Source organism: Homalodisca vitripennis, chromosome 7 (assembly GCF_021130785.1).
Source record: "Homalodisca vitripennis isolate AUS2020 chromosome 7, UT_GWSS_2.1, whole genome shotgun sequence".
NCBI classification, from domain to species: Eukaryota; Metazoa; Arthropoda; class Insecta; order Hemiptera; family Cicadellidae; genus Homalodisca; species Homalodisca vitripennis.
In genome coordinates this window covers 60,965,367-61,030,271 of record NC_060213.1, presented here as the reverse complement: position 1 = coordinate 61,030,271, position 64,905 = coordinate 60,965,367, and the positions used below count along the sequence as shown (strand labels likewise).

Below are 64,905 nucleotides of genomic sequence, written 5' to 3'. Positions count from 1 at the left end.
TTAAAAGGAAAATATGTCTTATATGAGTTCAAAATTGCTAGTTCTGCTAGTTATAATCAATCATTAGCAAAATTGATATGTAGTTAACACTAAGTAATAGTTGGATTGTTATAAATAGATTATTGATTTAATTTTCATTCTTGATTTGTATTTTCTCCCCTTATTTAGATCAGCGTTATAACTAAAGCGTAAACTAATAAACTAAGCGACATCTGTTACGCCAGTGGTCTTTTCAACAGTGACTGTCGAGGGGGATAGCCACGTTCGCTCTTTGGCTGGACTTGTCCAGTCCCTCGTCACCGCGAAGACGAGTGTGTTCGGGGTGTGCAAGCCTGGGGCCGGCCTGTTAGGTGTGGTTGAGGGCGGTTAGTCCCCTCTTCCGGGAAGCTGCTGTGTCCTCATTGCCGGAGCGAATGACGTCGGAGCCGGCGAATCATCTCCAATCTTTCAGCACCTGGAGCAGCAGATCATCGTGCGCACCTCCACAACGAAGGTCGTGGTGTCGACGGTGCCATATCGCCACGACCTCTCCACCGACCACCCCGTGAACAAGAAGACTACCCTGGTCAACCACTACATCAGAGAGTTGTGTGCCAGATGTGAAGGATCCGTACTACTGGACTTCAACACCATTGGGAGGCGGCACTTCACTCGCCATGGCCAGCATCTGACAATGGGAGGGAAGCGGCTACTGGCTCGACTTGTGGTGGATGGGTTGAAGAGGGCGAGCTTGGTCTCTGTAGGCCGGACACAGCCGCCACCGTCTCTGCCTCTGCCGTCACTTGCTGCCCCGGCTGGGTCTCCGAGCATCGCCACCACGGAGCCGCAGTTTCCGCCGACGCTGTCGCCGGGGTCGACTACTGACACTGAGGTTCCCTGTGTGCTACCCAGTCCGACTACACCTTGGACACTACCCCACGACAGCTACGCAGATGCAGTAAGATCTTCACCTCCAAATGTACGTCATACATCTTATGAAAGGATTCAATCAAAAGCTGTTTTTTTAGGAACCCCATTTGGAAACAGCGGACATAATTTACTAAAACAACTCAACTAAAACAAACAAACACTCAAAAACAAACTGAATTCAGACTGCTTCATCAAAATTCTCAATTTGCAACCAACAAACTGGACCAAATTCAACTTATGTGCGAGGATCTGAAAACTGATCTGCTTGCAGTAACCAAAAGTGGTTTCAACATGGAGAACATCGCACTGAGCAAAATCCCAAATTACAAATTGGCTTCCGCGTTTTGTCGAAACCACTTCAAAGGAGGAGGAGTTGCTATTTTTCTTAAACAAAATTTGTTATCTACACCTTTTCCGATCCAACAATCAACCGAAAAAGATTTTGAAGCAATCGGGATCAAACTTCAAACGACACAATCAAAATTACTCGTGATCGGAATTTACAGATCTCCTAGTGGTAATGAAGACATCTTTTTTCAAAATTCGAAAAATTATTGACATGCCTGACTAACCAACGTCAAGAATTTGTCGTGATGGGGGATCTCAACATTGACGCCTTGGACAACATTCACCATTCCACAATTCGATTAGTCGATTTACTTAGGTCATTTGACATGGAGTTGCTAGTCAAAACTCCGACGAGAGTGACAGCTACAACACAATCGGCTCCGGCTCTAGAGAGAAACTAAAATTCTTCTCCGAATTTTATAAAAATACTTCAAGCGAACAATTCAAAATTTTTTTCAAAAATTATAAAAAATATACAGGAAAGTGATCCAAGCCGCAAAAGCATATGATGTCTCAAAATCCATCCTCTCTTCCAAAAACGTTTCAAAAACAATTTGGGGCATCATTAACAATAAAACAAAAGGTCGCAAAGAAATTAAAATTAAAATTGGGGATAGGCTTGTGGAGGATGAAACAGAGTTTTCCAATCAGTTCAATGGATTTTCGCATCCGTTGCTGGTGGGCAGGGTCCTCGGCCGTCTGAACCACAAGTACGCCCCTCGCGAAGACAGAGCCCCACATCGTCAATGGCGTTGGCTCTTGTCGTTGAGAATGAGCTTCACCGAATTATTCAGCAGCTTCCAGCCAAAAAAATCATATGACCTCAATCTAATGTCCCCGTGGCTCATAAAAAAATGCTGCAAACATTTAGTGAGACTTTTAACTTTTAGTGTAAGAATTGGGGAGAAGTCAAAACTAAGACATTACGTGGCTTATCCATAGTAAAAAAATGGTTTGATCAAAACTTATTATCTTTAAATGTTTCCAAAACGAAATTCTTGCCAATTTCATTACGAACTAATAATGATTTTAATGAAAATAGTCTAAAACTTCATTCCTGTGGCAATTTCACGAGTAAAACATGCGGTTGTGACACTATAAGCAGTGTCGATTCATATAAATATCTAGGAATTATGTTTGACAAAACGGATGCGTTGGGCAGAGCACATAGATTACATGAAAAACAAATAAGAAAATTTATTTTTGTATTTAGGCAGCTACGTGAAATTTTAAATTTTAATGAATTGAAACTTGCTTATTTTGCTTATTGTCAATCAATGTTATTGGTTGGTATTATAGCTTGGGGTGGTTCCTATAAATCAGTATTAGAACCTGTATGTTGTCCAAAGAGCCATTCTTAAGACTGCCCTGTGTAAAGGTAACCGTTATGCATCATCTGCACTTTTTAATGATATGGGAGTTTTGGGGGTCAGACAGCTATATGTAAAAACATTGGTTTTGTATATGTATAAAAACAATAACACAATTTTTAGACGAACTAACCATAGGTACGGAACTAGGATTTCGGTTTCAGTAAATATTTTAACAGATAGATTAACTAAAAGCTTTACATTAACTAATTCTCATTATATAATGCAAATTTTGATTAGAAATTTACCGAGAACATTAACTGATTTTTATAATATAAAAATTGGAATATTTAAGAAGCTACTGGTTAATTGGCTCACGGATTTGGGAGTGGAGGCAACGGAGAACGTTATTGCATCCAATTACAGATAGGATTTTCTTTTTCTTTTACTTCAAGCTCATGTCTGTTACTAGCCTATGCCCCGTTACCTTACTTACTTTTTTTAGCTCTATTGTAATGGGAGCTAGGTTTATGTATTTATGTATGTACGTGAGTGTGTTAAGTGTGCTACATATCTGAGTTATATATATGATTAAAACTTATCGGCAATGTGGGTCGACCTATCTTTTCAACGACTCGTGCCCACGCACAGGCTTGCCTATGTGGGTACTTTTTTCCCATATTTTAAGTAATATTAATGTTTTTATCATACTTGAAAATTACTATAGTATATATTACTCTATTATGGAACTGTAATTTCTTTATTTGGAAATAAATAAGGTTTTGAATTGAATTGAATTTTAACTCAATTGGTAAACTATTCATTCCAAACAGGAGTGTTCCCCTCTCTCCTGAAAATTCCTAAAGGTGTTCCAATTTTCAAGAAGGACGACTCAACTTCAATCACTAACTACCGGCCTGTCTCAATTTTGCCAGTGCGGAGCAAAATTTTTGAAAAGCTTTTTCTCATAAGAATGCTTCAGTTTTTGGACGAATGCAATCAGCTCTCAAGTGAACAATTTGGATTCAGGAAGGGCAAATCTACAACAGACGCAGTCGTGAGTCTTGTCGATATGATTGTAGAGGGGATTGAATGACGTAACCACTCAATGAGTGTGTTCTTAGACCTGTCCAAAGCATTCGACTGCGTTGACCACGGTACACTGCTTGACAAACTTGAGTCTCACGGTATCCGAGGCGTGTCTCTTAAATGGCTTAGCTCGTTTTTAACTCACAGATCCCAAGTTGTTCAGAAATCTAGCAAGTCGTCCAAACAAATAGAACTGAGTTACGGAGTCCCTCAGGGATCCATCCTCAGTCCTGTGCCTTTCCTGCTTTACGTCAATGATCTAAAAATCATCGCTTCTGCATGGAAAATTAGTGCAGTTTGCCGATGATACGACTTTCTTTTTCAATGCAACATCAAGTGAAGTGTTGGAACAACAGGCTTTTATTGACATCAACAACTGTGTCCAATACTTTCACAGCCTCAAACTTACAACAAACTCTTCAAAAACCAACGTTTTGAATTTTGCCTTGCGCACCGCAGGCAACCAGTGTGGGCCTGCCATTTTGTTAGATGACTCCACACTGGAAGAAGTCAGCTCTTCAAAATTCCTAGGAATGCACCTTGATCGAGGGCTGACTTGGAATGAGCATATTGACTATGTTTGCGCTAAAGACTACGCTACGTTTGCGCTAATTTTTGTTCTGAGATCTTTAGCCAAATACTGCCCGATTCAGGTACTGATTACGGCGTATTATGGACTGATTTACCCCCATCTGACTTACGGTGTGGTCCTTTGGGGAGCTTGCGCAAACACACAGTTTAAAAGAGCATTCAGACTTCAAAAAAAAGCAATTTGAATAATCGCCAAAATCAAATTTAGAGAGTCATGCAGGGAAGCTTTCAAGAAATTGCAGCTGTTGACTCTGCCGTGCCTCTACATTTTGGAAACAACTTTGTTTTGTATGAGTAAATGTGCCTTAACCAGAGGCCGAGACATACACATGTATGAGACACGTGGGAGAGCTAACTACCGAATTGGGAGACACAGAACGGTGGTTTATGAACGCCTGCCCTCGCAGGCGGGTGTTCATTTCCTCAACAGACTGCCCAATTCAATTAAAGATGCCCCAACGCCTAAGGCGTTCAAGACTCGCCTTAAAAGCCTCTTGGTGTCACAAGCATTCTATAATGCAGGTGAGTTTTTGGCATTCGACTGGGAGACCGCCCAATTAGAAGACTGACTCCGCTGTACTAAGTGGGTAGCATTGGCGATGGATGAAAGAGGCGTAACTGTAAAATTGTATGTGTGTGTGTGTGTGTGTATTGTTGTATGAATGTTAGAAATTAAAAAAAACCCCTGACGTTTGCCATATAATGTAAATATTGTCGTCGCAATAAAAAAGATTTGATTTGATTTAATACACTGACCGCGTCGCGGACTACACCCCCCCCCCGCTCATTACGCGCGCTTATTGCTTCTCCTTTGGGATCCGAAAGTTCGACATTTTTGTATTTGAACAGTTTTATTTTCTTAAATACGTTTATGAGATATAGAGATATTAGTACAAAGTAATGAATACATTTATAGATTTGCGACGAAACCGATTATTAATAAACAAGATCCCTATACCTGTACCGTCGTCAATAAATTGTTTTAATAACTAGTGATGACCAATTTTGGGGTTGTTGGCCCATTGTTATATCGAGGTGGGCAATTTGTTAAAACTGAACATATAGTCCAAGTTAAATAACGAATTTGTTGTTCTGTACGACTCCGCGCGCGCGCGCGCGTGTGTGTGTTGATGTAGTGAAGTGATTTTGACTTTCACGTTGAGTTAAGTTTTGAACTGATTTGACAGTTTGGGATAACAATTCCGAAAGTATCCCACAAATCATCACTATTTACAAAATATTGTATTGACAACGGTAAAGGTATATAAATCTTGTTTATTGCCCTGACAGGTTCTTTGTTATTAGAATCGTGACTCTTCGTTAGGTTCTTGCCTGTCTGTCCGTACGTCCGTCTGTGCAATAATTCTTGATAGAAAGATCCTACAGACTTGAAACTTGTTTAGGTTCCTGTTGGTCCAAGAAAGATTTCTATTTATTTTGGGGTAAAATGGTAGCAAATCTATAGTCCGGGAAAGATACTAATCTGGGGAAACAAATCAAGTTGAGTTACTTTTTGTTGTATATACCTATCGTTACTCCGTCGTATCCGTTTATTTCCAGTTAATAAATCCAGGACTCTTTACAGTAGCGTAGCCAGAAATTTCGTTCGGGGGGGGGTCCGAAACCGGGGATCCGGGGGACGTTTTGTGTGTTATTTGCCAATGAGTTCACTAAAAGGTAAATACCAAAAATATGGAGCTTTAGTAAACTACGCCTTATAGAAAGTGGAAAGATGTAATAGGCAAATTCAACCCTCACAGCAACTCTAGTACGGTGCCACAAATTTCTTGTATAGCTACAGAAACTTTACGAAGTTCGATTCTGGCCGAGTAGAAAGGCACCAATGTGATGTTGCGTTCACTGGATAAGAAAGAAGAACAAATAGAGCTTCACTCAATCGTGTAATTGACAAAACTATATTCTGTGGAGAAAATGAAATACCCCTTCGAGGACATTGGGCCACTGACGGCCGAAAACCCTTTAGAAAAGGAGGGCAATTTTCTAACGTTGCTCGGCGCAGGTCAAACTAACGGTCGGAAAATGCAACGGAAAAACTCTGCTGATGTAGAAGTTCGGCTGCTTTGGATTTCACTGATTGAGTTATTTATGAATGAGTTGCAATGACGATTTTTTTGTATCAGTACACTGTAGACGACTACATAATTATCGGAAAAAATAAAAAAAAATCACTTTCGGTCAGAAATAAAATACACATGAAAAACTCTAATGATTAGAACTTCAACTACTTCGGAAATCAGTTATTGAGGTAAACGGTGGTATTTTTGATTGACTTAGGGCGACGATGTTTTGTTATCATTAAACTGTACTCGACTAACTATATAATTATCGAGAAAAAAAATCACTTCCGTTCGGTAAATACCGAAGAAAGATTGTAGGACTGTAGGTCCACGCCTAGTTTGACGAGGGTGGCTGACGTCACTTTTCTGCAGGGTAGGACAGTTAGTCCACGCCGACATCTGTGACTAACTGTCCTACTTTTCAAAACTGACCTGGCCGTGCAATTAGTTTTTTTCTACCTGCACTTATTGTTTATTCTGGTTAGTGATGCTTCCACTACATTCGCACAGCGTACTGCTAAAGCAGCAATTATTAACAACAGTTTACTCAAGCTATCACATATAAAGTGGATTACTAATAGGGATTATATCTTAACGAATTCCATATAGCATTATATTACTATCTGATTAATTTGGCATTGTCCTAATGAATCATAAACATCTACAGTAAGTTTGTATTAGTTATTCCTTATATTGGACCATCGTTTGTATAATACTGTATATACCAGTAGACACTATAAATCGTTAGACATTCTTAAGTTAGAAATGGCGTAACTAACCTGTCTTTATTTTATGTATATCATTTCGTTTCATTCTTTTTGCAGCTGTCTTATGTAGTGCACTGAAAATTATTTAGCAGATATAGAGTTTAGATCTCGAAACATCCATTCAAGTGCTGCAGTGTGAGTACGACGATCCCTTTATCAACCCCTCGTCAAAAGAAACCGTGAGTCGGACAGAGGGTCCCAGGCCGGGACCGTGGACCTACTGTCCACCCCTTAAGAAGTAGGTAAGAAATGCTTCCGGCAGTTTTATGACGTGGACCTAAGTCCGTTTACCCGAAGAAAAGCTCTCTACAGATTCAAGATTTGACGATTTAGGATTTCACTGGTTGAGGTAAAAGTAGTACTTATAATTATGTTACGACATTGATTTTAGGTATTAATTCAAACGCCGACTAATAAATATATAATTATCGAGAAAAATAAACAAAAAATAATCACTTCCGATCGGATATACCTACTAAGGAAAATGAAATAATACCTCCGTCAGTGAAATCCAAAGTAGTCGGTACTACTTATCAGTAGAGTTTTTCCTGTGTATTATCCGACCGGAAGTGATTTTTCAATTTTTCTTCGATAATTATATAGTTTTATTAGTCGGCGTTCTATTGATACCTAAAATCAATGTTCTAACATAATTTTAAGTACCAATTTTTATCTCAACGACTCAACTAGTGAAATTCCAAAATCGTCAAAAACTTGAATCTCTAGAGAGCTTTTCCTCGGTATTTTCCGTCCGGAAGTGATTTTATTGTTTTGTTTCTCGATAATTATATAAGTATTAGTCGGCGTTGAATTAATACCTAAAATCAACGTCCCCAACATAATTCTAAGTACCACTTTTACCTCAACCACTCAACCAGTGAAATCCAAAATCGTCAAAACTTGAATCTGTAGAGAGCTTTTCTTCGGTATTTTCCGTCCGGAATTGATTTTATTGTTTTGTTTCTCGATAATTATATATGTATTAGTCGGCGTTGAATTAATACCTAAAATCAACTTCCTAAGATAATTCTAAGTACCCACTTTTACCTCACCACTCAACCAGTGAAATCCAAAATCGTGAAAACTTGAATCTGTAGAGAGCTTTTCTTCGGTATTTATCGACCGGAAGCGATTTTATTGTTTTGTTTCTCGATAATTATATAAGTATTAGTCGGCGTTGAATTAATACCTAAAATCAACGTCCTAACATAATTCTAAGTAACCACTTTTATCTTAATCACTCAAACCAGTGAAATCCAAAATCGTCAAAACTTGAATCTGTAGAGAGCTTTTCTTCGGTATTTATCGACCGGAAGCGATTTTATTGTTTTGTTTCTCGATAATTATATAAGTATTAGTCGGCGTTGAATTAATACCTAAAATCAACGTCCTAACATAATTCTAAGTACCACTTTTACCTCAACCACTCAACCAGTGAAATCCAAAATTGTCAAAACTTGAATCTGTAGAGAGCTTTTCTTCGGTATATACCGACCGGAAGTGTTTTTTTCTTGATAATTATATAGGTACAGTGTACAGTTTAATTATAACAAAAATCGTCGTCCTAACTCAACCGAAAACACCATGTTACCTCAATCACTGAAGTTCAAATTAGTTGAAGTTTTAATTAGTAGAATTTTAAGTGTATTTTCCGAAAAAAATTGATTTTTAAAATTTTTTTCGATAATTATATACACGTCTACAGTTTAATAACACCTAAAATCAACGTCGTAACTTAATTCTAAGCGGTCATTTTACGTCCCCAAGACGAATTTGAACGAAGTGGTCGCTAATTTAAAACTATTCGCCGTGTTACGGTTCAGGTTACTTTGCGACGTCATGTGACCGCGCCCTATAAATACGTGATTACACTACACTATCCGAAAGGCCGAGCCCAAAAGTATCGTTTGATTACTTTATGATTTAAAGGAAAGGACAATTATATTTATAACAACGGTCACTTTAATCAATTAAATCAATCAATTTAATGTGTGTAGACAAGAGTAATGATAACTCTCCTTTTTTTTCTCCTGCTCCATGATTCATTTTTTAATTTCTTAAAACTTCGGGGGGGGGTCCGGACCCCCTGGACCCCCCCTTTGCTACGCCACTGACTCTTTATATTCATACTCAGTTTATATAGGTATATAGTTTGTAGACCTAATACATAGAGTTGAACAAGCACAGATATGATACGTAGCGCAGTATATGACGTCGAACTCGCCAAAGTCCAGAAAATTTGTGACTATCTTCCTGTACCTGAAGAAGAAAAGAAGATAAATTCCAGTCCTCGAAGTTTAGTGTTCTATCATTTTAATACATGACGATGGTAAAGCTTCGAAATCCTGTTCGTCTTTAAATCAATCATCAACAATTTTTAATTTTAAACAAAGAAGTAAGAGCAAGGAGAGCAGATTTCTGATGAAGCTGGTTGTATTGTACTTCAAGCGGAACATGATGCTGACAGTTAAGATCATATTACTTTCTATTGATGAGTCATAGAAATAAAATGGGCTTCTGTAATTGAAGATGACAAGGATTGTTGGATTCACGCTGCAACAAACACCAACTGAGGATTGTTACACCTAAGATAGATAATCAACAAAATTTCTGAAGGAATAATAATCAAAAATCTATTGAATTTTTCTTTGTTGATTTAATTACATTATGAGTTGTATATATATATATAATTTTTAGCTAAATAATTATAAATAAATGCTCCGTGATCATTTAACGACATTTTAATTATTTTGTTAACTTTACTAATGTTTACCATACGTGCTAACCTTTACATATTCAAGTACAAAGACAAAGTATTAACCCTTATACCGCTAACATACGGTCAATTGGAAGTCTAGCTACAACTTTCACTGTCTATCATATTCTTTTCAGCTTTCAACAAACAGAATTTTTATTTGCCGTAAATAACTTGACGATAGTCGAGGAATTTTTACATATATAAAGTGCAACCTTTATAGTAGGATCTCATAATCACCAACCGCAAAGACAAGACTGATGATGACGGACACGCTGGAATCACCAGAGTCCATACCAACGAATGTTTGCTTGTAAAAAGAATGGATAGAGCTGATATCGAACCCCATTTTCAAATTATATACAAACAACTTAATTTATAAGAACCAAACGAAGTAGTCACATATTTTTGATCACTGAATATGTTCATGTTGTCGCTGAGGTATACACAATTAAAAAAAACCATTACTCATTAGATAACCTATTAAAGCCTTAAGTAGCGCTGAATTATTCAAAATAAGTTTCTGATACTATCCAAATTTTAAACAAGCCTGTGAAATGTTATCTTTATAAAATAATTCTTATACGATATTTCGTAGTACTATGTATTTTGTCATTACAATACCAAGCAGGAGCTTCTTTGTTTTTTTATATAACTAAGTACAACTGACGTACCGGTGAGTAACCTTATAGAATAAGTCTCCAACAGTCCTAGGAGAGTTCGAGAAGAAGCCGAAATATAATAGCGAGCAAAACTTACTTATACTCGCTAAGGTGTTTAAAATATGTGATCTTTATCCACTAATCTCTTTTTAAAGTATTTATTTAATTCAATATCAGTTTGTCTGCATTCAAGCTATAACTGTTGGCGTTATCGATGCGATTAGAAAGGCAAACGCTAAGTTGAAACAGGGAGGATGCATTGCTAATTAAAATTATCTTGTTTTACTCATGCAATACAATTAATTGGCTGAGCGTTAGCGAAGCCTATTATTCGAAGTGTTGAGAAATCTATGAAAACTGATTCTGTCCGTCTGTCAGCACGATTTCTTGAGAACAAATCTGACATCTAGTTTCCAAATTTGCATGAAGCTTAATTTATATATAGATAACATCGAATTCAATTGCGTGCATATTACTTCATGGGATTTGGCTGAGCGTTAGCGAACATTTTTACATTGGTGTTATGGGTAACCATGTTGGCATATTTCGTTGGGAAAAATAACTGAGTTAACAAACTCCGTGCAATCAATCATAATATGGCGATTTAACATGTGAAATAGTAACACACGTAACATGCAATGTAACTGTACAAGTTTGCATGCAACCTCATCATGAAAGACTGTTACGGGACACGTGGTGTGGTCTACTCCTGCATTGTAGTAGGCTACACAGTACTACAACAAATGGCTCAATTATTCCAGGATGGATTAAATTGGCTCGATAGTTGAGCTAAGCAATTTAAATGTAAAGGGTTAATTGTCAATATAAAGGTTTGAAATAATAAGTTGTAATATCTCATAAAACATGTAAAATATGCTTAAGACACAGTTGGCTGTTTCAATATACCTACTATTCATTCTACAATTTTACAAGAAATAATGGGTATTATTATTGTGCTAATCCTATAATACATACCAAAAACCCTGTTTTAATGTGTAAAGCTTTACGACATTCAAGAGTAATAAATACTTTTTATAATAAAATTGCTTATAGTTTGTTTTATTTTAAAGAGTTACAATCAACAGTTTAAATGTGAAAAAGAAACATTGCTTCCTTGCTTCAGTGTTAGATTCACACATCATGTTTTATTAAAAAGTAGCCGTTACCAGATAGTTTTACTTCCACCACCACAGTTTTTTTAAGAACCGCAATGTGGCCTCATTGACTAGAATAATCATTTAATGCGATTTACAACTTTTGTTAAAGATTGGATTTCACTTATTAGTTGTAAGGACAGTCACAAATCTAATGACACCAAAATTATTTAAATTGGATAGTAAATAATTGATTTAGAGCAGATTTACTGTGACAAGGCCCACATTGAGGTGTTTATTCAGTTTTTTATTTGTTTGCTATTCTCTGAGAACCTCAAAGTGGGCCATGTCTTGTCACTGTAAATTTGCTCTAAATCAGTTATTTATTATTCGATTTAAATAATGTTGGTGACATTAGATGTGGATAATGTCCTCTAAAACTGTTGTTCATGATTCTTTAAAAAACTGCTGATTTTTAAGATATTGAAAGTTTAATAGTTTTAATGGCCGCCATTTTGAACATACCAAAAATAATTTCATGATGATTTTTCGGTAATTGGCCTTGTTATCATAAACATGTGAACTAAATTTTGTATAATTAAACTTATTAGGTTTTAAGATATTTTTTTTTTTCTAAAAAAACACGTACATACAGACAGATTGGGAAACTAAGCATCGGAGACCCATGTTCATATGGTGTAATATGTTTGTCTTGACCTGAGCAATAACGTGGTATACCATTGTGCAGAGGGTTACGGGACACCCTGTATATTGGACTGTTATAGGGCTTTACTCAGATAAAGGTATTTTGGCTTAGTAGCAGTTATAGTAGTAGAAATGGCCATGCAGACGTTTCAAGGCCATAATTTCCGCTGACAAAGGGTCAGACTATCGCTCAAAATAACCCATCAGCCAGTCTAGTTACACAGTGTCATCAGAATGAGTTACATCTTTGTTATCAGATTCGTTTTCACTGTCCTCTGTTACCGCACAAAAACAAACTGCTGATACAGTTTCTAGTCGGTCATCGTAATGTTGTTGTCGTTGCAAAGCCAATCGTTTACATCTTCTAAATTTAAAATTGTCAACCTCTGGTAAGCCTACTCACCATTGTTAATTGTAAATATATTGTATGAATTATCCTGAACGACGAATATGCGTTAAAAAAAATCCTGGAAATTTAACAAAAATCATGATAAAAATTTTCATTTAATAAAAATTGAATCTCTCCATTCTGTAAAATCAAACCGGATAAATTAGTTCTGGATAAACGAGATTGTACTGTACAACAACCGGAGTACAATGTAGACCGTATGAGCCAGGCGTGCAGCTACAAATACCACGTATAAGAATCATATCAGAGTGATGGACAAATCTGGATTAAAATCGTATAAAGAAGTGTGTCTTATTTCACAAAAGCACTCACTACGTCATATAGTTCGGAATTCAAGAGCTGATTTGTAGTGTATAAATACACGACCTAGTTAGTGAAAATGGTAGAGAAATCTTCCCTGGGAAAGAACTTTATTGCTAACTGAGCTTGTTTTAATGGAGGATATGAAAGTATTAAAAATACATGATAAATGTTTGTTATATACCATATATCTTTAGCTCTTATAACCAACCGTTACATACAGCAATAATAAATGATAAAACTAAAAATTGATGATCTGCAAAAAATATAATTTTTATGTTCGTAACTTTTAATAACCCTCCATTTCGACTTCCAATAACAGTAGCATGGATGACAATTGATTTCATTATTGATTCTTGAAAGACATTAATCTACTGATTTCACGAAAAAACATATTGAAGGCTTATAATTTTTAGTGAAATCAATAATCGGATACACTAGTTTGGGTATTTTCAAAAATGATAGTATCACATATCAAACATTTTTTCATATCATATTTTTATTAGCTTGGCAAACTTAAAACCAACAGTCAAACACATAAATAAAAGTTAAATTAGTGTTTGCCAACTTTATAAAAGACTGACTACATAACGACTTTCAATCTGTTTCTCGTTGGCTGATTGTCATATTATACAGTGTGTTCCAAATTTTATGCACACTGAAGGAAAACCACATGGAAAGTATAACACGTATAGTATTTTTGAAATCAGTAAAAAGTCTACTTTTTTATTAAGAAAAAAATAAGTTATTGCATTAAACAAACCATCTCAAACTCTACACCTTCTGCTTGGTGGTCTTACAAATTTAAAAATTATATTATTTAAAAACTAGAAGGAATTTCATGCAAAAAAATGTTTTAATATAGGTACTAATAAGAGAGCTGTGACAGTTTGAACTGTTTTGACCAAAATCAGGTTATTGAGCACAACAAGTGAATAACGTAACCAATAATCAACTTAACCACATTAATTTGTTGGTCTTGATATAACTCTGTCCATTTAATCTATGCTTTATCTCTTATAGTTTCCAAAATCCCTTCAGTGCAGATAAAATTTGGCACACACTGTATAAAATGTTTTCAAGTGTGCCACCATTTGGATCTTGTAAACAATAGATCTGCCTATAAACTTTAACTTAAATCTGCCTGAGATTAATACGACCATAATTAATTGACTTTAAGGGTTAATACGTGATACCAGAGTTTAACCCATCTGGTACCAGGGGAGTCTATGACCCATCTGGTACCAGGAGTGTCTATGTAGGTACCAGTAGAACAATGTGGGTTTAACTGTTGTTATCTATATAAATAAAAATGAATTTCCGTTCGTTAGTCTCGCTAAAACTAGAGAACGGCTGAACCGATTTGGCTAATTTTGGTCTTGAAATGTTCGTGGAAGTCCAGGGAAGGTTTAAACGATGAGAAAATATAACAAAATTGCAAGGAAAATACTAAAAAACGACAATTTGATTTTCCTATACAAACTGGTTCTTACCTGTCAAAAGTTTGATTGATGTTTATGTATCGATAATTAGTTTAACAGCTGTAACAAATACAAATGACGAAGTGTCTCAGTATCATATGTTTACTTACTACTGCATGCAATTTTGGGTAAAACAGCTGTCGCCATTATAGGTTAACATTATTAGTGCAAGAAAACATTAATATCAGATTACTGCTTTACAATGCCGAGAAGAAAAACGACCTAAAGGTCGTCGAAGTAGATCGAATGTGCAGCGAGCTACCTCACGCGCTAATCGCACTGAGGACCAGCATGAGACTGATAATGATAACAGTCGTATTGGTATGGCACACATTTGCGTTCTACAGTAAATCAGAATGAAGTGGATAGACAAAGAATGCAACGAGTTCGGGCACATCGATCACAACAGCAGCGAGCCCGGGAAAAAGGAAATTGACCGATTCCGCAAACGCAATGCTCCTGTGAACCTGGAACGAGCAGCATTCTCCTACGATCCAGAAATCGATTATAGTGCCGACAAATACAGTACATCCAAATAACGCTGAATTTTATTATCTTAGATTGTTATTGGTGAAGGTTCGTGGTCCGACATCGTTTCAACAATTGAGAACAGTTGATGGACATCTGTGTGCTACTTACCGTGAGGCGTGTCAACTATTACAGTTACTCGAGGATGATTTACATTGGGATAATACGCTCAAGGATTCCAATCTTATCTTCACCACATCAAATTCGAACATTGTTTGCGATTATAATATCCATATGTTTCCCCTTCGAATCCGGAAGATTTGTGGATGAAATACAGGGCTGACATGTCTGAGGATGTGCTACACCGTGTGCGGTGTCAAACTTCGAAACCTACACTAATAATTAATGCGGAAATTTACAATTAGACATTGATCATGATATAATATATGTGTTTATTGATGGCAAATAAGTACTGTCGTGTTTGGGCCTGACAGCACCCAATATTTTATGTCGAAGACTTTGTTACACCTGGTAAAGTATATCTTTATATGTTTACGCACCGCAAAAAAAAGACAAAAAAATATAGTTTTACCAGAAAGCTTTAAATTGATTACATGTATTGATTGCCTTTTGTCTGATATGATAATGATGATAATTTGAACAATAAATGTGTTATATTTAATGTATGCAAAAATGTCATTGTTTATCATTTCTGATTCCAGGTGCTGAAACCAACAAAAAAGTCAGCTCTATGAATTTTTATTCATACAGATTCGTGATGCTATTAATGCCGTTGCAAATGCAGAAAATGTGGAAAAAAATTACAATTTTGACGGCCACTTACATTGAAAGCCCGCGCCACATGCACGAATACGCGCAAGATGCGATGTCTTAATGTTAGAAAATTATGGCCGTCCAGACCTATTTATTGTATTTCCACATTCACCTGTAACCCACAATGGATGGAAATTAAGAAAGAATTGCTACACGGCAAAACACCAATTGATAGGGCATGACATCACTGCCAGAGTGTTTAAGCAAAAATTAAAATCTTTAATGAATTTCATTATAAAGCATCGTGTGTACGGCCAAGTACGTTGTTGGATGTACTCTGTTGAGTGGCAAAAGCGTGGTCTGCCACATGCGCACATATTAGTTTGGTTAGTTGATAAATTAAGGCCAGAAGACATTGATTCCATAATTTCAGCCGAGATTCCGATGAAACACTTGACCCAAAATTGCATGCAGTAGTAAGTAAACATATGATACATGGACCTTGCGGAGTTTTCAACAACAACTACCCCTGTATGGTCGACGGCAAGTGTTCTAAGCGATACCCTAGAGCACTGATTGCTGAAACCACCTCGGAAATGATGGTTTACCCGTTGTATCGTTGGCAATCAGTTGAGGACGGTGGGGCGATCTGTAATTGTGAAGATAAAAGGACACAATGTTGATGTAGACAATCGTTGGATTGTGCCGTAACTCGCCAATATTGTCCAAAACTTTTGAAACTCACATCAATGTGGAATTTTGTAACTCTGTCAAATTGATAAAATACATATGTAAATATGTTAACAAAGGTGGCGACATGGCCAAGAGGTAAGTGAAACGAAGTTCACCGGGTCAGCTAGTACGTTATAAAAACTCACATCTGCCTGAGATTAATACGACCATGATTAATAAAGACAGTTAATATAATACATGATACCAGGGTGTAACCCATCTGGTACCAGAGGAATCTATGACCCATCTGGTAACAGGGGTATCTATGTAGGTACCAGTAGGACAATGTGGGTTAAACTGTTATTATACACTATTATATCTTACATATGCCTGAGATTAATATGACCATGATGAATAGAGAAGTTAATACACCATACTTTTACCATAGGTTCTGAAACCTTTCCATATTTTAGAAAAGATTTAACAATCTTGGTTATGGTCGCCATTTTCCAAAAGCGGTTAACTTTGCTTTTCTTGTGAGATTTATTGAATGAAAGCATAATTCTAATAAGACATTTATATTTGTAAATAATCTATTTATAATCTCAATGCATACAAGATATAAGGGTCCAAATTAGGGTTTATTAACTGTGCCTTTATTGAAATCTTATGAATCATATATCTAACAAAAACTCTTATAATGGGAAAGCCTTTCATTGTTTTTTCAGAGGTTCAAAAATATGTTGTCAAAGTTTTTGTAAATGGTCATGGCCACAATTTTTTGATATGTTGGACAGTTTAATAATTTTTATTTTAGAACACCCTATATTGTATAATGATTTTAGATAGATAGTGCCATGTTAAAACATTTTTATTCCTGAATAATTTTTTATAATCCTAACTGTATATTATGCTGAGATACAGAGAGCTAATGTTTTGTTAAATAAGGGTACCTGTTAAAAATTAGTCTGTAGATAAAATTAGGCTCTCAGCTATCCAACCAATGATAATTAATTTTCCTTTGGCATAAATTACTCTATTAATTCCACAAAAAAACCAAATTATGTTTTTAAACAATAGAAATTGGCTCTTAGCTCCTGGACTACTATTTTAATATAAGGAACTCACCGCTTGAGTTCAACAATATATTCCGTCTACATCTTTCATCAATATTTCCCTAAAGTGTATTCTATAATCATTATTTTATTTTTGACTAATGAATCTGCGTAGATTATTACGAGTAATGTACCATAAATTATAACAAACAGTATATATATATATATATATATATATATATATATATACACTTAGATTTACCTTTATTTAATAACTGGAAATCAATTCTTACCTTTAAATGGTTATTTAAAACAGAACACACACCATCACGGTTATCACAAAATTTATTAGCGATCTTGAGAAGAATATTTTAGCTATATACCAAAATGTTAACAAAAACAAAACAAAATAAACAATGTTTTTCACCAATTAAATTTGCATTAAGAAAATTTCTAAAACAATAAAAACAAAATTATTACTAGTGTCTACAATATCTATATTTATATAGACCATATCCAAATATAGGTACTTTAGACTAAAATATTCTCTGTAGAACCTGATTGAGCACAGATTAGATAAAACACAGAACTCAAAACTTACCAAACAGAACTACACATCCACGGTTTCTGACGGGGTAATGAAGGAAGACAGATGATTAGTGTGGGCCTAATGTATACTCCCACGATCCTGTAGCTCCACTGCAATTCGCTCTTTACATTTACTGTTGTACCACACTTACCACTTGTTCTGTCACACTAAAGTTGCTGATGCAACACATTTGTTCTATTTCTAAATCACTCTTCGCTGAGTATAAGGATTTGGAGAATTTGTAGTGATTTAATTAATTTGTTCTCAAGTGAAACAACCTTAATATACTCAAACAGCCAGTCTGAAAGTTCTGGTGTATGAGTAATTCGACAGATCATGGTTAAAATAATTACTAAATTCAGCTTTGGCTAGATGCTAACTACTCAGTGTATGGACTTCAATATTATCAATTACTCACTTGGGCTTGAATACACACTACTGTAACTACTACAAAACATTTGGGTATACGAGGTATGTTAAAAAAGTAACAGAAATTTTCATTTTTTGAAAAAAATATTTATTTGTCTACATTAATGTTGTCACCTTAAAAACAATCCCCATTAGATATGCACTTAAGCCAGTGCTTCTTACAATCCTTGAAACACTTCTCAAACTCGATCTTAGGGATAGCCTTTAGCACTTTCAACAATGCACTATTAATGGCAATCCACAATGCCTCAAAACGATTGAGCCTTAGCTTCATATTCGTAACCTGTTATAACACGTTTCAGTATTTCTGCATCGTCATTAATTTCATTTTGTGATTTCTGAGCAACTTCCATTCGCCATTGTTTTTGTTAAAAATCCTCGAAACACTTTTCAAACTCGATCTTAGGGATAGCCTTTAGCACTTTCAACAATGCACTATTAATGGCGATCCACAATGCCTCAAAACGATTGAGCCTTAGCTTCATATTCGTAACCTGTTATAACACGTTTCAGTATTTCTGCATCGTCATTAATTTCATTTTGTGATTTCTGAGCAACTTCCATTCGCCATTGTTTTTGTTAAAAATTCAAGAATTTTGAAACAAATTTTGCTGCCGTGCCTTTCATACCCAAAACATTTGAAAGAACTTCATGCATGAGCCAATTGATATGCGACTATCATCAGCGACTTCTCTGATCGTAATACAGCAAATTGTTCATAACATTTTTCCACGTTTTCATCAGTTGTTGATGTGCTGGGGCATCTGGAGCTTTCATCATCTTCAATGTATCCATGGCAATATTTGAAATAGTTTATACCACTTTTGTAAACCCTTGTTTTACAAATAGCAGACTTACCATATGTATTTGTTGACATTTCCTACACTTTAGTACTAAAATAATAAAAATCATATTGACAATAATTATACTCTCCAAATCCAAAAAACTTAAAAATTTTTTGGTATGACACTAACATTTTAATCATAGAAAGAAAAGTTTGTATAATGTGAAAATTGATATTTTTGAGTGCTTTCATTGTTAATACTGACTGAATGGCTGGACCGATTTGGCTAATTTTGGTTTTGAAATACTTTCAGTAGTCCAAGGAAGATTTACATATCAGAAAAATTGGAATAATTTCTTCGAATATTTAATAATTCTGGAAAATAATTATAATATTTACGGCACATAATCCAATGTTAACTGGGCCTAAACATCTGTTGACAATTTCAACTGAAAGCCACCAAAGGGCAAAAACATTTATTTACATTAAAATTTTTAAATATTGAATAATTATTATCAGTAGGCTGTTATGCAGATTTGCAAATTACTATCTAATTTTATTTTAGATTGCACCACTGATGAATAAACCATATAATTCATTAAAAATAATATTTAAACAGTTAAAAAAAAAAACCCACTTCAATGAATAAAGCTGTGAATGTTTTGCACATAAGGTTATCAAAACTGATTGTCTGGGTAATTGATATGGGTCACAGCTACGTTATGTGAACCAGAGAAACGTACAGAAACTAGGAACACATTCTTATTAATAGATCAAATAGTAAAGAGATTTTGAAACATGGTACTAGTATAAGCAGACATCATTGATAAAGTACTTGGAGACGCTTTGTGACAGAACTTTTCAGATAATTCATTGAAGCGCAATGAAGGGCATGACCAGGTAAGTTTTGCAAAACCACATAAATACTAAATGTTCTGTACACCAGACCTACAGCAGAAATCCACATTTACAAATCGAACCAATCAGAGGTGTCCTGACAGGTTTTGATCTGTGTTTAGTTTTAAAATACCTTTCTCTTTCGATGAATGGGCTAATGAATAAAACCATTGTAGTTGTAATCACTTTATTGATATTATCACTGATATAAAGATTGCACAAGAGGTGAAGTAAACTAAGTTTGTATACAAACAAATATATAGGAAAAACAAACAATCAAACAATGACATAAAGAAAACAACAAACATTGAGATAACTGTGACATACTCTTATTGTAAAGAACTTGATGAGAAATCTTTTTTTTATTATAATTTTTGCACCACAGCTAAAACTATGCTCTTTCAATGTAAAATAATATGGAATAATATAATGTTATGAGGTATTGAAAGGAGTACAATAACACATGAACCAAACTGTCAAAAGTGAAAAAATTAATTAATAAGTAGGAAGCTAATTTATAATTAAATAACAAAAATATTTAATTCTAAACTTGTTTAGATACATTTATAAAGTGCTTACTGTTTGAAAAATTGCAAGTGTAACTTTTTTTAAAGAAATTTTAATATAAGAAAAACAAACAAACAAACCAAAACATCAACAGTATAAACATTTTAAAATAAAAACAATCATTTATGGCTAACATTAATATCGGTATTAATTTTAAACTCAAATTTAATTCATTTTTAATGATTTTTCTTTTTTCTTGAAAAATAATGTATTTAAAATTAGATACAATGAATAGTTAAATGATTTTTTTTTAACCGGAACTTACGATGAACCAGATGATTTAGGAACAGTAATGGTTACTTGAAATAAATAATAAAAATTAAAATTATAATTTATATTTGAAAAACAACCAGATGTTGCTGAGAAAACTTGACAAGCCTATAGTTTCCAAACTGGAAAATATAACATTAAATTAAATGGGTTGTCTGGAATTGTAAACTGGCACTGAAAGTGTACGGGTCAACCAAAATATCTACAATAAAATCAATATTATTTCATGAGAATGCACAAAATGAATAAACTAATGTTATAATGCTTACAAAAAAATATGAAACAAAACCAATATACACTGTAGAGTAAAAAAGTGTTAAAAGTTTTTGTATAACTAACAACATTTTACCTTATCAAAGGTGTTTGATTTACTCACTTATTATTAAAAACATTACGTATGGTTTCAACATTCTGCCTTATTTAGATAAATAGAATAGGTGTTGTTGTTTGCATAGTTTTCAAACGTTCTTATTAATTCTAGTGAAATGTCCATTAAATTGACAACAGGTTGAAATATTGCACGCACTAGTAACAAATTAAAAAGTATAATGAATAGTCCGTCATTAAAAGCTACAAAATTAATAAACAAAATTCAAAGACAATATCTCTTCTACACTGAATACAAAACAATAAAAAAAATTCAAACAAAGCGTAACTGTATACCTTGACCAAAATTGTAACGCATCAGTAGTTACAATAACAAAATTAACTCTCAAGCTTTACACATAAATGAGTGGGGGGGGGTGAGGGTTTTATACATTGTCTTAAGAAGTAAAAACATAAGGAATGTGTTTCTCACAGTAAATTTACTACAACTTAGAATAAGATATAAGTTTGGGTAAGTAAAATAAAATTTGTTCAGAAATACAATGTAAAATTACACACAACACATAAATTTAATCTAATAAAACAGACAATAAAAATCCTGTATTTCTGTTTTTATTTTATAACCTCAACATATTACAATCGCTTATGAAACAAGACCACTTTTGTAACATTTGGCTAATTTCACTGATTACATCTGAACCACAAAACTGTTGTGCCAGAATACCACCTAAGTGCTTAGAGCACTGTAACAGTCTTGGAGTGAAGGTGTCATGTACCATAGATTCCACCAACACACAGATTACGATCATAGTATGGCCAATCAGACACGGCTTAAGTCAACATGCACTTAACAATACGGAAAAATACTCTGGAAAAAGATGATCCGTTAGGAACCAACTTTTGTCTTTGTCTCAATATTGCTAATTATCTCTTAAAATTAAACTAATCCGTGTTTTTAAACAAATTGAGCAGGTTCAGAACAAATGCTTTAACTCTGACTTCTAATTTATCTCTTTCTTTGCATGGCCACCCTAAGTACATGATAGAAATTATCAAGCATAACAATATACGATTTTTAACTATCCATTTGAAGTCTGCATCTGAAAAAAATCCCACAATGCAAATGGTAAATTAATAGAATGAACTAGCAAGACAGTGAAAAATTGTGAAGAACAAGGCGTGTCACTGGAATTTACCACCTCTCAGGTATACTTTATACCAACATTGCAGGAGACAATGGGACAGATAAAAAGGAACAGCGGTGAGATAGTAGAAGAGACAGAATAACGAACGACAGATAGAATCGAAAAGGGAGCTACTGACGTGATTTGAGATTAGTACTGCTAGCAGAGTATTATCTGATAAAAAACTTGATAGATTCCTGCAGTAATCCCAAAGGACATGGCAACTAAATTTTTTTGATACCAATTCACTAAGAAGATATCGTAATTTGTTACATATTTTAATCCCCATGCCTAGTGAAGACAGTTATTGGATGCTGAATTTCATCAGTTTCAAACTGAATGTTCACTCTTGATACCAACAAGAGTAAATAGGGGCTGTAAAATTCATTTCTGTCTGTCTGTCTGTCAGCAAGTAATCTCAAGAATGAACTGACCTACAAACTTAAAAGATTCGATGAACACTAATTTCTATATAAACAGTATTGAGCTTGATGATGGTGCATGTCACTCCATGGTACATAGCTCAGGGTTTAATGAACATTTAAAAATTGTTCTTATGAGTAACAATGATGGCAACAACAAAAATCGCAGAATAAATATACTTATAAACAAACTGAGTACAATAATATAGCATCTAGACATAGTAGCACATGATGCATAATGAAATGAGCTATAGACTTGAAATTTTGCATGCAACCTTATGGAAGCATGTTACACGATACATGGAGTGACACACTCCTACATTGTAGTACAGTTACTTTGGCGTTAACTTTTTGTATTAATACTCATTACAGTTGTAACGTACAAAAATTAAAGAGAAGCCAGTTCATACATGACTGTTCAACGCAAATTGTACGTATAAGCAATGTTTAGGGACTGAAATGGTAGAGGGAAGAATGGCCTGCAATGGACAGAGGTATATAAGAGGGACATTAGCTGTAAATGCCGGGGAACTTTTTCTTTATTGCTGCATGGCTTTGAAACATTCTATTCAATTGCAACGACAATATTCCACTGAAAGAGAAAAGGCAGCACTCCCTGGTGCTGTCAGTAGTGAGGAAATAACAGCTGTGTAAAAGTAAGTGATGATGGGTGCGTAAGAGAAACAAAAGTTGGCATATGGAAGTAGACTGTTGTCTCAAAAGAAAATAGAGAACTAGTGAAAGTAAAATGGGCAGACACTTTTTTTCTTAATTCTCCTGTTTGTTAGGTTACAGAACAGAAATGATTATTGCTAACTAGAACCAAGACACTGGATAAAATATAAAATACTAATTTAATAATTTACAAAAATAAGTAGAGTAAAGTAGTGTAAAAGAAAAAAGATACATAAAACCTTTCTGTTGTTTTGTAAAACAATTCTGCAAATGAGAACAATTTTCATTTTGATAAAATCCATTAAAAATAAAGTCAACAAAGAAATCTGAAAATAATGTTTTTAAACAAGAAATAGCATTACCATATCTGTTTAAAAATGAAAATTACAACACAAGCAAATCCATAAACCAAAAACAAAATGTAAGCTTGAAGAATCAACTTATATACAATTCCTTTAATGCAGTACTGTGACAGTTTTGTTTTAAAAATATGAAACAATCTGTATAAGTAATATTTCTGTGTAATTACACTTCTGATTCGTTGACAGTCCAACATGATCGGAACATATCTACATCTACATATATTTTATAACAAATTCAATATTAATCAGGCTGGTCCAGAAGAGCATGTTAAATCCGATCAACAGATTTTTCTAACAGGCAGATCCTTGAACTTCGGTCCAGTTCATACAAGAAGAGATACGCCATGATAATTTCCATTTATTTTTCATAGTCCATCACTGATGATGAAAGATTTGTAAGAGAAATAGAATTATTGTCCTGTATCTCCTCCATTATTCATACAAAAAAATACATAATTATTGACCGTTTACTTTGTAATATCAGTCAACTGAGTACATCAATACTGTTATTGTAGTTCTCAGAGTAACGGATCTCACACTACAGTCTCTGAGATTAGATAGATTTTGGATTTGTTTAAAATTGTTCCTTTGGTACTCAATAACTCATTAAAAACAATTTATACTATTTCATGTGTTCTAAAAGTAATGAAAGTGTAACGTTGTCCAGAGAAAATAATTAACTTAAACTAATTAAAAATAATTTTTAAATAAAAACTTTCATTAGCTTCTAGGTAATTTTTATACACATTGTAGATAGTGGCTGGAGGGCAATGGGGGTTAATCGAATAAATTAAGCAGTTTTTTTCAGAATTTTCAGATCACATTTTCCAAACACCTTGCATCTTTCATACATAACATTTAAAAGAAGTTTTGAAGTTGTTTCTCTTTCAAAATATAACAGAGAACTCCAAATGCAACTCCTGACTACACTACCATTGTTTAAGGATGGATTACTATTACCTATTTATAGACACTAATAATTATAATTAGATAAAATAAGATTTCATCAACTTATAGATCCTGAATTTTTCATTGAAATTTATTTAAATAACTTGAGTTAGATACTTAAGTGTACACAAGGTCAACACTTTCAATATGTCTATAACCATACAATTTATATTATTTAGTATTTATATTAATAAATGAATTTATGGTCTTTGGTAAAACCTACTATTTTATGTACATTTGGTATCAATCGACAGCTCTAACAATCTAGATGGGGTTTTAGCATTTGAAATATGTTATAACCCCACAGCCGTACAAAATGCCAATGTTATTCTTATAAGCGTACTTTTGTTTCATTTAAAACATCTGATTACTGTTTTACAATTATTAACAACTTCAAATTATTATCTGTTTAATTTGTTGTTCTTGAATCAAGTGAATTACTTTGAGTAATACGTATTTTAAAAAATACCGAAATTGATATGAGTAAAGAAATTAACTAGGAAAGACAACAATACCACCCATTAAACACAATCTCTTGAATTTACAACTCCTTGAAGCAACAAATTGAAGAATTATTTAATATTAAATTCAACTCAGGAATGTTTCTGAGTGTAACTTTTTTGTAGACACTAACTAGTTACCGAACAACAACTATGGCACAATCTGGTACACAATGCTCTTCTGGACCGGCTCTGTAACGGTTAGAGAAACACTGGACTGGGTGCAGATACTACCGAAATAGTGAGACCACAACACATTTAACATCACAATAACGAAACATAGTCGGTACGATAATGATATTTACAAACAATGGCGATTGCATAACGTCTCTTCCTTACATTAAAAATAATATATATGTATATATTACAAACAATAAAATATATATTACAAAAATAACATGATTAACACTAATAAGTATTATAAAATTCGTAAAGTAAAACAAGATCATACTTCCCATCGGGTTGAGAGCATTTTGGCTAGTTTAGGAACCAAACGTGAGAGGAAGAGTTTTGAGTATTCAATACAAAATTCGATTCATTTAGGAATGATGCCTAAGGTACATTATAACAATGTATTTATATATAAATAAAGTACAACAGGTTGTTGAGTCCTACTGTTATATTCACTATTACTGTAAATAGTAACAAGGAAAGTCATTTGAAAAGATACATTTTTAGATGCTGCTACAATAACAATTAAATCCCTTTATAAGCTTGGTTACAGGATTTTACAATATTGATGAATCAATGAAAATGCTGAAAGATCATTTTTAGGAAAGATAAAAAGAACAGGTGCCTGTTCATGCAAAACATGACTTCTTTTGTGCAACTAAGTGGTTAAACAATGTAATAAGACTGAAACCCAATTTTTAATTTTATTTTCAGACATAAACTATTAACACTAACAGGCTGAATATTAAAATATGTCATTCTTTTTCTAACTGTGGAGTCTGTAGGCACTTTTTGGGAACTCTCATTTACATTGTTTTTGTTCACTTCAGTAGACAGTCAAACAAAAACGTTTAAATAACACTCTTTTAACATAAATAAATGTAATTGCATTTCCACAAATTAAGACACATTGGCTTTTAGCAAAGGATCACACTTAAAATTTGTTTAATTTATTTGAAATATAAGTTTAGTTCATGATTATGTATGCAAGAATGTTGAAAAATAATGTAGAGTACAATATTGATTGCGATCAAAACAAAAAATAAATTTTAAAATCTTTTATCCCTTTTACTTATTTGTCTACACACACACATGTATTATTCACAAAGTAATATAAGCACTTGATTTTCTATTACTTGCCAATTCCTTTAACTATCATTCTCAAACCCAACACACAGAAAAAAGAATAAATACATAAAAATGCTCTTTGAAAACAAATAACAGCCAAAAGAAAATTAGTCAGAAAAAGTACAGTACTGCTTTTATTAGGTTTTGAAAAATCTATTTGAAATAGTGTTAAGAAAACATTTTAAACCTGTTTGTATAACAGTACATTATAATACTGTGAGCTAGTTATTTATTCAATACACAGTGTTCCCATGAAATTGCACCAAACTTCAGGCCATGGTTACTATAATAAATAAAAATTTTCCTGTAAAAGTGTGTCCTAAAGTCCTACAGATAGAAAACAAGCAATTTAGGACACATTTTTAAAGGAATTGTTCTACTTATTTTAGTGCAATCTCATGAAAATTAGTGCAATGTCATGAAAACAGCCTGTAGATCCATGAATATTCTTTGTTTAAAGTTTACTATTGACGATGAATGTTTTGAAAGGATAACAGGTTTAAAGACATTTGCCATCGGTATATGTTAAAATTGGAACAGTACACTTTGAGGATTAGAATCTTGTCCTCTTATTCAGATGTCAAAAATATATACATATTAACTTAAGTTGTATAATTCCATAAATGCTTACATAGAAATAAAGTAGACTTCTTTGTACAATATTTTTGTGCAAATGCCGAAATAATAAAATAAATCGTACAAAGGGCTACTTTATATTTCTATGTATATTTTGTGATGAATGAAACTGAATAAAACACATTTATATTGTAGCAATATTACTATTCCATACCAATATTACTTTAAACCCAAACATGTTTTAATGTTTATTTCTGTATGATTTATTGAATTTGGAAAACAATTTAGCATACATTTATTATTACTTGGTTATATATAACCAAAACTAAAAGAACCCTAACCATAAATACAAATACTTATGATTGCAAAATTTTAATTTATGCTCCATATGTTATGCACTTATACTTAACATAAGATTGGAAATTAAAATTTATTATTCATTTAGTTATGATCATGAATCAAGTATTGTTAAAGGTATAAGGAACTGGAGAGTAAGCAGCATCTTAAAATACAATTAATCTTGTCAAATTATAGAATAAAAGTTGAGGGCATAATAACAAAGCACCTTGATTTTTATGTAAACTTACACAGTTAAATAATTAAAACTGATCATACAGTATGTATAAAAGTAAATTTTGGTAGAATATTCTGTTATAAAGGATTAATTTTTCCAATACTGATTATCAGAATATGCTTTTATATTTTCTAGGATACTGGTTATAAAGTGATTCTTTTAATTTAAGTTTAAAATTGGTTCACTCATTTCTCAGTTACTGTAACAGTGGTCCTGACGACATCTGAATCGTTTACTGGAATGTTACATGAAAAGCTAACCCGCAATGTACATAGCGTTCGCCAAGCCACTCTCAACCACGAACAATATCACATAACGTAGTCTAATAATAGAAAGAAATTCGATACGGTACGGAGGGAGGACCGGGTGATTAATGAGTGGGACCTAGATGGCGTGAGTGTCACTCTCCGGTGTCTGACCACTTGCGTTCCTCTTGTATCCGGTCGAAACAGTCGCCCATGTACGTGAACTGCAACAGTTACAAGAACCAAAAGGTAGGAATTGGTTCATATTCACATCCTGCACTCTTGCATGTCAGCAAGACATTAAAACAGAGTGCCTACTGGCGGAACATGGCAGAAATTCGTGACCTTCAGTTTCTAATAAAGTTTAACACAAATTTGTAACCATTAAACTGTCATTATAAAATCAAAGATATCTACATTTTTACCCGAAAATACTTTAAAACTGTAATTGTGTATAATCTTTAATAAGAATTTTAAATACAATTTCTTCCCTCTCTTTGAAAAATTAACAAGCAATTTTAGTTCTTAGGCTTACACGGTCAGTGTCATAACTAACAAAGCAAAGTTTTCTGGTTTACACTGTGCCAATTCGGTTTATCATCTGGTCCTCCTCAATATTTAATTATATTATATTATTTGAAAAGATTTCAATCGGGTAAATGATTTTTTGACTAAGTGTGAACCAAAAGCTCTGATATTAACTATCAAATAGCTCTCCTCTGTAGACTAATGGTTATAGTCTCGGCTCTCTAACCAAAAGATCACGGGTTCAAATCCCGGGGAAGTCCAATCATGTACTTTGTACTTTAATAAAAAACCAGTGCACTTCGAAGCCGACCCAGCTGGCGCTGAGGCTTAAATGAAAAAAAAAAAACATAATTTCTTATAGACAACTCATTTCAAAATATTGACTTTGGTTCAGTTAAAATTTCAAATTGCATACAATTTACTACTTTTTTATATTTAAAAATTAGTGTTGAAATATTTCTGTTGATGGTGAATAACAGGATAAAGATCCTTTGAATATTGTCTTGAGATGTAGAGCCATACAAACACAGATAAAAAATAGTATACATGAGCCTCTGTGATATCAAAATACATCTATTAAGTATCCCCAAATTGCAAATCTTTGTCCGTTCTTTTTAGAGAATAAATACCTCATGGTAGTTTTTAAATTTTTTTTGTCCTGAGGGAAAAGGACGGTTTGTCCCCGCTCTTAGACCTAAAAGGACCTTTGCGCCTCCCTTACTTAAATTTGTGTCCTCAAAGTCCAAGTCTGTTACAGATGCCTATCAGATTTGAGGGCTCGTGTTCTCTGATATTCTTGGGGCTAAGGAGATATGCTCCCAGGAATCTTTTCCGAATTTTCGAGATGGCAGGGCAATCTAATTAAATATGCTCTGCTGATTCCTCCTCTTCTCCAGTTTTTTAATTTACAAAGACTACAAATAGTTAAGGTACATAAGTACCTTTCCCACGTTTTACTACATAATTATCCAAAAATATTTGCATAATTTCTTTTTGAAAGCGATCATTGGTATTAAAATATACAGATTATGTTATTAACTCCACTTATAGGGTTATCTATATTTATATTAATGTAATGAAAGTAAAGTATTTAAAGGGTTTTAGTTACTTTCATTACATTAATAAAATATAAAGAATATTTTGTTTTTTTAATATAGAGAATATTTTGTTTTGTTTGGTATAAAATGTTTACAGTTAAGATAACCTACATTGTTTGTGGAAATGTACTTAAAAAGTATCAGGATTGTTTATATGCTTACCAAGTATTTTTATATTGATATACTCAGAAAAAGAACATTATTGCAGAGTTCTCTTTTGTTGACAAGGGACCAAGTAATAAACTTCAATTTAAATTATTGATTTTACTCCTAAAATTAAATAACTCTGCCAATAAAATTTATAAGGGACACTATTGAAAGCCTTAGCTAATTATATCTACATATTATATACACATATCAAAATTTTGTTCCTCATCAATATAAGTATATTGTTTATTCCACAAATGTAACACTAGTATCCAACACTAACTTGCCCTTCCCTTAAGCCAATAAAATGAAATTGTTAATTACCATTGCTTTCCTCAAGCAAGTTGGCAAATGGAGTTGCACTATCTCCTCAAATGCTTTATAAGACAATAAAGTAAAGTCATGTGTCAATAACTAGGCAATGTTCAATCAGAATTATATAAGGTAGGTGATCATTTTGAGATGTTTCGCTTTTCAGGAAAAAATTCCTGTAATCAGAGATTAGTTCAGAATTGACTTGTAAAGGAAAATACCACACTGACTCAAACTGGGCTACTGTGTGTGCCAGTTTCTGTTTTTTAATTTTCTTGCTGTTCTCTCACATCGGCAATGTGGAAAACAATTACATGTACTTTGCACACCAAAGAAACAAGCAGGCAGCTTGGGTTGGGAAGCTTCTCGGTTATTATAATACAAAATAAGTTAAGTTACTCACGTAGGGCGTGAAAATCTTAACCCATCGAGGGTTGGTGTTGCTGCTTTTCTGGTACTGGAAACAGAACAGCATCCCCTCCTTATCCAGCTGCCACTGCTTGATATGCGACCAGGAGAACTCCACCACCTGGCTCTGACAAGACAATATGTGTGAAACGATTATATAAAATAATTACAAGGCCATTCAAAAATTGTCTGAACTGGAATGGGATTAGATGCAAGATTGCATGGTTTTACTTATAGCTCAACTTATAATCCTTCATCATACAATTCACCCATTTTTGTGTTTCAACTGATAAAAGCATTCTTTTCACTCAATTATTGCAATTGGAAAAGGTTTATGAACCACTTTTAATAGATATACATATTTTGTAATTAGTGTGCTTTCAGTTGAGGTATAAAACAGGAACAAAAAAGTTAAAAGAAAAAAATGCAAATTTGTTGAATCAGCCACAACATTCAGTTCAAGTTTGAGTGAAAAATTTATAAACATCAAGTGATTAAAAGGAAAAGTCTTGACAATCTCTGTTTGATGGAATGTTGTAATATGGTGTTGCCAATTTCCTCTAAGATTCATCATAGTTCTTTGTGACAAGCATGACATAACTAATGTAAAAATTAACAAAAATATTTTTTGGTGTTTGACCCATACAGGTGAATTCATGATAAACATAATAATGAACCTCTTGACTAAAGATATGAACCAAAAATATTCCAAGTAGGAAGGAATTTAAAAAAAAAAAATATGAACATTACAGGGAATAGTTCTTGGCCATCCATCATAACTTCCCAAAAAGTGGGAAGGTATGGAAATTTAAGAAAATCCTCAGATTTTTATTTTTAAATGCTTGTTAAATTTACAGGTGCCTTAAATTTGATCTATTTAAGGTAAATTTAACGTGTTTATATGGAAATTATTACATATGGAGGTACTAAAGTCTTTTCTATCTTATAACATTTATTTTCAATTTATGTAGAAATAAAAAAAATCAATACTCTAGTAAGTACTTATGTTTACTATTTTAAATTTTTCTCTAGTTCTAACAAAAGAATTGATATATAACACACATTACTTAACATTTAGCACATATTTTTAAAAAATATCTGAAATATATGCTGCACAAGAACAAAAACCAGTGTATCACTTTGGGAGTTTATTATTATCAGTCGGAGGGTTAACATCTAATCATACTGTGGAGGGAATTTCCATGATAAAGAGAGAAAAGTATCTCTTCAACAACAGCATAACTGAATTTCATTTTGAAATTTACTAAATGAAAGAGCACTCTATCAAACATTGCAGAGTAATGGTTTTCTGTGTCATTGTTAATTTCCATACATCCCTTTGTTATGTTGAAGAAATTGTTGAGTTATAACTTGGTATTTATGTTTTTTCTATCTTTCATTAGTAACATTATAAAGTATTGTTTATTACTATTATTTGTATATGTTCTTTCATAATTAGATTAACATTTTTGAAATTATAAAAATACAAGCATAAACCACCACTCATGCTTTCTCAGAGCCCGAAATTCATGCATAATCCACGCTTTTCTACATTGCCATGGTTGGTTACAGTCCCATGAAAATGTTGTAGTTCCAAATATCACACTGCCGGTCAATATATGAAGAATGCATCAGGAAGTTATCTACTACGGATGTTACCAAAGTGCGGTTAATTTGTGATTTGTAGAATAAGTAGACACCAGTACAGAACAGTACCTTCTATAGTTGCCCCCAGAAAATGAGCACAATTACAGTTATCAATTACTGACTCATGAATATTTTCTGTTTGTCTTTAGAATAATGTAAGACTAAATTCTCTCCAATAAAACACAACCAAAAAGTAAATAAACACACACAAGGCTGTGATTAAAGTTACACGCTCGTTAGATTATAGTCATGGACTACAAAACAACATGACGTAAGGCTACTCATACAGGTTGGGACTATTTGGTTTGAACAGTTTGAAATTTCTGATTGATCGTCACATGTGTGGGAAAGTCGTTCAGATGAATAGCAGATTGAAGAACTAATGGGATTTCCACCAGCCAATGTCGCTCTGACAACGAAAACTGACTTGCGTGGTAGATTTGACCAGTTGGCCACCTGCAGACTGGTGACAATATTAAGTTGTATTTAGACTGTTATAAGAATTTACATAACTACTGTCACATAATGTGAAAAAGATAAGGAATTTTACTCGTGAGAACTGTCATAAGTACTTGCTACAGCTGTGTTGCTGGTTATTGCGGCAGTCAATGATGCCTCTGCAATGTCTATAATTGAAATTTTAATGGCCGGCACTGCTCTTCAGTTTCTTACACCTGTCTGACACTGGTTGCGGTAGCGCTCATGAGAGCTCTTGCATCTGTTTAAGACTAGTCATTTTTACTTTCGCACACAAAAACCCCACAACTTTTTGCCAGTGTACAGATTTAACAGTGATATTATCACTTACTTTGTTTTAACCTATGTATCTCATGACCAATCAGATCACGTATGTGAGGGGCCATCATTCATAGACCAAACCGAGACCTCGGCCATACTACAAGCGGTAAGTGGTGGGCTTTGAGCGTTAGTGAAGCGACTTAATTTTAATGTTTGTATTGTACATGTGGAGAATGCTCGACACTGGCCACAATAGATGTGAGCGGGAGGAGGGCCACACAGTGCCGCCAACTCCAGACGTTTACTTATTCTCCTGCCGCTCAGCCCTCAGCTCATTCTGTCATTACTGAGCATCATGATAGACCCCAACGCCCCTTTTTAACTTTATTTGTGGTCGCAAATCCACAATTTTTTTCACCAAAAGTATCCTATCAGGTCGGGTAAAAATTTGACAGAGATTATAGTGTACTAAAAAAAACCGGATTGCATCTCTTTATCAATTGTCAATTCTGAAGGGGAGCTACAGCTTTGCCGCTAACAGTGTACCACTGTTATAGTGGCTGAGGCCTAAGACAACCACTACACTAGTCGAGACAACCTTGGATCAACCAGCGTCATTTTGGGCTAGTAAACATATGTCGATCTTCATTCACAAATTCACAGAGCACATTGTGAAAAATACAATGTTTCAAGACTAACCAGGAGCTTTTAATCAAATCATATGTGTTTTAAAAGTTTCTCCCAAATTTTGATGAAACTGAATACAGACTTTTGGAGTGAGTGATTTAACATAATATATCAAGAAGATGTATGAGGAAAGAAAACACAACTGTCAAGGAATTCATTAACATATGTACGTTCCTGCAACTTTTAAAGTAAGTTAGGGGAATATAAAATTCAAATCTAAAATTCAATTCTGCTGAGTTTTATTCTACTGTTATGTTTATTAGCAAAGACTAGACGTCACTCAAAACACTTTTCGATTTTGCATATAACATAAAGAAATTTGGTTTGTGTATTTTGATGAATTGTTGTAATCAATATTTATCCCTTGATGTATGTTGGTGAGTTTCTTTCTATTTCTGGCCTTTTATTAGATTACTAAAGTTGTTTTAAGAACACAAAAGTTGACTGAACAAATTTTATGTAAAAAAACTTACCTCTAGTGAACCGTCGTTCCGACAAGCCAGCAATCTGAAGCCGTTGATGCCGATACAAGCTATGATATGGCCTTCTTTACGAGAATCACAGCCGCAATGAGGAAACACAACCTCTCCATACCCTGGTAATTCTCTTGCTAGTGCCAAGTACTGCAACAACCACTTAACACTTTACACATTTTGGAATTTACAACACACGAGAAATTGGAAATAACAATTAAAGGCATTATATTTTGTTCATCTAAATAATTTCCAACTGATCCTAGGATCTGGTCACATATTTGAAGTTCAACATAGTTTCCCTGTTTACAGAAATTTTGAAATCTTTCTTTAAAAGACGTATTATAACTGTTTAAGCACTCCTGTTTAAGTTCCTTTTCATTAAACCAGGCACATCATTGACATCAGTACACTATGTACACTCAGTACACTTACGAATATACTATGGAAATGATATGTGAAGTAGCAATTGCTAAGATTGAACTTGGCAAGTCCAGTCTCTACCTATTTGGGGTTTACAGGACTAAAGGAAACTTAGAGGCGGGTCTGGATGTTGTATCTGACGCATTAGAACGCTTACCAACTAACAAGCCAGTATTAATCATGGGTGACATTAATATTGACAGCAAGGCAAAAAAGAATGACTACATTCTAATGACAGAAATCTTGACTAGTTACAACATCCAGAGACTGGACCTCCCATACACTAGAATCACACCAATCTCCAGAACATCCATTGACCGTGTATGCACTAACCTGCAGCTAGAAAAGCTGCATGTTAAGGTTTTAAACACAGCAATCTCAGACCACACAGGACAGCTCTGTACCATCAACTTGGATAACTACTTACCCCCACCACCATCGGCTGAGCGCAGAAACATGAGTACAAGAAATTTGCTTAAGTTAAAAGCTCTCCTTCACCAGCAAAACTGGACAGCAGTCTACAGCTCAACGAATGCAGAGGAGTCTTACAACAGTTTTAGCAGTATTCTTTCTAACGCAATAGATATGACATACCCTATTACAAAAATGAGAATAAAAACAAAACGAAATAAGCAAATTCTGACTGACCCCATAGCAACGCAGTTGAGGAGACATTACATTGAAGCTCAAGACTTGTACAATATAACTGGAAGTGAGATTGACAAAAATAATGCAGCTCAATTAAAAAAAGAATATGACCTTAGGCTGAAACATCTGAGACGACAAGAAAACATTGATGTGATAACAGTGGCAGATAACAAATCAAAGGCAATATGGCAAATCATAAATTCAGAGAGGAAGTCAAAAGAGGATAAGACCCTGCCCTTAGCATTAGACATACAGGGAGAACTGATAAGTGACCCAGTAAAAATTGCAGAACATTTAAACATTTTTTTCATAAACATAGCCGAAGACACAATACATCAAAACCAAGACAGTGTTCAAAGAATACTATCAGACGCAAATCCAGATATTCCAAATTTAATACTACAACCGACATCCCTAGAAGAGGTAGACAAACCAATCCGATCACTGAAAACCAAAACCTCAGCTGGATATGACAGTGTCTTTACAAAATTGTTGAAAATATGTAAAGAAGAAATAGTTGGTCCTCTAGTGAATGTCATTAACAAATCTTTCACTTCTGGAACATTTCCATCTGCTTTAAAAATATCTAAAGTTTATCCAAAGCTCAAACAAGGAAACACCAAACAACTTGCTAACTATCGGCCGATATCACTGATACCAACTTTTTCTAAAGTTATGGAAAAATTATTTTTGAGCAGATTCCTACAACACTTGTCAATCAACCAACTGCTTACATCACAACAACACAGTTTTCAGACTGGAAGATCAACAACAACAGCACTTATTAGCCTTGTCGAATTCCTAACAGATCAACTGGAAGAAGGCAACACAGTTACTACTATCCTGCTCGACTACTCTAAGGCCTTCGACTGCCTTAGCCATACACATCTTTTAGACAAACTGACAAATCTTGGAGTGAAAGGACAATCATACAACTGGATAAAAAGCTACCTAACAGAACGAAAGACAAATTGTCAAAATAAACCACACCAGCAACGGATTAACACAACAGATAAAATCACTTCCACAGATATTAATCGCGGTGTACCACAAGGATCTGTACTAGGACCTATTTTGTCTATTTTATACACAAATGACTTCCCTAGCTACATGCAAGACTATAGCCATACACTGATGTATGCTGACGATACGGTCCTCCTCCTTGGTCAAAAAGAACCTGAACAACTTGAAATAGCAGCATACACCGCACTAAACATGGCAATACAATACAGCCAAGGAAATGATCTTGTTATAAATGAGAATAAAACGAAGCTGCTGGTCCTAGGAAGACACAAAGAAACAACAGGAAGGCTACCAAATCTGGAGGAAACTACTACTTCAAAGTACCTGGGTATATTAATTGATGACCGTCTTGCTTGGACTGACCACGTAGATTCCCTTTGCAAGAAGCTCAGCACAGCACTGTATGTAATCCGCAGAATAAAAAATATTAGTGACACAGCAACAGCAAAGATAGCTCACTGCGCCCACTATGAATCTAACCTCTGGTACGGGATTGCGGCATGGGGGGGCACTACAACAAGCAACTTGCAGCGGCTCCTTGTCCACCAAAAAAGAACAATCAGGGTTCTAAAGGGTCTCCAGCCTAAAGAATCCTGTTGTCAAGCCTTTGCAGAGTTGAAAATACTCACTGTAGTGAATCTTTACATTCTGGAAGCAGTCTCTTTTCTCCACCTCAAGTCACCCGAAGCAGCAAGAACCGGTGCCCAAATTCACAGCTACAACACCAGACATGCCTCTAGCTACCAACTCCCTGTACACAGACTGACAGCCACAGAAAGGAAACCGACCTACGCTGGAGCCAAGTTATGGAATGCCCTTCCAGAGGATCTGAAGAAGACCAGCAGGCTGCAGTTTGGACAACTCCTGAAGTGCTGGTTACAAGAACATCCTTTCTACCAACTTGATGAATTTTATCAATGGACTGACAATGCCTAACCACTGAATTTTAACATGTATTTTTATGACCCTTGTTCTTATCTCTATGATAATGTACAAAAGAATGTTAATAAACAATAAACTATCAGAGTTGCTACACGAGTCCAATAACTTTTTTCGACGCAATCCCCAGGGTTTTTGGCAATTAATGGGTGGAAAAAAGCGGTGTTGAGGCTAACAGGGTGGCAAATATAAAAAAGCAAAAAATAAAGTAAACCCAGTTTAATACGTACAAAAAGATTGACTTAAATGATCTTTTACAACACATTGGTGGGCGGGCGGCTGGTAGGCGAGTCTGTCGCACCGGCCGGGCCGGGCCAGCCTAGCCGCCTCGGCTGCCTGCTTCATGCGCTGCGTCGTCTGCAGGCTTGGACTCGGCGCGGCGGCAGTAAGTTTATTTGTGTAAAGGGATTTTATATTTTTCCCTGACCAACGTCGAAATTCCCTGACTTTTCCCTGACTTGAGACCGGATTCCCTGACTTTTCCCTGATTTCCCTGACCTGTAGCATCCCTGACTATGTATTTTAGATCTTGTTGGTTTTATTCATAGAACCCCACATTGACAATTAACATATTCAAATTAGCAGTGTCAGGTGCCAGTTACGGCCCTGTAAGCTTTCTGTGTCTTCAGATTTCTGACTATCAAATTACATGCCGCTGATGACATGTTCAAAAATATAATTGTTAGTGATGTTACTGTTACCAACGTTATTGGTATGTTTTCTGGCAGGTGAAAACATGTCGGCTGTGAATAGTCATTGTAAAGTTTGTGAGGTACACAATTTTAATAATCTGAGTGAAGGTAAATTGTGAATATCTATAAGATGGCTATAAAGGAAATTTAGCTTCACCACAACAACCAAAAGGATTCACACTGCTGTTGAAATCCATGATTGAATGAAATCTTTCATCTGGAAAGTTTGGAGTAACCACTCTACAACCCTGTCTTTGTCAAAGGGTTTCAGGAAAAAGGATTAATAATTTTCCTTTTTAGTCATCATAAAAAGTTTTCCAATCAAGCAAGCTCAACCTATATTTTTATACATCATATGTTTATTTCAGAATAATTAGAACGAAAAATCATGTTTAGTTTTTTTTCAGCCTACTGATTCCTACTCACTAAAATTTGATCTTTTATCTGGTACCAAAAATAATACAACGTATACTCTTTACTTTGATATATTAGCAAGTATGTGTTAAAACACATGTAACTTTATTCATACCAGATGTAAGATAAAAGAAGAGTCAATATTCCATTCAGCTTACTTTTTGGTTTTGTTCTAAAATGCATAATAACTTAGCTACAACCATTTCTTTTCCAATGTTTGAATGGTCGCCATCTTGAAATCTTAAGAGATATTAAAAAAGTATAAGAATACAAGTTATTTGAATTTACTCAGTACTCATTATAAACGTTTGTTTTGCGTTTATATCTGGAAATACTTGAATTATTTCTTTTTGCACAAATACAAATTCTACCATGTTCAAGCTGTTATTTTATAAACACTGGCTAATGAACTCATTCAAGAAACATGCAAATAATTGATTTAAGCCTCTTGTGTGGGAAAGGGTTAAAATCTGATTTAAAATTTGCGAACTTGTTGGACTTCTCTGAACTAGTCTCGTATTTAGCTATATTTTAGGATGAGACTTGTTTTTACCTCTTCACATCTAGATGGATCTTATTTCCATTTCTTTCCTCCAAGTATGTCATATATGTATACAATTACCCTTCTGAGCAATTTTTAAGAAATTTAAAAATATTTTCCATTCAAGTATTATTTTGCGATAAGGTCATGATGATCCCTTGCATTTTACTTTCCTCTCTCATCCGAACCTGTACCAACCTATTCTTATCCTGGAAAAGTGTCTTACCAACCTCATTCTTCCGAGAAGAGTCTTGCAGAGCCTTGAGCTGGTAGAGCCTGTCATCAGCCCGGATATGTCCTCGGTCTACCGCATCAACAGCCAGCCAGAAAATATACTGCATGGCCTGCTCGTCAGCCGCTAACGCCAGCTCGGCTCGCAATGAGAACAGCACCTTCCGCACGCACAAGCATGTGGCACTGGCTGTACTGTAGTTTTGGATATACAAGTGGTGAGGCAATTCCGTCGGCTGCAGCTTGCGTTCTGCTCACAGACATTAGAAGAAATCAAAAAACGGTATTTGGGCAAAATGTATTAATTCTTACTTTCCATGTGTTTTAACAAACAAAACTATTGATCAATCTACATGAATTGTTCTTTAGTGTTCCTCTCTAATTAGAAACTAATTATAAGGGAAACAAAAATTAAAAAATATTAACGTTAAGTTAAAAAAACTATACAATCTACCCACCAAAGTTGTATTCGACTATTTCAAACAGATAAAAATAGAGTGCAGTATTCTTGCACATCTGGATTTTCTCTACAACACAAGCATAGACTTGGTCTGCAGTGGAGTTCTTGCGGGCAGTCACCGTGACAATTTCTCTGTCTGGCAGCAGGATCTTGAGGTCCACTGGAGAGATGTTACCCTGCAACATACATTTAGTACATTATACACAGTAAAACACACTATCATTAAAACAATATTTAAGGTTTTTTTTTTGCTCTTTTGACTCAAGAGCATTTACAATGGTAGTCTTTAAAATAGTTTCACTTGTTTTAACCCTTTGAGTGCCAAGTATTTATTGAGTGGGTGTACTGAAAAGTGCCAGATATTTATCTAGTGGGTGCACCTAAAAATGCCAACCCTTTTGGAGGCATTTTGCAAAGTTTCAGTAAAAAGTTCACAGTTTGATTATTTAATAAACTATCAACATTCTTTTTTTGTAATTTTTCTTTGAAAACTCTGCCTAATATAAAATTAAATTTAGGAATATCAAAAATGAATTTACGTCAACAAACTCCAGAGTTTATTTAAATTTCATTTTTCAACCTAATTATCATTACAAAAAAAATATCCTTTTCTTTGTCCATATCACTGGAAAGGGTATTCTATTGTCTACAAATCTTCAAAAATGTATATCATTATCTTCAATAATGAGTGAGTTATACAACATTTAAGAAACTAATGTCACTTGTTTCTGGTAGCCATGTCAAAAAAAAATGTTTATATGTGAGTTCCAGATTGATTTAAAGTCAATTGATCGGAAGTGTACTATAACAATTTATTTTGATAAGAACAGTTCTTTACAAACAATTCAATATTATAGTTTTAGTTTAAAAATATAAAGTTTTCGATTTTTTGTGATTTTTTTTCCGAACGTCCGGTAAAATCTGACATTGGCACTTTTCGGCCAACTTTTGACGTCTGGTAAAAATCGGACTTTGGCATTCAAAGGATTAAAATAGGATATTTAATTCCTTCATACAGTACTTCCTTGTAAAATACATACTGTGTTGGAATTTTCCTACATTTATTAATTGATAATTCAATTATTGATCATTTTTATGCTACATTTCTAGATATAATAAACACAGCACAGAAGTTAGGAAACAACTAATAAGAGTAGCGATACACAAATAATTAATAATCTTATTCTCTCACATTGTAGTAAGCCAAGAGGAGCCAATTTGCACTTTATAAGAACATAACCTAGTAATTTTATTAAATCCATAGCGGAATTACCCTATGAACAGTTGCAATGGAGGTCAAAATGGGAGGGTAGCTGCAGGGTTAAAATACTGAGTTATAATTTCTTTACAAATCATTTTATTTAGTTTCACACAATCACAAACAACCAGCAGGCATGTAAATATCAGTTATATATTGCAGCCAATGAGATAAAAAAGTTATGCATAATGGACAAATGGCACAGTAAAACTATACCACAGCAGACAGAGACTTAAGGTTTTAAAAAACAGTGGTGTTAAAAAGCTCTGGGTCAGTTATAAAACAAAATTGGTACACACTCTACCTCGGTAAGATTAGCCTACTTTTGGACGTTAGTTATGATAAAGTTAAAGCAAACACTAGCCTTCCCCCAGCACATAACAGAATTGCAATTTAACAATAAAAAAAATTAAAAAAACAAAACTAGTCAAGTATTATTCACAACAAAAAATATAATAGACTATAACATTCACTAATTCTGTATGCTAATTATAAAAGCATGCATATCTGAAAAATATTTAAATATTTCTGTTAATTTATAACACAAAATATTAAACATAACAATTTCTATATATACATCAAACATGTGACAGACAAAAACATTTTAATTGACACAACAGTGATTCTTACTATCTACAAATTAATTATTCTCGTCTCCTGTGGCCATCAAAGATGAACACATGAATATGTTAATAGATCAGTAACAAACCAGAACTCACTCTACGGTCATAATGTCCACAGTATATTCAGGAGGAAATTGATACAGTGTATTTAGATTGGAGTTAAATATCAGAGTTTTTACAAACATAAAATTGGTGTTGTGTTTTTCAATGTTTGCACGAGTAGTCTTTTTTTGGATTATTTAACTGTGATGAATGTGTTAAGCACATTAATTCGGACATTCTAATAGGCTTGGGAAGAGAAGCAAAGTACGATACCAAACTTTACCAGGAGAATTTACTTCAGACTGGTTTTTATACCTGTCAATAAGGCCTCAATTTGGCACAGCAAAATCTATGTCATTATCTAGATGTATAATGGTTGTCCAAGAGTGGTACACCAAATCTAACTGTGAATGTCGAAAATTGGAGTAAAAGGGTTGATCGGTAGGTCTAGATCACTGCAAAGGACAACTGTTGGAGAGGGTGGAGCTTCCTTAGTGTTACAGGTTTTTTAAGTCTAAAGATGAGGAAGTACGTCTCCCCTGACCGCTTTGGCTTGTCTCCTTTTCTTCTAAGGGGCCAATGTCTCAGATAGAGCCCGCTACTCTCCCTTGTGGTAGATGCAACATGGAGTCTCAACAGGAGGTGGGCCTGCCTCAAACTAACTCATCCTGAATATCCTGTCACTAAAAATGCAGCACATAGGTCCTTTATAAGACTAAGTGCAATGATACTTTGAATATACGACAAATGCACTTTCATTGCATAATCCCATCAACTAACGTAACTTACTTCAGGGAAAGTTACAATCACAAAACTACAATAATAATAATAATAATTTACTACATTTGGACAATAGTATATTGTTTCGCAGCATCAGTTTTTATGAGTTACAAATCCTAATTTAATTTTTTATGTTAAATACTATATTTTATAACATCTATCAGCAAAGAAAATCACACATTCACAATACATTAAAACCATTTCTATATCAAGTGGTTTTACAATTTCTGTGTTTAGACTTACCTAAAAGTAACACAGAAACATTGTATAAAGTTTTGTATGTTGAAATCTCTGTATTAATATTTATTTCTATATGTGCCTATGAATTAGCACACTACATGTTGCAAATACAATCCTTGCATGGATATATACAATTTAGAAAGACACCCCTACCAAAATTTTGAAAGACAAACATTAAAGTTGCACTCAGTAGTTGGTTTTATACTCGAACATATTTATGAGATCTTAAAGTCCAACAATTTCCCTGGGGAAGATTTCCGAGCCCCTAATTTTGGAGAATATTTTCTACCTCCTAGACCACCCATTTGTATCAGGTCTCCTCCCCACCCCTCCAAGAATAATTTTCTATATACGCCACTGACTCCTTGAGAATGGAATAAACTCTTACAAACTGCGTTCCAATAGCAAATAAGAATAAGATAAATCAAGTAACCCTAAGTTAACAAAACGTTACAGCTAATTACACTGCAAACAAAAAAGTTACAAACTAATACGATGCAACTAAACTAATAGATAGGACAGGACTACTCCATACATTTATTGAGTACTTGCTCAAATAGCTCTGAAACTTAAACTTAAGGTTTTGATAACCAAAAACTAAATTTCCTTTTCTCTGCCAGAAAACTTCTGTCTGTAAGCTCTTCCTTACCTGTTGGTCGTCCGTGTCGGTGAGGAACTCTTGCATAATATCAGACTCCGCTATGACTCTGACAGCACAAACTTTCTCCAGGTATTGCTCCAACCCTCGCCTCCTGGCGTCCAGCTGCTGCTCGCTCAACCTTCACAAAGATTCAAGAATGATCACACTTGTAAGCACATATGACAATGTCAACAAAATTCTTCAGAATCTAATTTAAGTTTTTACTAGAATTATGATTGTATTCCACCAATGTCTGCTTACATTTAAATCTTTAGCTACGACAACTTCTTCCCTGTACAATTGAAGTACAATATAGAATAAGTCACAACATTTAGTGATTATTAAAGATAACCTACAATTCACTTGAAATATGCATGACCAATTGAGTAGATGAAAAATAGGTAACACAAAAATAGTAATCATGTTAACTTTATTACATTAAGTTTTAATTTGTACCTGTGTGATAATAATATTAACTGTTGTATCATAGGGAAATTCTTAAATCATTTTTACAAATTCACAGGACTTTTGTAATAACCTGTTTAATTTATTAGTATATTACTTATATTACATGTCTAAGAAGTAGGTGCTTGCTGAGCGAGCGTGATAATTTCTGGCTGAGCAATGATATTTTTTTTTTTTTTTTTTTTATTATAGTGCATGACAAGAATGAAAGCATCGGTTTAAGTAAAACTTTATTTTAAAGATAGATCTGTTATAAATACTACAATATTTACATCAACCTTCTGAAAGAGTTCTTTAAGCGTATACAGTGATCCATGCAGTGGGTTTTTATGAAAAAAGCTGGTATAAAACACAGAGTTGTATTAAAGCTTCAATATGATAATTTTGGTCAGATCTTCATGATTAATTTACGAAACAATAAAACTAACAATAAACCTCTAATATTTATTAATTTTTTATGGTTAAATTTATTTACTTCCGACATACTATGAGAGTTACAGAACTCCTTAGGATGAAATAGCAGGTCTTATAAAAAATGTGCAGAATTATCCTTTTTGCTAACTGCTCAAAATACAAAGCCATTCTTTTATCCTTTTTTGCCAATTTTGTGAGGCAGCACATATGTTCCTAAGTTAAATCAGAGACTCTGTTTCAACAAAACCTAAGAACTACAAACTCTCTCTCACAAACACAGTGACGATATGACAGGTTACATCTGTGACCCCTTCTACATGTAGCTTTTGACAGTTCACAGAAATTTTTAACCTTGTTATCATCTGCGGCTGACCTCAATAGAAACCAACCAGAGTGTAATAAATATTCCCTAGCCTAGACTTAAAAAAACTTTTTTCTACAATAATATAACATGTTTATCTAATAAGTAATGAGCTCTAGTATGTACTAAGAGTTTTTACATGATTTGTTAAGCACACTTCTTTAACTTCGCTTTCAAGTTTTCCAAAACCTAAACACTACCTTTGTTTCTTCTTTTAACTATGGATAAAGTCATTTCAGCAGGATGAGTGATGATTGAATAGCTTTTGCCATTGATCAATGTCTAGATGAATTATTATTTCAGATTAATATCATGAGGAATCAGATTATAAATACTGTTATAAGCATGTTAGACAGTGTGACATATAGGAGTTAGATTAAAATTACTACACCTTCATTTAAATTTAAGTTGCAATAAATAATACAAAGATAAGATGGAGTGGCTTACGTGAAGGGCCATTTTCCTGGCAATTTGGGAAAGCTAAAACCGATAAACTCTTTTTTCAAGTTCATGTGCAAATTGGAGAACTCCCGGTACCTCCTGGAGCAGAGATGTCGGCCCGCCATGTAGATGTTGAATACCTGAACAGTTCAATCAATCAGTATAAGGAATAATTCATGTTTCAGAATACACTGTGACATTAATACAAGGAAATATTCTACCACCATCTAATATGAAACAAAATAACATACAGCTTATCAAATTTTATAAATGTTTGAAATACTTACACATCCTATAAACAAACATCCTCACTTCAACTGGTGGGATTTTTAATGGCAGCACACATTTCAGATTCAGGGCAGCGTGGAAATAGATGTCCGTGTTGTCACGGCTGGACACTAACTGAGGTGCAGAGCACTCCAATATATACATACGCCTGGCAGCTTCAGGTGGAAACGTTACTTTCTGAATAGTTATTGTATTGATGTTTATTAACCCTCTCCCGCTCGCAAGGCATGAATCGGCACGGCCACCACATAGCCACTGCAGCTTAAACGGCACAGATCGGCACGCACTGCTTTACCCACTAGAGCCGATAAATGCTGCTCTCGAGTAGCAATATTTTGTACTACTATGGGTTGTTTGCTATCAGGAGGCCATTTACTTTACTTTTACAGTAGATTTATTCCATTATTTTGCTATTTATATTAGATGTGGGGAAACAATGGCGGGTTGTAGTCGTACACTTCGTGACAGTTAAATCGATCTCGTTATTAGTAGTGATTTCGACGATTCAAGTGAGTGTAGTGATGTACGAGAGCTTTGTGAAGTGGTTGGTAGCATTGAGGATGTAGTTCGGAGTGATTACAGTGGCAGTGGCAGTGATGGCGAGCCAGACAATGACCTTCACCAAGTAACTGCGCAACAAACAACCCCGCGCCCAGCTGTCCGTGTGCCTCCTTCCTGGTCTCGTATAATCTACTTCATTGAACCAATATATAGTAAAATAATTAATATATATATAATTATAGTTAATTACAATGACAGAACGTGTTTAAGTTGAGGCGCCGCGTATTTTGACCGGTGTGTGCGACCGGCAGAGTGAATTAATTGAGGTTAGAAGCACCGTGAGCGCCTGGAAACAATACGAGCGGGAGAGGGTTAAGCAAACTTTATTTTAATATTGCCTTTTAAGAATTTAATTTCACAGTAAATTAGATTATCAATATATACACAGTGTACATAATGCTTTTATTATGTCTATAATAAAATGTTTCTCTTGTACTTGGTTTAAAAAAAAATACCAAAACGTTCCTTACTTTCTGAATTGCTCTGGTAATTCAAAAGTACACCTAATGTAATGATACAAAAACAGTTTAAAACTAAATTGAAAAAATCAGTAATCTGTTTTCCATAAAATTATGTAAAATTTATTCATGAAAATACTCATATAATGATTACAGCTAGGCAAATGCAAATTATTGCTAAGTATGATTGTTTACTGAGAAAAACAGGGCAATCACCTTTTTTATTTCACACCTTGGGCCATTATTTATTAAAGTTGTATTTATAGCAAAGCAAAAGGTTTTCATAATAAAGTACACTGGCTTCTCTTAAGAATCCTTTATTACTCGATGATTGATTGTTTCAATGGAATTGTAAGTAAACAGCTACAAATTTGATTGAATTTCCTAGTTAAGTGAACTACAGTACAAATTGTGTTCATCTTTGTGTAGAAAAATAACAAATTTAGGAATCATTAATATTAAACACAACACTATTTTCTGTCTATGAGTGACAATTATTATTCGTTTACTTAAGATTTTAAAATATACTTTAATATTTAAAGTGCAATGTAAACCATGATAGAGATTAAAATCATAAAAGGATAATAGCTACTATATGATAAAATTCACTATTGCAATAGAAAGATAGCTCTGAACCATTTTATTTTTATTGTTGTCAATTTTTTAACTATAAAACAGTTCTCGTCAAAACAGCAAAATTTCCCAAAATAATCTCTTATGGTTTAATCTTGGTGTTTACTATTTCTATCTATCCTTTCAGTTGCCTAGGATTAATGTTAAGTGAATAACAATCTTGTAATATGTGTAAATTTGGATTATCACAAAAATTTTCATTTTATCACAATGATTGCAGGATGTTGTTAAATATGCACAAAAAATTTTATAAATAAAAAGCTTTATTATAAACAACAGGAAAAACCAATGTAATCCCAAAGCTACTCTATGAAAGTTAACCAGCACAGCTAGTGTTGATAAATCAAGCCATGAGGCTGGTGATAGTGTTGTGCCATTGTATTCAAAATAACGCCTTAAGGCTTACACAATAAGGTTAATGGCAAAGCTTTTGTATTATTACCAGCATCACTTGAGGCTGTACATTGTGCACATAGAGCTGGCAAAGCTTACGTAACCCCAATGCTTTGAGACTTGTAAGAGAGTAGGGGGAGTTATTAGAAAAAAATTGATTGGTTGGTAATAGTATCTCAATAAATGCACAAAAACGGGGTATTTCATAAAAGGGATAGGTGTACGTTTATGTCAGGTACATAACTGCTTATTTTCAACAAGCCAGTACATTAAATAAGTTTTGTTCCTAATGTAAGTTCACACTGAAAAGAATTATGATTTACCTGAAAATGTGGCTTTGTCATCTTAAAATCATAAAAAACTAACTATACTATCACAGTTATTTAGTAGCCTACTACTATTTACAGTTAATTCTGTAATCATAAAATGTCTCATATCAAATTTTTGTTTCATAAAAAAAACAATTAAGTAATTTTTAGGCGGTTTAGGCGATTGTACAGCTTGAATTAATCAGTAATGCACATTGAATCAATTAAAATTTATACCTTGAGGTTTAGCCCTACATATTATTTCTTACGAACAACAAACAGTGACTCACCGCATATCTATCTCCAGCCTTGTCAATGTAGTGGTAGTCAGGAACAGATATTGGCAAGGATCGTTTGTCCGTGTAGTCTATATAGTTGTAACTAGACTGATCCTCACTAGGTTCCAGCCTTTCCGCCTCCTAAACAACCATTGAACTTAGGCATAGTCTCAGCCTACTTCTAACAAATTTATTATTAATAAAATACAACATTAAAACCTAAAATATTAAAAATCTGTTTCACTTAACATTATTTACTATAAACAGAATTTTAACAATTATTTTACTCTCAAAATCTATTCAGTTTCATTTCCTCACAAAAAAATATAATTTCTTATAAAAACACACACAGGCAAAATATCATTCTCAATTTTCTTTTTCTTGGAAATGAGATCTCTTCCATTCAAAATGTCATTCTCAATTTTCTTTTTCTTGGAAATGAGATCTCTTCCATGCAAAATGTCATTCTCAATTTTCTTTTTCTTGGAAATGAGATCTCTTCCATGCAAAATGTCATTCTCAATTTTCTTTTTCTTGGAAATGAGATCTCTTCCATGCAAAATGTCATTCTCAATTTTCTTTTTCTTGGAAATGAGATCTCTTCCAAGCAAAATAAATGTCATTCTAGATTTTCTTTTTCTTGAAAACGAGATCTCTCCCAAAAATTATTCTAACACACACTGACTTTACTCTCAAAAAAATAATTTTAAGGTAAGCCTTTTAAATTAAGTTAACAGGAACACAGAACTTTGATACAAAACGCAACCCAACAGAACATAAATCTCAGTACATTGGGTGTTTGGGTGGAAAGTTTACATATATTAGTCGTAAGGATAACAACAATAAACAATCCTACCATCATTAAACTTCTGATGTACTGATAAATGTTGCTACCCTAAACTTGACATAAAAATTGAGATTTGATGGACGTTATCAACTACTTAAAATAATAATATGTTGAGATTACTACAAAACTGAACTATTAATGACAGTACAAGTTACCTGAGGAGTGACGGAAATGACAGTCAGGGTGAGGACATCGCCTCCGGATTTGATGAGGTCCACTACCTGCTTGTGAGTGGCACCTTCCACGCTTACTCGGTTCCTACAAATAATATTGAAAGTAATCTCAAATGTCCTTAAGACCACAAGAAAGATAATCAATAATACCACTTGAATGTGGATAGAATTACAGAGTTAGTAATTTAAAAATATATATCCTTGAGGACAAAGTGAGATTGGGCACAAAGTACAAACCCTAGTCCAAGGGTATCTTATAGAATGTCCTGATGCAACTGACACATCACTTTAAAATCCTCCAACTGGCTATTAAGAAACTTCTGTATCTAGCAAGTAATGTTTCGGTCTTTTACATATGAACATTAAAAATATTTAAACTCAAATCTTATATAAATCTATATGTATTGTATATAATATTTTTAGAAACATTTGTTGACAATAATGGCACATCAAAATAGGATATTATAAAAAATAGTTTTTGTCCTGACAAATATCAAAAAAGAAGTTTTTAAAATATTACTATAAAGAATAATAATACTTATTCAGTCCCAGAATTACTTTTCAAGTCTAAACAAACCAACACCAAAATATAATCAAAACAAACAAGATGGTAAAGCAATCATTTCAGAATCCATATTTAATTTGTAAACACAGTTTCATTGTAAATGTAGCAATACAGAATGTATGAATGTATTGACATTATTCAGGCGATTACTTCTTGGAGGTATAAGGCAATGAACTTTATTTATGTCTGGATAACAATCTAGAGTCTAGGTCTGGTGGCCACCTTGGTCCACTTAATAAATCTTTATATGGTTATCTTAGAGATGGTTAACCTTAGGATTTCCCTACGCAGCATAGATCGGTATACAGTTCTTAATTCAGTTTGTTCAAAATTAGCATCTGGCGTTTATGTTGTAAGATCTTTAGCCAAATACTGCCCAAGTCAGGTTCTGATGGCGGCGTATTACGGCCTGATTTACCCACATCTTTCCTACGGAGTGATTTTGTGGGGAGCTTGTTCAAACAATCAAATTTTGAGAGTTTTCAGGCTTCAAAAGAAAGCGATTAGAACAATCGCCAACATGAACTTCAGAGAGTCGTGTAGACCAGCTTTCAAAAAATTGCAGCTGTTGACCCTGCCATGTCTCTATATCTTGGAGGCAGTTTTATTCTGTAAGTCAAAATGTGCCCTGACTAGGGGCCGTGACGTGCATGAATATGAAACGAGAGGCAGAGACAACTACCGTACTGGGCGACACAGAACGGTGGTTTATGAACACCTGCCCTCGCAGGCAGGTGTCCGTTTCATCAACAGTTTGCCGGATTCCATGAAAAACGTACAAACGCCCAAGGCGTTAAAAACTCGTCTGAAGCGCTTTTTAGCGTCTAAAGCATTCTATAGCGTCGACGAGTTTTTGAATTATAGTTGGGAGACCTCCAATCTAGAAGACTGACACTGGCGTTGGCAGTGGAGAGAATTGGCGAGTAAGTGGTATGGATGAATGTAACGATTGTATGTCTGAATGTGGTATTGTGAACGAATGTAAAAATTATAGATTTATTATAGTCGGTATGACTTTTGCCACATAATTGTAATATTATCAACGGCAATAAAAGACTTGCAATGAGACTTCTTAATTACTAAGAACTCTCATCATTGGGACGATGAGATTCTGTATCAAAAAGATTAGGCACAGCAAATTTCAGTGTCATTAGCTTCATAACTGATCAAAATATTGAAACGGAGCCAATGTCAACCACTGGTAATCTGATACTAGTAAACAATCTGATTAATACAAGAACTTTATTCACAGCCCAACCAGCATCGGGTAGTCTATACCACATATCACGCCCCAAATAGTGACAATACACCCACGAGTTCTTTATTACAGTCAATTCGTGGCAAGCAACACAGATCTGAAATTTTGTTGGAGAGACAATGGTCTTCATTTATGTAAACATTGGTGGTGATTGACCTGAAATGTAATCTCATCAAACAAAATAGGTTCTTTCTCCAAAATAATATCAAAGTCCATATATTAGAGCACAAGCTTAAAGAATTATATTAAAAAAGGTGCAAAACAAGATTGGTGACAATAGAAGATCCTGACTTAAAACATTGTTCACACAATAAAATTGTGACCTCTCGCAATCACTTCAAACACTGTTGTAATCCAATATTAGTGACCAATTACTTATTCTTTAAACCTAATTAATTACATGTGTCTCGGTCAAAACATTATTATCAATTAAATGCTTTAAAATGCAATATTTGCAAGCACAAATTGATCTGAAATATATCAATCCTGCTCCCGTAATAATAATTTAGGACATCTTGAGCACAAAGCCAAGATATTACGCAGTTGACTGCCACTAAACGGTTGGTTGATTAAATGAGCTAGCAGAACAGTACAGAACATTTTGTACTATAAAACATTATCTAGCTAATCAAAATACTAAAAAGGAAACCTACAGATCTAAGAATAAGGTTGAATAGAAGGGACAGATGCTTGGGCAGTATTTGTGTCAATGAACAGATAATGCCATTAAAACAAGTAAAAACATTAAACATTAAAACAAGGAGAGGAGAGAGGAAATAATTAAGTTACCAGAACCTCCTCACAGGTCCCGGATTCCACGGAACAGAAACATCATGTCCCAGGAAAACCACTGGGACGGGATGTAATTGCTAACCAACAAACACCCCCTAATGTCACATTTGTAGTATGAATTTCTCAATCTTCACACTAACACTAAGATAATGTGTTAAATCACATTCAGTAGCTTACAACTTAAGATTTAGAAACAATATCAATCATGGAAATTCATAAAATGTTTCAAATGTACAGTATTTAGAGGATACAATTAAATTTAGTAGTTTTCCAAAATAATGAGAGAAATCACTAATTTCAGGGTCATAATACCTCTACAGCATTGGATTATGCTGTGCCTTAATATATAACTTTGGTATTTCATTGAGTAGGGCATGAAATTAATTTACTTTCCAATAACTTGAACAGTCATTTATATTTTACATAACTACCAGATCTCATCTGAATCACCTGATGAAGCCTAATATTGCCAAAACCAGTAAATTGACAAATTGGCTCGGATTATAGTACATGTGCATACAAGGTACTGTCCTAATGAATAAATAGTAATCCATTTCCTGTGATTGTAATAATAATACCTTCAAATGATATAAATAAATAATGAGGAGAAATAAATAAATAAAACAGCTGCAGTACAACAATTAATGACTAAATCCCCTTATTTGCAACAAAAGTAATCTGAGTTATAGCCTTATGGGGACCTATATAAGAAAAAGTCTTTGTGAAGGCTTGAGCTGTCGTTGTAACGTCTCGAGTAAAGGAGGTCAAAGTTAAATTGAAGGAAGAAGTGGTGATATTTAAAAAGAATCAATGTTAAATATTTTCATATGAGGGGATGGTCTAATATGTTTATGCCAACAGCGACCGATCAACAAAATGGTCCAGTGTGAAGATGGGGAGAGAGCAAGAAAAAAACTGTGGCTAGTGAGGATGAATGCTTCCACCTGCTGATAGTAAATCTTGATGACAACAAAAATGTGTGACCTTTGAAAATACAATTAAAAATTGTGTAATCTCACCCTACATTGAAGGTAAGTAGAAATTGAAATATAGAGACATACATTTCATGGAAACATATATACTGTTCAATATTAAAGTATTATTGTATATTGAATCTGAATAGTTATTGAATGTGTCATACAACAGTATACATTTGTATAAAAGAAAATACTTACCATATTTTTCTCTTAATAGATCCTAGAATCCCTTTGAACATGTTAAATATTAATTTTTAAATCACTCAACAACAAAAGTTTCTTCTACACTTGGTGCCTGAGTGTTTTATAATGTGTCTTTCCTAGTTGCCAACATTTTGATACTGATAACTAGGGTAGAGACATTTTAAACCAAACATTAATGTTTGTTTTGCTTAAAACCCCCTCTCCCCACCCCAAAAAAACTTTTACTGAGCGCTTTAAATTCCTCACCGACCATATTTACAAATTGATTGTGATATAGAAAGCCTATTTGTTTGTGTTAAATGTCAATTCTAAAACCAATCCAAAGTGAAATAGTCATCTCAATTTGTGGTTTCAGTATTTATCACTGGCATCTAACAGTCCTAAATATATTTTGAGACTGATAAAGGATAGATAGTTTAAAGTCAATATCAATGTTTGTTTTGCTTACAAACTCTGAAACAATTGTCACTATTTTGGTAGATATCAAACCAATACAGATATAGATTGTAATGCAAAATGCTTTATTATGAGTTTTATATATAAATGTGTTTGATATATATATATATATATATATATATATATATATATAAAAAACTCATAATAAAGCATTTTGCATTACAATCTATAAATGTGTTTGATAGCTGCCAGAATAGTGACAATTGTTTCAGAGTTTGTAAGCAAACTATATATATATAAAAACTATCAAACAATTTCCTTTAAAACTTTTTATATATATATATATATATATATATATAAAACTGATTAGTATATATACTAACCAGGTTTCACATGGATATTAACATTAATAATGTCCGCTGGTCTTATCAGGTTGTGTATCCTGGTCTTATCAGTTGCGTTGCCTTATCTGTGTTCCTGTTTTGGACTGCTAAATATGCGATTTCTGCCATATGTATAATACTATTACTTTATAGTTTTTCAAAGTTTTTTTTTTACATTTAACAATATTTAACTTTGAAGAAATTATTATTTTATTTGCGTATTTTAGTTTCTTAACTTTTTTTATCAACTAAAATGGCCGATTGTTCAAAGTGCTTGAAAGTCCTTGAAAAATGTTAAAGTCAAATTGTCCTGCGTTGAATGTAAAAATAATTTTCACGGAAAATGTGTGAATATGAGTAACGACGATGTCAGTTTATTTGGTGGAGAACGATGAAGTGTGGAGATGTAAACCCGTGTGCTCAGACACGCCGTAAGAGTATGGTCCTTGAGTCCAAGACCAGTGTGTCTTACGATGATGTTCTCAAGCTTGTGACAGAGATTAAAGATGACTTCAAGCGAGTTGAGACTAGCCTCGGCGCTCTTTAAACGCCTGTCCACGAGGAGATAGCCCAGATCAAGGAATCTGGTCAACAAGCAGAGGGAGGAGTTGACAGCGTGTGGGCGAAGATTGCTGAAGATCTGAGGAGTGAGAATGCTTCCCTTCGCCGTCAGGTCTCAAGTCTGGAGGCCAGGATGGACGAGGCAGAGCAATACTCGCGGCGTAACACCCTTGAGATACATGGAATCCCAGTGGAGAAAGGTGAGAACGTTTTGGTGAGAGTCTGGTGAAGATGGTGGGAAGGGCCCTCGACTACCCCGTGGAAGACGGGCATGATCGACGCGTGTCATAGACTCCGCACGAGGGACGGCTCCGGGGAAACCACCTGGAATCGTCGTGAAGATGGTTAGGAGGTTGGACGCTGAGGGTCTGCTGCAGAAGCGGAGGGTGAAGAGGAACCTCAACACACACATGACCTAGGACATACTTCGAGACCTGCAAATGTTGGTGTATGTGAATGAGAGCTTGGCTCCTGGTCGTCGCAAACTTCTCAATGCTGCGCGCCAAGTGAAGAAAGACAAGGCTTACACCTACCTCTGGATAAGAGGTGGCAAGATCCTAATGAGGAAGAATGCAGAGCGACCGTGTGAATGGGTAACAACTATGGACGATCTGACCAAACTTGTAAGTTTTCTTTTTACACTTCGTCACCTCCTTTTTAGTTTTGTTATGTCAAATTTTGCAGTTGGTGAGTGCTAACAACTTGTTTAAGTTAGTAAAATTTCTTGTAATCTTAGTACTCCTAATACTTAAGCATTTTAAAATGAATATTTTTTATTTTGCAATTAGGTTCTTAATTTTTAAATTTGTATTTTTTATTATTGTAAACACACCTTTTTTTTAACGGCTTATGTAATTTTTTAACACTATAAAGATATCGGGTATTGGTATTTTGTCATTTTAATTAGAAATTTATGAATTGTAGTGCAGAGTTTTTCAGTATTTAGGCTATTATTACTACAATACATATTTTTATAGTTTTTTAAAATTTAAACTTTGTGTGTAGTTTAAACCTGTTATCGCAATAATAATTCTTAATTTTATTTTTGACGTGACCCACTCATTAAAAACTTGTTGTTCAGAATATAAGAAGCTTACGTCAAAACTTTGAATTGTTTATTATTGAGCTTAATCTAATGAAGGTAAAACCTGATTTCGTCATTTTAAAACAGAAGTATGGGTAAATGAGTAATGAAGTTAGTTTTTATAAAATTGAGGGTTTTGATCTCTTTGCTCATTGTAATGACTCCATATCGGTCAGGCGGAGGCGTTGTGTAATTGTGTACGTGTTTACGCTCGTGTTATCGATGTTATATTGTAGACACATGTTTCAGAGCTCCTATCAGATCTGACTGCCTAAAATTATCCTGTCACTCTGATAACGTTGACTTTGTACTTCTTGCTGCATACAGGTTACATAGTTCATCAATAGAACAGTACCTTATTGATATTGAGCAGTTGATCATGTCGTGTCATGAGCAGAAATATTATCTACACTGGAGACATTAATCTGGATATTTTATCTGATATAACAGCACTGTCGATAAAGTACCGTGGTATGCTAGCAAGTCAATGGTTTAGATTGTTTAGTATTCGAACCGACTAGAATAGTAGACTTAACTCAAACTTTGTATAGATCATTGTTTTATCAGATTTAAAGTTAAGAAAAAACTAAAAATACAGTATAAAATCCGAAGTGCAGCATTTGGGAATCTCAGACCATTCAATGATTATTTTGTCAATATTTTGTGATGAATCAGCAAATATGAGACAAATCAGGAATGATATGTTACTTTAAACTGAATTATAATAGTTTATGAAAATATGAGCTAGGATTAGTGAATTGGAATCTAGTCTTCGAAGAGCAATCTGTTTCGAATGCTTTTAGTGTATTTATTAATATGTTGCAGGCTTCGATAGACAAATGTAAAACAACATTATCCTATCACTCATTGTTTCGAAAAAAATGTAAAAATCAATTCCGTTTGGATGACTGACAGATTGTTTAAAGGTGTTCAGAGGAAGCATAAACTATATAAACTTATGATAGCTTGACCACACGACGATAAGTTAAAAAAGTATTACAAATCGTTCAGAAATAAACTAAAAACAAATTTTAAAATGTGCAAAGAGGAATATTACCTGAAAACTTTTGAGGACTGTTCTGGGAGCTCTAGGGAACAGAGGAAAGTTGTAAATGATTTGATTGGGAAGGACCGGTAAGAATTCAGAAATTTTTTTGAAATTGAAACAGATGCTAAAGTGTTAACTGATAAGTTGCAAATAGTTAATGAGTTTTAATAAATTCTTTTTGAATGTCCCAACGATATTAAGAAGCTCGATTGTTAATGTTGATGTTGAAGGTTAATTCTTGATGTATATTTCCCTCGGAAATATATGCACAAAGTTCTATGTTCATGTTACCATACCTGTGAAAAAGAAGTTCAACAAGTACGAAGTAGTTTTAAGCAATAATAAAGCACCTGGGCAGGACAATATAAATGGCTATCTTTTAAAACGAATTTCTAAACATATTGTGCCAGTTCTTTCATATCTTTTTAATAAAAGCATGGAAGAAGGAGAGAATTCCCGGCTTGCTCAAAAGTTGGCTACAATTGTAACCTCTATTCAAAAAATGGTAGTAGAAAGCAAACCACTATGCTACAGGCCGATCTCATTGTTGTCCTGTGTTTTCGAAACTACTTGAGAAAATAATAAAGAAAAGGCTAAATGAACTTTTTGAAAAAATATGAATACTTAAGTAAAAATCAGTTTTGGGTTTTAGAGATGCATTAAGTACGGAAGATGCATTGATTACATTTTTAGAAGATATATATAAATGGTTTGAACAAAGGTAAGAAATGTGCAGCTCTTTATATTGATATAACCAAAGCTTTCGATACAGTTGATCATGAAGTGTTGTTGAAAAAGTTATGGATGGCAGGAGTTCGAGGGCTACCCCATGAGTGGTTTAAAAGTTATTTAAACTAATAGAGAACAGTTTCGTAAAGATTGGAACTAATCTAAGTGATGTTGGACAGATAAAGTAATGGAGTTCCCACAAGGTTCTGTTTTAGGCCCAATCTTGTTTTTGGTTTACGTCAATGATTTATGTGAGGGTTATCTCAATGGGAAAATTACTGCATTTGCTGACGATTATGGCCCTTACTTATATAGAGAATGAGGACATATAACACAGTTTACGAAAAGATGAGTGCTGATCTAAGACTACTAAATTATTGGTTCAACAAAAATTTTATGATAATGAGTGAAAAAACAAAGTACATGATTTTGATTTTTAGTTTAATAGACGGTACTCAGCATAGTTTTGAAGATTAAAATGGTTTCTATTTCATAATATATCTATTGCATAAAATGCCAACAAACTGCCATTGTTTAAAAATTAGTAAGGTTTTGTTAAAAAAATTAAGTATTTAGGCCTGGTTTATTGATTCTAACTTATCTTGGAAAAGCCAAAACGTAGGAAAAGTTGAAAACAGAAATGTTAAAGAGTGTAAGAATATTTTATTTACTAAGAAGTATATGCCCTACAAAAGTTTTAGTGAAATGTATATCACGCTTTAGTAGGTTCCAGACTGAGCTATGGCTTGGCATGTTGGGGGAGGTACATATGTTACTACTATTAATATCCATCATTGTACTCCAGAAAATCTTCATCCGCATCCTATCCAATGCTCATAGAAACGGAACATTCATGGCCACTTTTTATTAATTTCAAAATTCTTCCCCATTAGAAATCTATATATTTTTAAAGTTTTAAAAACTATTATTACCATCAGAAGTACATCAAATTTATTTGGAGAAAATATCAGATACCAATTAAGAAATCTACTAGTGGAAGTTCCGAAGCCTAACTTAACTCTTTATAAAAAAGTTTTATACATTTAATGCACCACGCTTATTTAATTTAATTTCGTTCAAAATTCAGAAAAAAGAAACTATTTCACAATTTTTAGTTGGCCTAAAAAAAAAACTATTGTTCACGTTTCCTGATTGTGAAAATTTATTTAGCGTTATTGAATAGTGTTGTTCTTTTTTTCTTTCACAAAGGGGGATAAATGATTTTTTACATTTTAATATAGGTTTATCTAAAATTAGTTTCCTACTAGATTGCATACATATATAATCAGTTTAACTCATCTATCAATTACGTTTTGTTTATTTTTGATCCAATTCTAAGTATAACTCATTATAATAAATGTTTAGATATATTTAATTGTTTTTATTTTACTTGTTATGAATAATAGCAAAAATGTCTAAGGCAGAAATAATAAATTATTTATTTTAAATGTCCTTTAAATTTTTTTACGTAAAAAAGATGTATTTTGATTTTTTTTTTAGACAGCACAAGTGCAGCTGTTGTTTTCTGTGTTGTTTTTAAAATGTTTTTTCAAGTGACGGATATCCCCACACAGGTCTTGTCTTTGGGAAATATACCTAATTTATTTCACTAACAAAAATTATGTTATTTTATTATTAATTATTTTAGTTTTTTTTAGGATATTGTACTTAATTGTTTAGAATAATTAAATGCTGTGCTTAATTTTCTTTTAGTATTAGTACTTTACTGTTATTTTTTGTTTGTATTATGTAAAAGAAGTGAAATAAATTTCTTTTTGAATTGAAATAATTGGAATTTTACATCTATCCATTTCAATATGGTAGCAATTTAAAATTTTGACTTAAAAAAACTCTAAACACAAGCATTATACAAGAACAACTTAAAAAATATGTATTAGAAATTCAAAGATATATTGTTTGAGTAAATCAAGTGAAAAATAACCCAAATATTATAGATTTAATGAAGGTAGCAAAAACGCTCCATAGTTACTTGAAGTTCCATAGTTATTAACGCAACTATTAAAAATATTAGCTTAAAATGAATGTATGCAAAACTAACATCTAAGTTTTCTGGTTCAAATCACACAAGTTATTGACTACTAATATAGTTTTAAATTCATATATTTCAGTTGATCACTATATGGAGAGTCAGGCACATCTTTTGACCAAATCTCAAGATTTTAACAGGTTTTGTAATCTTTCAATGGTGTATGAACTAGAGATCTTAGATAATAATTAATGAAACCAGTAGTATGTGTCTAATGAACCTGAAACAATACTCATGGACAAATTTTTTTGGCTTTCAGAACAATTGTTATAAAAGCCAATTAAAATTGTTGTTTTGTTACTCGGCTGTTGTATAATACCTCAACATGTCTAATTAATGTCTTGACACTTGCTTCAATTGCCTAGCAATCAATAAGTTTGTATCTAAACAAAGAAGGACATGTCTTTTCCAATTCAAGTATTACAGTTGTGAACCGTAATAAAAGAATAATTCATTTTTGTATAACCTTATATTTTATTAATTTATTTTGTACACTTGTAGTAATATAAGTAACTTATATATGTTATTACATATATTTCTATGATAATACAATACAATTTTGTTATCTAGATGCATTGTTGTCTAGTAAATTGTAATGTGACAAACTATGAAGCTGTAAAATTTAACATTTTATGCCTAATTTGCATTGTAGTCTATGGAATATTCCTGTGGACACAATTTCACTAAGTAACGAGTCAGTAGGCCTAATATTTAAAACCACAGTAAGAATTGGTAAACAAAAAAAAACAAACAAACAAACAAAAAACCGTATGGTTTCAAACCATAAACTTATTAGCTAGGTTTCAACTATCAATTTAAATGTAGACAATATTTGAAATAATTGACTTTAATGGAGTTTACTATGGTTAAATGTTTTTTTTTAATCTGAGGAAGGGGGTTTTATTTTAAAAAATTCAGGCCCATTAAAACAATATTTCAAAACAAATTTAAAACAATATTATGTTTAGTATTAACTATTAAGTACTGACACAGAATGTTTTCAGACAACTGGAAGGGGTTAGTTTGCTGTGCTTCTCAGTGGTTTCAAGTTAACTAATGCGTAACCTCTTAAAGTGGTTTTTGTCAGTTAATGTCACTCTGCAGTGAAAAGAGGGTTCAAAATGTCATGCTGTGTCGTTAGACCCTCATGCCAGTATGTGTTTTGTTGCTGTTGGAACTACCCCATGAAATGAATTATCATTGTAAAATGATTTTCGTGTTTTATTTGCTATTTTCTTTAGAGTTTACAGTTTTTATAATGGATTTAGAAAAGAAGAAATTAAGCCAGAATTAAGCAATGTCTCTAAAGATATGGAATGAAGTTGATGCATTTCTTATCGCACCGGAATCAATCATGATGAAGATAACCATAATCAGTGCTTCTGACCATAAAACTATTTCTACTATCTATGACAATGAGGAAGGAAATTAGATTTACTATGGTAAAATACTAGCTGTGAGGCACTCTGCACCATTGATCATATTCTGAAATATATCCAGCAACAAAGCAATTGTGAAAAGTTCAATATGTATTATGGCCAAGGAACAAGAGCATAAAAACAAGTACTTTGTGCTCAAAATGTAGTAAACCAATGAGGATAAAGCTCATGAATACTGTTTTTGAAGTGTATTTGAAACCTGAAGCTGAATCAGAATTTAAGGACTGATTGTACAAATTTTCTGCATGGTTTAATCAGTAATATTTTCTGGTAATTCTGTATACTTTTCATATTTTACTCTTCATCATAAGCAGTGTATATGTTAAATTAAACAAATGTATAAAAAAAATAATGTGCATTATGTTTTTGTAAACAACTACAGCATATTATGAGTTTCCAAAAGTTAGGTAATGTTAAGTAGGCAAAATAAAAGTGTAAAAATATAAACCAAAAGAAAATATATTTAAAATACATGTCGAATGTTACTTTACATTTTTATAACATTATTGATACATTTTAGCTTGTATGATATCATTTTCATTTTCTAAACCATTTTATTAAAATCTATTACTTTTTTACACAAACATTTATGGTTGGAAAGAATGCAAGTAATTTTTTTTTTTAATCTTGTACAAATAATAATTATAGTAAATACAACCTACATTATGAGAACAATAGTAACAGTGTCACAAAACACCACACCTAGTACTTGAGGGTTAAAAAGACAAGCCTTGTAAACTATTTATTAAACATCAGAATGTTCGCACTTCACCATATCTGTATATTCTCAAAACCTTTATGATATTAAAGCTGATAACAGCTATTTAGAAACTAGTAGTGATTCATTTTAATAGCCTACCAGAAATAAGATGTATATACTTATAAATGTTTTATATCATTTGAACAGGACCTTTTTATTCAACTCGAACTTCATAGTAAATTGTGCTATAACCTAAGAGAGAATTTTATACAAATATTTAACGTATTCACTGGTGGTCTAAAACATGGTAGGGCTCCTAGGTGATGAAAATTTTTATTGATTTTGAGTAGTCATAAGAAGACTGAAAAAAACAGGACTCGCTGGAATTGACATTTTCATTTAATAAAAAGTGAATTATATTATTCAAATTTTTTTTAATAATAATTATTTATAGGCCTAATACAGTGATGTAACAGACAACAATTCCATTTAGCAGTCAAGTTCATACACACTTTTTTGTACTTTTTACAAAATAAAACTATTTTAGAGTACATTACTGAGGTATTAGTAGTATTAAGGTTTAATGGTAGAAAGGTGGTATAAGTCCACCTACAAAAATAAGACGTTTTTCATTTCATTATTGTATTGCTGCATGTAAACAAATTTACATTCCCAACCATCTCTCACTGATTTCTCTGTACAGGTTGTTATAGCAACAGTCAAAACAATGGTTAGGCACAGCCCTGTTTGATACAGGCACTAACAGCAATGGTAGAGAGATCATTTGTACAATATTTCTGGAGTGGCATACCATACACCTCTATGTTTGCTTTTGTTATTCCTTTCCGCACAAAGCTCATTGAAATGGCTCTCCTGCAGTGTGGGTTGCACCCAGGCCCGTATTTAGGCACTGTGCTCATGCACATTTCATCAGATTCAGGAATTTAAAAATATTATAATAAGATTCTAAAATGAATTGCCTTTAATCTGCAAAAGATATGGCAGATCATTAATTTGTATCACTTATTAAACATTTAAACTTTAAATGTTAAAAAAGTCATGATAGATAAAATATTAAAATATAAACTCAATTAGTATATTTTATAGAAAAACTGTATACCACTGCAAAAATTGTAAAGCTGAAACATTAGCAAAAAGACGCAGCAGTATGGCTTTCCATAAACATATCAAATAGAAACTGAAAGTAAAACTCACGGCTCTGAGCGAACATAAATATAGAAAATACAACCTTCAGACAAACTATTAATACAAAATTACAATAATTTGTTTATTAGGTGGCACAGTTACAGGTTTCCACACACAAATTATTCAAAAATTACGGTTTGCGATCAGTACTTTGCGTAATTCTGATAAGCTGTCATCTGCGAATAAACACAGCAGACTCATGTCGCTACATAATCATAATCATAATTGATACATACCAATTTCTTGATTTTATAAGCTTTTTGAGATAGAAACACTACTGTTTTAGAGGTATTACCGGTTTACAGTGAGATTCCTGGCTTATTCCAATTCGGGTGTAACCATGAAGATTAACACAGTAAGGTGTTGCCACGTGCAGCTCTCACTGCTGGCCAGAGGCAGTCATGATCAAATCGGTAAATATTAACTTTAACTACTTCACACTATTTGTACAAATTTCAACTTTAAATAAGAAACTAAATGAATATGAGAGTAGTAATAGATATAAAAGGGAGGAAAGCCTAAATAATAACTGAAATTAAGTTGGAAATGCCCCTGGCTTATAGTGCGGGCTTCTGTACCTGCACTTTTGACAAAAAAGAGTCCTCGAGATAGTACCTAAATTCAAGCTCAGATCACATACTTGTTTCACCCTACTCAAAGTTTCTTCAAAATGATCTGACGATAGAAAAGTGGCCTACCGGGGGCCAATCGCCCAAGAATTAAAGTAAAAAAATTTCCAACATAATTTAAAAAAAATAATGATAAAAGAAACCATGTCTGACTAAGAATAACACAATTTCCAAATTGTTCATTGTAACGAAACCAAATAACTTCACGGAGCACCCCTTGCACATATATTCAAAGTTATACCTCATCACTACTTGGGATAGGCTACTCCATTGTTTTACGTAGTATCTTCTAAAATCCAAACTCACAAGAATGCAAACACAAAATTGTTAATGGTGACAAAAAAATTTTGTATTTTGAAATGTACAACGCAGGAAAATCTAATAAATCACGAAACGGGTAAAAATAATTTATTGAGATGCACATTGGTATAAAATGTTGCATAAATGTCAAGAAAGACGAACAAAACTTAAAGCATAATGGAAAAACCTCAACATAGAGGTAGAATCTGATGAAAAACATCATTCAATCTTCACCATAGTGGTAAACCTGTTACAAATATGCTCGGATCTCTTAAATTCCTTGTACTTTTTTCACCTGAATGTTGGTATTCCAATTGTCCCCTCCACCAATACCTACACCTCCTTAGCTTGAATCTCTCCCACCCATGAACTCTGATTTTCCTCGATCCCTATATAGATGGACTATTTGAGACATAGGCCCCTAACCTAAAATTTCAAGTATCAGTTATTGTGCAATTATGAATCGCAATTAACTCAAAATTCTTCCTGAAAATGAAAACATTGATAAAAGTGGTTTGAGACTGTTGTAGCTAACGTAAATTAGAACCACAGACCTTTCGGAATATTCATATCATGTTACGAATATATAAGTTATAGTAAGTACAACACTGTGGTTGTTCCTGAAATCAAGATGTCAACAACCTCTGACAGAGCATCACATGAATCAGATGTGATGAGTTAAACTGTCTCCGCCCTTCTCTGATAACCAGCCTTACCACACTGCTATCAATACTTCAATAAGCTTTTATGAAATTGCTCAATAAAATGACAGCTGATTCAAATTTCATAAAATACATATCAATAGGATTATATGTCTACTCCGTTAGAACAGACAAATATGTGACACGAGTACTTATGTATTGACAAAAAATTAAAATTTAAGTTAAACACAGAATATTCTATTTATTTAATACTGGTCAAGTAAATTGGACACTGCATATAGAATTTTGACGGAAAATTGTATAGCCCAGAATCTATCTGGAAATTAATAATATGTTCTATTAAAACCCTCGCCTCTCCATTTATAAGGTGAGATGTCATGGTAAATTATCAGGCTTAAGCCACAAATGTTATCATTTATTGTAGACATTAAGTCTAAGTTAGGCTCAAAACTTGGGTTACAGGATATTTTATTAGGATGGCTTGTAATATTTTCAAACAACGAAGTAGCAAATATTTTGAACTTGGCTGACTTAATCACTTACACTTCAAGAATTCTATCGCCCTTTCTAATCCCAGCTTTTTCTGCAGCTCCACCATCCAAAACTGCGCTGACATGTTGAAGGGGAGCGTACAATTCTCCATTGATACTTCTAAGCTGACCACCTTCACTAACTTGTCCACGCACATTAAATCCGAAACCAGTTTCAGTTTTGTAAATTGTCACAACTCGAGGACCCGCCGTAATCGGTTTAATAATTTGTTCATTAGGAGGAGTAGAGTCGGACTCCGTTTCCGCCATGTTTACTTCGAGCCTAGCATTGCATTAACATCTTTTCTTTTCTAACAACTAGCAAGCTCAAGCTGGTGGTGAAGGTGAAACAGGTGTAGTAACATAAATTTTATTTATGAAATAAATTATACTACCTATCTAATACGAAATCATGGAACAGAAGTTCTAAGGGTGTAGAAACTGTTTACAACGGCCGACGTATATCTTTGTTGTACGTAGGCTATTACTTTCCAAAGAAAACGTAGCCACTTGTATTATAACCCGTTAAATTATATAACATAGAGAACTTCCCGGCAAAAGAAAAATTTAATTTTGTTTCTAGTTATTGCTTCGGCGTTCGGCTATGCTAGCTTTGAAGTACGCTGAAAATTATCTCCTTCATACTGGGACCTCACCGGAATTTGAACC

General features: G+C 33.6%; 1 protein-coding gene across 1 annotated transcript; it reads right to left on the bottom strand.

The window, feature by feature from the left end:
* Positions 1–20,336: 20,336 nt before the first annotated feature.
* LOC124365910 (sorting nexin-27) lies at positions 20,337–64,555 on the bottom strand. Its single transcript, XM_046822031.1, has 10 exons — positions 64,250–64,555; positions 48,709–48,811; positions 47,719–47,847; positions 44,794–44,927; positions 43,116–43,245; positions 39,522–39,699; positions 39,063–39,313; positions 34,153–34,302; positions 30,603–30,734; positions 20,337–28,339 (listed from the first exon to the last, which is right to left on the bottom strand). Exons 1-10 carry the CDS (start codon positions 64,504–64,506, stop codon positions 28,271–28,273), a joined length of 1,533 nt encoding a protein of 510 aa, XP_046677987.1. The 5' UTR covers positions 64,507–64,555; the 3' UTR covers positions 20,337–28,270.
* Between the last annotated feature and the right edge of the window lie 350 nt (positions 64,556–64,905).

What these genes read in the sequence shown, in the direction of transcription:
- LOC124365910 (XM_046822031.1), bottom strand. Translation starts at nt 64,506, where the DNA reads ATGGCGGAAACGGAGTCCGACTCTACTCCTCCTAATGAACAAATTATT. An exon ending in AGGCTGGAGATAGATATGCG is followed by an intron (nt 44,928 to 47,718) that starts GTGAGTCACTGT and finishes TGAACTGTTCAG; the next exon opens with GTATTCAACATCTACATGGC. An exon ending in CCGACACGGACGACCAACAG is followed by an intron (nt 39,700 to 43,115) that starts GTAAGGAAGAGC and finishes TGTATGTTGCAG; the next exon opens with GGTAACATCTCTCCAGTGGA.